A 72,089-nucleotide genomic window follows, 5' to 3' on the forward strand; every position below is an offset into this window, starting at 1 on the left:
TGAGCTCTGTAGCTTTCTGGATTTGTCTTGGGAGGTGGGTCCATGAACACTCCCACTAAGAATGATCGTGTGTATTTTGTGTATCTTGGGGTGTTTGTTGCTACGAAGTGAGGATGCTATAGGCAGGCTGGAAGTAGACACTGCATGGTCCAGGTCACCCATTAACAAAGAAACCCCTTGCTGCGTGGTTACAAACTTCACATCTGCAGGCACACCAATGACAGTGGAAATGTGACCTTTTTCTCCTCCTCTTTCTCCTTCTCCTTCTTCTGTTCCCCTTCTCCTTCCCCCTCTCCCTTTCCTCCTTCTCTTCCTCCTCTTTCCCCTTCTCTTCCTCTTCTCCCTCTTCCCTTCCTCCTCCCCCCTTCCCATCCTCCTCCTCTCCTCTTCTCAGGAAAAGCAGGTGCTGGGGAATTCTGTGATATTGGGGTGTCTGGGGCTGGGCACCCAGCAGGTCTCTCAGCACTAACACCCAGCACAGATTCAGAGGTGCTCAGTAACTCACCAAAACGTAACTTAAACACGACGAATTTAGGAGATTAAACAGTTTCATTAATACTGAAATGGCTTTCCCGTCTGGGCGGCCCCGCTTGAGATGCAAGTGCACGTTTTTCAATATTAACAGAAGTGCTTGAAGCCAAGAATAATGTCACCTTAATTCGGGGGGGGGGGGTAGGGGAAGATAGCCAGGAGGAGGAAGTGGATTTGGGTAGGGGTGTGTGTGTGTGTGTGTGTAAGAGGCAGTAGGGGGCTGCTGGCCTGTCTTTGGGGGGAGCTTCTAGAAGGGCAGAGATCTTTGGCAAATGAACCAGTAGGATCCGGGCAACCTCTTAAGAGCTGGGCACTTGGAGCTTCAGCTCCAAAAAGGTGCTCTTTTTTTGGGGGGGGGCACTTAGCACATCTGGGTGGATCTGGGGAGCCTGGAAGCCTGAGAGACACCCCTCATGAAAAACAGTGGAGAGGACTTGTGTTTTTCAAATGGATAGGGGTTGGGTCACAGCTGGCCTCAGAGACACCAGAGGATTTTCCAGGGAGAAGACACACCAGTTTGGGTATGTCAAGGATTTTTTTTAGTGTCTATGTAGCTAGCGCACACATGCTGATGTAGCAACCTAGGTTAGTTATTAGGATTGATTGGCCTGAGGATTCAGAGGGAAAGATCTGTTTGTCCCCCAAGCCAATCAGGAAGATACTTTTTTTTTATCCTGTGTGTGTGTGTGGGGGGGTCGGGGGTCGGCAGGGGTAAGAAGAGTGGAGATAGGGGTCTTTAGCTTTTTAACAATTGCCATTTTGTTGCTTTGCAAGGAGACTCATTCTGGGTGTGGAAGCTTAACTAAATTCTAAGAGTGGCAGTGTTTGGTTTTTGTTTTTGTTTTTTTAAAGAATAAATCCAAGTTGAAATAAATCTTTGTCCTTTCTCTCCCCTGGTGGGGATTGGGGTGGGGGGCTGTCCCCAGCAAGGTTGGGACATGCGAGAATGCAAGTAGGAATTCGTGCCAGAGTCTTCCAAGTTAGGCTGGGGGATTGGGGGAGGATAGGCATAGGAGATATATTTCTACACTTTGAAATAAATCCAACTGAGGACCAGCGCGAGTTTGCCTGGGGTGGGGTGAGACAGGGTGAGATGCACATTTTCAAACGTGTGCTTGGCCACCGAGTTATATTTTATCTGGGGGTGGGGGCAGGAGGGGGAAAGGGGAACTTGCTTGCTTTCTCCAGTAGTCTAAAACCCCCATTATGAAGAAGAAAAGGGAAAGAGCATTTTCCATAAATGGTGAAAAGTGGCTGAGAGTCTATTGTAGGAAATCCAAAGCAAACAGAAGCTCTGGGGAGTGTGTGTGTGTATTTGGGGGGTAGGGGTGGGGAGAGAGCCCGACCCAGAGGCTAGGGAGTTGTTAGGAAAACTGTATAAAATACACATAAGTCAATTACACCCATGTGCAAACCAAATGGAAATCTCTTTGGTGCAATAGCCATTCAGCCCCGTCTCCAAGCCCCCGCTGCTGCCACCACCACCTTTCTGCTTGGAGAGTTCGCAATAGCCTCTTCCCCCCCCCCCCAAGCTGGACCACACACAGCTCCGGATTTCGTAATAATTTATGCTAATTTCCCTCCATAAATCCACAATTCACTTCAGTGGCACCCGGGCAGGGGAGGGAGCCAGAGGGGTGACAAATACAATATTGATTTTGATTCCTTCTGTTGTCAAGCAGGTGTGGGTGCGAGAACCATGGCGCAGAACCATGGGTTCTGGGGGCTGGGGACGGGGGCTCTAGGAGAAAAGACCCAGCCCCAGCCCCCTGCCAGCTCCACCATCCAATCGTCCATCCATCCATCCATCCATCCATCCATCCATCCATCCATCCACACTAGGGGAGCAAGCCCTACTTTGTTAATATTTACCAAACACTGTAGGGAGGTGAGACACACACACACACACACACACACACACACACACACACGCACGCGCTCGCATGCGCGTGCGAGGTGGGGGGGGGGAATAAGGGCTATCAGGAGGTCACCTGCAGGACTGGGAGAGTGCCCAAAGTGTGACCCTGGAACTTCTGCCCAGCTTCCCCACTCTTCCCTCCTTCCCTTCAGTCTCTCCCAATTCTAGAGCTCCCCCACTGCAAGTCTCTCCTTTCTCATCTCTGCCACCTCAGTCCTTCACTTCTCTTCCCTCGCCTTCAGCCACCCCAGCTTTCCATTGTTCCTCCACCCCAACCCCTAACCATTTGCACAAAGGGCAGTGAAAGTACAGGGAGAAGAGGTCTCGGGGGCCCCACTATTGCCTGTGGGTTTTGGGGTCACCCTCCCACCACTGTGGAGCTGCTTTATCCCATCCATCTGCACATTGGTAGTGTGTGAAACCACTTAGCTCTGCTTTCAAAAGGATTCTGTTGCCGGGGCAGTCAGCGCTAAAACAAACTCCTTTAACTTGTCTGCAGTTGGCTGCAAAATCTCCCAAGTTTCTTGGAGTTGGGTTAGGGGGGCAGGAGCTCAGATTCTACAGCCTGGGTCTGGGCACTGAGAAGTGACCTGCTCTGTGAATCTTCTCCTTCTAAGTTCACCAGACCCCATACTCTTTTGGGAACACCCAAAGCTCCACACCCAATGTGTGTGTGTGTGTGTGTGTGTGTGTGTGTGTGTGTGTGTGTGTATGTGTGGTCTGTCACCCATGATTGTCTCTTGACTCCCCAAGACTTGAGACCACTCTGCTCCACCACTTGGTCAAGTCTGGCGGGAAATCAAACTACCCAAGAAAGGGGGACAGGGGAGGGGACACAGCACTCTGGTCCTTGAGGTCAAACAGTGGGAATAGGAATCTGAACACCCCAGGACTCCAGAGGAGGGCACCTCTGTTTTTTGTTGTTGTTGTTACTATTGTTCTTCAACTAGCAGCAAAGAATGCCTGCTTTGGGGGTTCTCTACATGGAGGTCAAATCTTCCTGGGCTCAAAGGGTGACTTGAGTCTCCTCCTTACATTCAAGAGGTGTCCCCAGGTTGATCCCTGCCCCCTGGTGGTGGAGAAAAAAATCCCTGGCTTCCTCTGGGGCACCCCAAATTATTAGCTTCCCTCCTAGTTGGGAGAAGTGAAGAGTTGAACTCCACACCCCCATGCCCCCCAGCCAGCACCTCCATCTGCAGCAATAAACAGTCACCAGGGTTGGGTTCCTTCCAGCTTGACCTCATCCCTCTCCCCAGTCCCCAAGAAATGCCAACCCCCGGTGAGCACAGTTTCAATACTTGTGAAAGCTCTTGTCCTGCTCACCTTAATGTCCTCTCTGGAATCAGCTCCTTGCTACCATTTGGTCTTTGCTTGTTGTGCTGTGCTCTGCCACCTCAAAGCTTTAAAGCCCTCTCCCTTCACCACCACCCCCATTTTTTGTTTGTTTGTTTAACTCCAGTCCCTCCTTTGCACCAACAATTGCATGGCTTTAAACTGGGCATCAGCAAACCTACCAGTGCATCTGTTCCCAAAAGTTCTCTGTAAAAGGCTGATGGGAGGATTTTGGTCCGAGCTGAACCCTCTCTCCAAGTTGGGCTCTGTGTGGTGTGAAGTAGAAGCCTCAATTCAAATCTATTATGATTATTGGAGGAAATATTGCTAAAGCCACCTTGGTATTGAAGGGATTAACTTGCTTTTCTCCCAGCCCCTAACTCTGGGGTTAAGACAGCAGTAGATCAACTGTATAATGTATGCACTGTTCGCTCATTTGTACAAGCAGAACAAAGGTCGGACTAAGCCAAATTGCATTGCACTTGTGAACCGAGTCCCGATGTGAAGTATCTTTTACAGCAGGGGGAATGAGAACAATTTCGTGTATGTCTAAAAGGGAATAACAAAGCCACTTTCTCGAGCATCTCAAAGTGAAGTAGCGAGGCGTGACATTCCCAGGGTGAGGAGGGACAAAAGCAGGGTCAGGGGGATGAAAAAGAGAATCAAACAGCCACTTTCACATGTCTGCTCTCAACTGCTGCACCTCTCCATAATAGGAAACAAATGTTGTAAAAGGGGGAATTGCTCCCATTCATTCAAAATAGCAAATGATAGCTAAACAACATTGTCAAAACTGAATCAACTTCTGTGCAGTACCACCCAGGAAAAGGTATTGTGTTTTCTTTAATAGCCGGGTGGAGCAAAGAATCTTTTTTTTTTAAGTGTGTGTGTGTGGGGGGGGGGGGGAAGAAATCGCCCGTACACTTTTCATATGAATTTTCTTTGTCAAGAATGAGTTTTTTTTTTTTTTGCTTGCTCAGATTTTGAAGGGAAGAAAAAAAAAAAAACCGGCAGTTATCTCTGGCCGAGTATCCACTCCACTTTTCATTCAAACAGCAGTGGAAAAATTAGAACAGGGCAGGCAATTCTTAAGCTTTTATATTGTGTTTAGTGTTTCCAGGAGACATGAAAATTTAACCTCTCCTGATTTCGTTTTGGGGGTGTATGTGGGGGGCAGGAGTGAGATATTAATTACAATGGACTAGTAGGGTCAGTAGTCCCGTGTACTAGGTATGCGAAAGTAGCTCGTTAATCTGAATTAAATTGATTCCGTAGAGAAGTGCAGATACTTGAAAACCTGAGACTCCTTTGCACCTGTTATGGTGGTTGAATTGACTTTGTTTGGGGAGGTCTCCAACCTCAAAACTCAGGCATCTCTGCCTCTTTATTTGAGGCCAAATGGTGAAGTTTCACCGGGTGGAAGACAGTGCGTACTCACTATGCGTTTTCTTAATGGCAGAAGTAGGTTTGACTGAAGACCAGCCTGAAGATCTAAGCCTTTTTAGATAGAATAACTCCCCAGCTCCTGGGAAGACTGAAACTATTTGATTCCTCTCTCTCTCTTTCTCTCTCAGTTTGGACTTTTTTTGTTGTTGTTGTTTTGTTTTGTCTCCATGAGCCCCCCCCCCGCTGAGCTGCCACCCACAAAGAGGTTTGCAAAAGAAAAGAAAAGAAAGAAAGCATTGATCCCCACTGGCCTCTCCCAGTTAAGAAAGGCTAAGAGGCCGCCGGTCAGGGCCTCTGTGGTGCTTGCTGCCCTGCACTCCGGGGGCGGCGGAGTACTGCTCTGGGGCTGCTCTGGGACAGGTCTCACCTGGGCTTGGTCCGCCTGCTTGCTTGCGGGGTACCGACTCCGCGCCGGGTGCCCCAGCACCGCGCACTGCCTCTCAGGTGGAGGGTCGCAGTCTAAGCCGGTTACCGGGAGATCTTACTGACTAACCTCCTTCCCTCCCCAGTACAACCCCCAACACTTCCCCTCCCCCTGCCCCCCAATTTCTCTCTCTCCCTCCTTCCTTTTTCTGCCACCATCCCATCTTCATCCCCCCCTTCCAGCCCCCAGGCTCTTGTTTCAACTCCTGCAGTGGTGTGGACATCAGAGTTTAAACCCACTAACTCGCTGTCCCCTGCACCCCCAGCCCAGCCCTGCAGAAAGTCCTGGATCTGAAGGACATTACCCTCAGGGCCCATCCAGTCCAGGGAGACAGAGACAGACAGACAAGAGAAGGAAGCAGGACACTCCTTCTCCCCTGATGTCCGGGGTCTCTGCACCCACCCGTGGGCGCCGTCAGTTTGGTGGGTGGCTCTGCCTCCAAGAGCGGGAGGAGCCGCGGGTTACATGGTGTCTGACATCCGCGATTTTTCTAGAAGATTTAGACGCTGAGGATTCTGGCAACTGGCCTTCATGCCCCTCCCCCCAGCACTGGGGCCCCTGGAATCCACGCCACACACCCCCTTCGTTTATTTCATATTTGTCTCAGGAAAGACAGTTGGGTATATCAAAATTTAGAGATGTATTTCAGATCGATATGAAATCTGCGCTGACATTTATCCCTTCAAGCGCCCTGCTCCCAAACACACAACATTCAGGTAAACCCAGAACCACCAAGCACCTAGTACTTCCCCAAACAACAAGTGCTTTTCTTGGTGGTGGTGCCTGGGGCGAGGGGAGGTGACCATTATATTTGAAAAACAGTCCTCAGCGGTTGGTCACTTCCTTGAACCCAGGTAGGCTGCCCTTCCCCCACGTCACCCCCATACCGGTAGGAATTAGAGAACTTCTCACCTCTCACTTGGTAGCACCCCTCTCATACCTCCACCTCCTTCTGCATCCCCCAAATCAGAGTTCCTAGGGCTCCTCAGTCCATTCCTTCACTTTTCACCTGTTTTACTTTAATGGCATAATAATAATAATAATAATAATAATCATCATCTACACAGAGGCCAGGGGAGAGAGCAAGAGTCAAGTACTTACACACACACACACACACACACACACACACACACACACACGCACGCACACTTCTCTTTCACCACCCACCACCAAAAAAAGAAGAAAAAATTAGACAGGGGAGCTGCAGGCCTCTGAGCTTCTCCAGATGCTTGGCGACTGGCTAGCAGGGCGTGAGGGCACGGCTGACCTGTTGCTGCCGGGCTGGTGCAGTTTCGGAGTTGGTTATGTAAACTGCTTGTGTATTTCACATTCTCCTCGCGCTGTCTGCAGGCAATGTAGATTTTCTAAAGATCTAATGAATAAACAACCAGCAACCGCTGGCGGTGTAATTTACATTGTTAATGCCTACATGTGTATAATAAATATGCATTTGTGTGTCTTCAAATAAACTCTTTTTTGGTTTCTAACCTGTGGTGATTTTTTTTCCCTCTTTCCTTTTTAAATTCTTTTTTTTCTTTTTCTTTTTTCTTTCCCCAAAAGAAGGAGGTGCTAGGAAGGAAATTCTGGCTTCCCAAGGAGTGTGAGTTCGCTTCATTTGAGGGGGTTCAGGTAACAGTGATTCTGCCGTGGAGAGCAGGCATGGGCTCCCCAACTTTACTGTCCCTCCTCTCTGCTGAGCCCTAGACTCACCCGGAAAGAGAGAATAAAGAAAGAGATGCTAGGGGACAGGGCAGTGTGGTTTGGGGGGGGTGGGGTGCAAAGGAGCTGAAAGAGACAGAGACACACAGAGATCAGGCAGTGTGCACAGCTGCCCTCACACCCTCAGGTTCTCATCCCCACAAAGAGAAAGACCCATAACTTGGGTCAGATGGCCACCCGGGTTGGGAGAACTGGATGTGAAGCCTTTCCCATATCTGAGCAGGGCTTCACTGGAAGTTTTGCAAACCCCTTGGATTTTTACAATCCAAGCACCTGCTCCAGAGAGCGTGATGCCCAGTCAGAAGAGTGCCATGTGTGTGTGTGTGTGTGTGTGTGTGTGTAGGGGGGTAGAGAATTCTAGAGCGGGGCTTGGGATCCTGAACTCAGCACCTTTAGCCACCCTCCCATGGAGGAGGGGCAGCCTAGTGGAGAGAGGCCTCAATCTGCAGACCCTCCTCCCTTTGCGCCCCCCAGCTGCCCATCTCTGATCTCCCACTGAGCTCCCAAGTTGGCCACCTCTCTTCTCTATCAACCAGGTACCAATTTCTTAGTGCGCTCCGAGGCAAATGTCTCCTCTTCCTCTCCCCGCCCCCTTCTCCTCCTTCCCAGTCCTAGATCTGGAATACATTATTTTAATTAAGTCTATGGCGATTTAGTTTCCTTAGAGATCTATTCCACGGGTGCAATTAGGAACGTCTTGGTGCCGGCTCATATGAATATTCAGGAGCGTGTCAATTAATTAGCAGACAGAGGAATCTCATTACGGTGCTCAAAACCCCTTTTAGTGTTAAGCAGAATTAAGGGGGTATTTGGCAATGCTCTGGATTAGTGAATCTTTTACTATGCACTCATTTAACTTCATTATCATAGCACTTACACCGCGCTCTGATTTTATTAATTAAATTGCTCATTAATTTGTCCAAAAAGGAGAAAAGTTTCCCAGCGTCACTGGGTAACTTGGAAAGTCAACTTTCACCCGGCTTGGCCTTAGCTTCGGGCAGGAAGCAGCTAGAAAAAGGTGCAGTCGGAGGTGGGGGTCCCTTCTCCCTCCAGCCCTCAGTACCTTGTGGGGGTTGTGGGGCAGAGGGAGGTGGGCTGAGGGAGCTCCTGCCTTCCCACTTCTCCCCCAGCAGGGAGGAAGGCCTGGTGGAACCCATTAATAGCAACCCATTCCATTTCTGCCTCCTGGGACTGGCCTGGAAATCCGAGTTGTCTTTAAAGATTCAAGAAAAAAAGTTTCTCTAACTTGGGTGTGAGTGTGTGTGTTTGTGTGTACAAGGCGATTTGTTCCAAACTGCAGGGAGTGACCTGAGGTTTAAGGCCTCTGCCCCTAGGAGTCTCCCCCTCCAGGCTGGAAGGTTTGCAATAACCCCTCCCTCCCCCCAACAGCGCAGAACTCACCGGCTGAGGTCACCGTCCTCTGCAGAGAGACAAGCTGGGCGCAGTACCCTCGACGGCCCCCACCCCCCCAATCAAAGTACCCCGCCCTTTACTATGGCTACCCTCAGGACCCTCCAACTTGGTGCCCGCCTGCACTCCCTCCGCCTCCCACCCCCCGCCAAAGGTTAGAAAGACAAATATTCAAATGACTTTCACAAAGGGAACGGCTCAAAGAGAAGACCCCTCCCCCAAATTTAGATGCATGAAAAATTAATTAGTTGCATTTCGTGACATCAAAATAAGTACCTGGAAAACAGTACACCTTCTGGGCATGGGGGAACATATGCTGGAATTAGAGTTAATTGACTAATTACATAAATTAGGCATGAATTTTGCAACACTTCAAGTCTAAAAGATATCTCAATTAATGGTGCATAAATTACCAGGTGAGACTAGGGGCGGGTGGTCCAGTCGGTCAGGATCAGGGCTTCTCCCACCTCTGTAGTCTTCAGGGCTCCAGTGTCAGGCGACCTGGCAGGCACCCCAGTGTTGACAGGCCGGCTGGTGAGGGGAGAGACAGCACGGTAGCCTCAGGCAACCCGTTAATGGGAAGGACATCCCCCCACCTTCATTAAAATCAATTTCATGCGCTTAAACTGATCAGCTCTTGTCAGAAAGGAGAGACACAGACCCCTCTTCTCATCTCCCTGCCTTGCCCCCACTCCCACCACCTCCTCCCATTCACCTTAATTGACTTTGTAGGGAACCAGCAGTCCAAGGCCTCAGTTTCCCATCATTACAAATGCTAGAAGAACAGAAGTGACTTTTTCTGCCTTCCAGCAGCCTCTGGGGCACAGTGGGTAGCCTCACCTGGTTTCTATCCCTGGGCTCCATCCTTCCTGGCTGCCCACCCACCCACTGCCACCTCTGCCAGGAATCCAACTTCCAGGGACCGTTCCCACACCCCTTCCCCAGTGATTGGAATAGCTTTGGTTTTGAAGTGAATGTACATTAATCTCTCTCGGATAGAAATTCGAGGTAAATAATCCACACATTTATTCTCCCAGAAGACCCCAGCTCCACCCCCACCCGTCGCCCATCTCCCATCCCCCACAGGGGGCAGAGCTGATTTCTTTCTTTTTTTTCTTTTTAATTTTTTAAATTTATTATGTAATTTCCCTCCCCCTTTTGTTGCCCTTATCGTTGTCGTTGTTGTTATTGCCGTCGTTATTGTTGGGTAGGACAGAAAGAAATGGGGAGAGGAGGGAAAGAGGGGGAGAGAAAGATAGACACCTGCAGACCTGCTTCACCGCCTGTGAAGGGACCCCCTGCAGGTGGGGAGCCTGGGGCTCAAACCGGGATCCTTATGCTGGTCTTTGTGCTTTGTGCCACCTGTGCTTAACCCGTGGCGCCACCGCCTGGCTCCCGCTGACTTCTTTCTTATGGATAAAAGAACAGCATGGACTGATCCTGGGTGTTCAGATAAATGTTATGGGGATCCCTTTCCCCAGGTGAGTGCCAGGGCACACACTGGTCATGCTCTCACAGCAAGTCACTCAAGCTAGCATTCATTTTTGCCTTTAAAATAGCTTATTGTATATATTTGACACACACACATTTTTTTTTTTTTTTTTGGCAAAAGCAAATAAATAAAAGAAAGGAACTCCCAAGAAAGTCTCTATCCTCTGGTGATGTGTCACCAAGATGCCCACAGATTTCTAATGCCCATGGACTAGAGAAAATGGCGAATTCCTGAGTTTGGGGCCGGGGAGATAAATGTTCATTTTTGATGTAGAGCTTTCTTGCGGTAGCCAGATGCTGAGGGTACTTGAGGGAGATATTGACAAGTGGATAATTGTCAGCTGAACTAAAACAGACACTTTATTTACAGTTGAGCATGATTAATTGAGAGTAAATAAAACAGCACTCTTTAGAAAAATCACCATCCAAGTTCAGAAAAAGGCTGGAGGTCTCTAGGAATAAAAGAAGTAGAGTCACTGTACAAGGTTTTGCCAAACCCTTGAAGCAGCAGCTGCCAGCCTTGTGCGTCAGAAGTAGATATGCTTTACTGCTTCCCAGCTGGTCTGCTTTTTAGTTTTTTTTTTTGTTTTGTTTTGTTTTGTTGCCAGACTTACACGAGCTGAATTAGAAACAAGTTTTTCCTAATTAGCTGACTTCTGAGGTTCTCTTATTTAAAAAATCTCCTTCCTGCCTTTCATTTTCCTTGTTAAGATAAGAACTCAACGTGAAATGATTTTCAACACAAGCCAGATAGGATAAACTAAAAAAAAAAAAATTGTCAAACACAGATAGTAAAAGTCATTGTGCTATTTTCCATTTACAGGGGAGCATTTCTAGTCCCTGTGGTTCTAATAAATTGCAGTGCTCAGACTCAAGTAAACATCGTATGGTTGTCCAACAGAATTTGTTTGAATGCAACAGGAAATAATGCTTTTCTCTCAGGATACAGTGTGATTTCTATACACAAAGGGCCTTTTGCATTTGTTTGTTTGTTTGTTTGTTTTTGGAAGGAGGCTCTATCCTGCTCAACCAGAGGGGTGACCCAGCCAATACCTTTCTAATAAATTTTGCTCATGATGTTTGCACCGATGAATGCTGTAGACATATCTATCTAGAGCCTCAGAAAAGCACTGTGGGTGTATGGGTTTTTTAGTGGTAGTTTATAGATGCACAGTCCACCTTCCAGGATTGGATTAGTACCAATGGATTAAAAACAATAAGAAAAGGCAGAGGTGCTTGTGAATCAGACTGGGAGGTGGTTCAGTCTTCCATACATGAAGCCCTGGGTTTTGATTCTTGGTACCACATGGCAACCACAGCCAGCATCAAGAAGATACTCGATAGAGGATAGTGGATGGCAATATACTGCCTTATTATTTTTTTCTCTCTCTCTCTCAAAATATATAGAATAAAAAGTTGGACTGGGCAGATGAATCAGGGGTATTGTACATGTGTGAGACCTGGGTTCATTCCTCAGAGCCACATGGAAAAAAATAAAGATACCCTAAAATAAAACTTTCTTCATCACTGATTTTTTTTTTTCATTCAGTATTTTTATCCTATAATAAAAAAAGGTCATAGAAACTCAACCCAGGGGGCCAGATGGTGGTGCATCTGGTTAAGCACTCACATTACAGTGCACAAGAACCCAAGTTCAAGCCCCTGGTCCCCACCTCCAGGGGGAAAGCTTCACGAGTGGTGAGACAGTGCCGCAGGTGTCTGTCTGTCTGGTAGCATAAGGTGATGATTTGGTTGAGGGTGATATGGATTGATGCCTGTCTTGGAGGAAATGTAGACTTCTACATTCTTCCCTGTACCCACATAAGCCCTGTAAATCACCATTTCCTCAAGGGATGGTATTGGAATTGGAAGAGAAAGACACAGTTATAAGGGCAGCGGGGCAGGTGGTGGTACAACTGGTTGAATGCACACATTACAGTATGCAAGGATGCAGGTTCAAGCCCCCACACCCCATCTATAGTGGGGTAGCTTCACAAGTGGTGAAGCAGGCCTGCAGATGTCTTTCTGTCTTCCTTTCCATCTCCCCCTTCCTTCTTGATATCTGGCTGTCTCTATCAAATAAAAATAGTAAATAAAAAATTAACAATTAAAAAAGTTTTTATATTTTATTCCCTTTTGTTTCTCTTTTTTTATTCTTGTAGTGATTATTGTTGTTGTTACTGATGTTGTTGTTGGATAGGACAGAGAGAAATGGAGAGAGGAGGTGAAGACAGAGAGGGGGAGAGAAAGACAGACACCTGCAGACCAGCTTCACCACTTGTGAAGCAATTCATCTGCAGGTGGGGAACCGGGGCTCGAACCGGGATCCTTACACTGGTCCTTGAGCTTTGCGCCACGTGTGCTTAACCTGCTGCGCTACCGCCCGATTCCCACAAATTAACAATCTTTAAAGAAAGAAATCTTAAGAGCCAGATGATTTTTTTTTCTAAATTGAATCCAGAAATAGGCATGCCTACCCAGTGTCTTCTGTTGAGCCAGAAATTAAGCATAATTAGCAAAAATGTTTCACAGCGACATAATTGTGATGAAGTCATTTTTGTTTCTTTAGAAAATACTGTTGTTATTTTTCAGGAAGTGTGTGATTTTGGGTTAGCAGGCAATGGGCTTGTTATTTATATCCCCCTCCCTCTCCCCATCTGAATTTCCAATACATTAAAAAATGTCTCTTGATATGAATCCAGGAAGCAACTGCCTTCAGGGTAGTTTCCAGCACTTTCCTTGTTTTACAGAGATGTAACAAAGGTTGGGAGAGAGCCTAAGAGTCTGCAGTTTTCCACAGCAGGTAGGCAGGGAAGGAAGCTCTGGGCTCTCTGATCGCAGAGTTTGATCTGTGCATTTATGTTCTTTTCTGTAAGAAGCTGCAGCATTTCTGTTCATAGCTGACATCCAGAGAAGGCTTGAGGTTTGCCTAGGCTTACATAGTCAGGGGCTGAGTGAGGGCTTCAGCAGTGGTCGTGGTGGGGACCGGTGGCCTCTATACTCCTTGTGTGTTCCATGTCGTGCTAGAAAGCTGGCCCTTTATTTTCACTGTTGGCTCATTTTGAGAGCATAATTCTCCCACGAAGGCTGGTTTCCAGCCACGTCATGGATAAGAGCTAGCTCTGGTATACCACTGCCTCCTCTTTGACTCCATATAATTTTGCACTTTATCTTTGAAATTATTTCCACATCGTCTTAAGGCAGCTCTGATAGACGCATCTATTATTCCATGTATCCATAGCTCATTCTTTGTTTTTAATTGTACTTTTATGAGTGATTTAACAATGTTTTTACAAGCTTATGAGATTTCAGGTGTATACTTGCACCTGTGCATGGTGGGCATCAGTTACCACACCCCCCACCAACCTTTTGTATCCTCCATAATACTCTTTTTTCTTTCTTTCTTTCTTTCTTTCTTTCTTTCTTTCTTTCTTTCTTTCTTTCTCTTTCTTCCTTCCTTCCTTTCTTTTTTCCTTTATTTCTTTCCTTCTTTCTTTTTCTCTTTCTTTCTTCTTTGCCACCAGGGTTATTACTGGGACTTGGTGCCAGCACTATGAATCTACTACTCCCAGCAACCATCCCCCCCCCCACCATCCCTTCTTTCTATTTATTGCACAGGACAAAGAGAAACAGAGAGAGAGAGAGAGAGAAAGAGAGAGAGGGAAAGGGAGAGAGAGAGGGAGAGGGAGAGGGGGAGGGGGAGAGGGAGAGGGAGAGAGAGAGAGGAGATAAAGTGGAAGAGAGGAAGATAGACACCTGCAGACCTGCTTTATTGCTTGAGAAGTGTCCCCCGGCAAGTGGGGAGCAGGGCCTCGAACCTGGGTCCTTGTGAATGGTAATATGTGTGCTTAACCTGGTGCGCCACCCCTGGCCCCTACATTCCTTTTTATTGGTAGAGAACTCTTTGATCTCGGATTCAAGAGAACACACTTAAACCGCACATGTGCATGCAAAGAAAATAAGACTTATTTGTGTGAAATCTTTTTTTTTTAATTTTTTAAAAATATTTATTTTATTTATTCCCTTTTGTTGCCCTTGTTGTTTTATTGTTGTAGTTATTATTGTTGTCGTTGTTGGATAGGACAGAGAGAAATGAAGAGAGGAGGGGAAGACAGAGAGGAGGAGAGAAAGATAGACACCTGCAGACTTGCTTCACTGCCCGTGAAGCGACTCCCATGCAGGTGGGGAGCCGGGGTTCGAACCGGGATCCTTATGCCGGTCCTTGTGCTTTGCACCACCTGCGCTTAACCCGCTGCGCTACTGCCCGACTCCCTGTGTGAAAACTTTTATAAAAGGTAGATTATTATCCAAACTCATGACCATGGACTGGCTCTGTTTCTTGTAGATGTGCCCAGTTAACAGACTCTTTTGGGGACAACTTCTCCAGTTCTTCATCCTTACTCAGAATTGGTGCTTTTTCCTTTAAGACGCCCTTAATCCTGTGTCCGTGGACATCACTACCCATCTCTTTATATTCTCAAATCTGTCGCCATAGCAGAGACTCTGAGACAATTCAGTCCCGGGGATCTAGAAGAATCCTGTCCCGTAGAAAAACAATACAAATCACTGCAGAGAAGCACCAGGAAGCAAGTTGGAAGTGTCTTCTCTATTGACTGATTCGTGTACGTGTCAAAGATCATAGAACCGTACATACCCAATAGGTGAGTTTTCTTATACATGAGCAAATTCATCACTTTGAAATGCATCTGAAAAATGATATCCCTCCCCCAGCCCCTTAATAACTAATGCTCTGCTCTGCAGCATCTCATTTGAAGTTTTGCTGCCAGCCAAAATGCTGAGAGCCAGTTTCCATACAGCGAGCTGGCCAGTCAGCCCAGACAGTGGAGCCACATGCATCTGTCACAATTTTGGTTCTGGAAAATAAAAATGTGACTAAAATAAATTTTTTTTTTAAAAAAAGTATGTTTGGATACTTTATTCGCTGTGTTTATTTTTGGAATTTATTATTATGTTTATTCATTTACTGGACAGGGACAGGCAGAAATAGAGAGGGGAGGGAGAGATAGGGAAGGAGAGAGACAGAGAGACACCTGCAGCCCTGCTTCGCCCCTTGTGAAGTCTTCCCCCCTGCAGATGGGACTGGGGGCTTGAACCCAGGTCCTTACACACTATAATGTGAGTTCTCAACTGGGTATGCCACTGCCTGGCCCCAAATGAGCATCATGGATCTTTATGTTTTTTATTACATTTTAAAAAGGGGTGGTGGTGGTGGTGGCACACTTAGTTGAGTGTACCAGCATTACAGTGCACAAGGACCCAGGTTCAAGCCCCCGGTCGCCACCTGCAGGGGAGAAAGCTTAACAAGGGATAAAGCAGGGTTGCAGGTGTCTCTCTGTCTCTTTCTTTGTCTCCCTCTTCCTCTCAATTTCTGGCTACCTCTATATAAATAAATTAATTTAATAAAAATGAAAAAGAGTCTTATTTTGCAAATATCCTTGGTTCTTTCTCCTCTTTCTTCTAGAACCCCAATTTTGTATATTGTAGATTACTTGATACTGACCCCACATACACACTATTGCTTTTTTTAAAAAAATATTTATTCTCTTTTGTTGTCCTTGTTGTTTTATTGTTGTAGTTATTATTGTTGTTGTTGGATAGGACAGAGAGAAATGAACAGAGGAAGGGAAGACAGAGATGGGGAGAGAAAAATAGACACTTGCAGACCTGCTTCATAGCCTGTGAAGCGACTCCCCTGCAGGTGGGGAGCCAGGGGCTCGAACTGAGATCCTTATACGGGTCCTTGTGCCATGTACGCTTAACCTGCTGCGCTACCGCCCGCCTCCCACACCATTGCTTTTTATCATTCTAATTTTCCTCTGTATGTCTCATTTTGTTAAATTTTATACCCATATCTTCAAGATCCTGGCTGTTTCTTCTCCAGTGTCTGTATAACTGTTAATCCCACCCACTGCATTTTCACAAATGATATGATAGTTTTCATGCATAGAAGCTTCATATGCGGGAGCTGCGTGGTGGCACCCTTCCTTATACCCATATCACCATGCAAGGATCCAGGTTCAAGGCCCCGCTCCCCACCAGCAGGGAGAACGCTTCATGAGTGGTGAAGCAGGTCTGCACAGGTGTCTTTCTTTCTCTCCCCCTCCCACCTCCCCTTTACCCTTTCCTTGCAATTTCTTTTTCTTTTTGTTTTCTCCTCCTCCTCCTCCTCCTCCTCCTTCTCCTCCTCCTCCTCCTTCTTCCTCTTTTTTTTTTTTTTTTTTTTTTTTTTACCAGAGCACGATCAGCTCTGGCTTATAGTGATACAAAGAATTAAACCTGGGACTTTGAAGTCTCTGCATAACCATTATCTACCCCCTGACTCTTCTCAATTTCTCTCTGTCCTGTCAAATAAAAATAAAAATAGAGGGAGTCAGGTGGTAGTGCAGCGGGTTAAGCGCACACGCGTGGCGCAAAGTGCAAGGACCAGCATAAGGACCCCGGTTTGAGCCCCGGCTCCCCACCTGTCGGGGAATCGCTTCACAGGCAGTGAAGCAGGTCTGCAGGTTGTCTTTCTCTCCCCCTCTCTGTCTCTGTTCCCCTCCTCTCTCCATTTCTCTCTGTCCTATCTAACAACTAACAACGACGACATTAATAACAACAATAATAACTACAACAATAAAAAAGGGCAACAAAAGGGAAAATAAATAAATATAAAAAATGGAAAGAAGAAGAAGAAAAAAAAAGGAAAAATGGTTGCCAGGAGCCATGGATTCCTAGTGCTGGCACCAAGCCCCAGTGATAACCCTGGAGGCAATAAAAAATAAATAAATAAAAATTTTTAAAAAGAGAGAGAGAGAGAGGAAAAGAAGCTTCATGTGCTTCTTCCTTAGCCCTTCCATGCAAATGAATCCTTTCTGACATAATTTTATTAAAGGATTTCTCTCTGGACTACGGGCTGGGTTTGTTTTATTTAATGTCAGAAACTTTTTTTGTTTGTTTAATGCCAGTCCTTGTGCATTTTAACTTGGTGGGTGGTGTTAAGACATTTGAAAGAAGGAGTTGGGCGCAGCGGGTTAAGCGCACTTGGCGCCAAGCGCAAGGACCGGCATAAGGATCCTAGTTCGAGCCCCTGGCTCCTCACCTGCAGGGGAGTCGCTTCACAAGCGGTGAAGCAGGTCTGCAGGTGTCTGTCTTTCTTTCTCCTTCTCTGTCTTCCCCTCCTCTCTCCATTTCTCTCTGTCCTATCTAACAATGAAGACATCAGTAACAACAACAATAATAATAACTACAACAATAAAAAAACAATAAGGGCAACAAAAGGGAATAAATACATAAATAAATATTTTTTAAAACAGAAAGAAAAAAAGACATTTGAAAGAGTGTTGTGAAGTTATTTGATTCTGTCTGAACCTTCTGAGTCTTAATTTTACATTGTAAGGTGGCTGGTTCAGATCAGTTTTTACTCTGAGGGTTGTTTTTGTCCCAACACCAAGGTGTGATCCCTCAAGGCAATGCTGCTGCAGGATGTCCCTTGTGGGGGAAGGAGATTCTCCTTAGCTCTGTATGACCCGGGTGTCTAATCTGTTTGTTGCTTTGCAGCAATTCTTTCTCAGCCTTCTTTCTCAGCTGTTGTTAAACACCCACAGAAGGCACAGCTGGAGAGCTCTAGTAAGCTAGCCTACAGTCTAGGTACCTAATTCTTCCCAAGATCCATTCTGTCACTGCAGCCCATGGACAGATGTTGGAATTTGTTCTGTGTTGTAACAGCTGACCGGAGTAATCAGAGTGTATCCCTCATTTGTCTCCCATTGCCCAGAGGTAAGAGTCTACTTCTGTTCGAGGCAGTTGTAAGATGATTTTGCACAGGTATCTGGTATGTAGAATATTTAAGGCAAGTCTCACTGCAGTTAATTTTTCATGTCCAGAAGAGTAGTGAAGGAGTAAACAAACTGTGAAAAGAAAATAGTAGAATGTAGAATATCTTTTTTTTTTTTGCCCTAAGCAAGTTAATTAAGAGGTTCTGCTCACCCCACCCCACCCCACCCCACCCCAGTTTGGAATGTCACAAACTAAGACAAACTGAAAGTCTCTGCTTCCTCTTATTTATTTATTTATTTATTTATTTATTTATTATTTTCCCTTTTGTTGCCCTGTGGTTTTTTTTATTGTTGTTGTAGTTATTGTTGTTATTACTGTTGTCATTGTTGGATAGGACAGAGAGAAATGGAGAGAGGAGGGGAAGACAGAGAGGGGCAGAGAAAGAGAGACACCTGCAGACCTGCTTCACCGCTTCTAAAGCGACTCCCGGGGAGGTGGGGAGCCGTGGGCTGGAACAGGGATCCTTGTGCTGGTCCTTGCTCTTTGTACCTCCTGTGCTTCACCCGCTGCTATACCGTCCGACTCCCAAGTCTCTGCTTCTTAGCATTCTTGAACTAATAGGAGCAATGTCACTGTTTTATTCTTTTTATTTTTATTTATTTATTTTTAGTATTTATTCCCTTTTGTTGCCCTTATTGTTTTTTATTATTGTAGTTATTATTGATGTTGTTGTTGTTGGATAGGACAGAGAGAAATGGAGAGAGGAGGGGAAGACAGAGAGGGGAAAGAGAAAGACACCTGCAGACTTGCTTCACCGCTTGTGAAGCGATTCCCCTGCAGGTGGGGAGACCGGGGCTCGAACCGGGATCCTTACGCCAGTCGCTGCACTTTGCGCCATGAGCGCTTAACCCGCTGCACTACCGCCGACTCCTTTTTTTTTTAAAGCCTATATATATTATTGGATAGAGACAGAGATTGAGAGGGGAGGAGGAGATATAAAGGGAGAGAGATAGTGGGAGAGAGACAGAGAGACACCTGCAGCCCTGCTTCACCACTCGTGAAGCTTTCCCTCTGCAGGTGGGAGCCAGGGGCTTGAACCTAGGTCCTTGCACACTGTAGCGTGTGCGCCACTGCCTGGTCCCAGTTCTTTTGACAAGGTTTATTTTTGACAATACACATAATGTTTTTCTTTTCAAAGCCAGTCTTTATATACACAAAAATATTGTGAAGAAATAGATGACGTTGGTATATATGAGATCATCTTTTCTAAAAATGCATTACATGCCTGTTTACTCAAACATTTCTTTCTTTCTTTCTTCCTTTCTTTCTTTCTTTCTTTCTTTCTTTCTTTCTTTCTTTCTTTCTTTCTTTCTTTCTTTGCCTCCAGTGTTGTTACCGGGGTTCTGTGCCTGCACCACGAATCCACTGCTCCTGGAGGCCATTTTTTTCCCTTTTTGTTACCCTGGTTGTTTTACCATTGTTGTGGTTATTATTGTTATTGTTGATGTCATCTGTTGTTGGATAGGACAGAGAGAAATGGAGACAAGAGGGGAAGGCAGAGAGGGGGAGAGACAGATAGACACCTGCAGACCTGCTTCACCTCTGGTGAAGCGACTCCCCTGCAGGTGGGAAGCGGGGGTCAAACCAGGATCCTTCCGCAGGTCCTTGCACTTTGCTCCACGTGCGCTTAACCCACTGCGTTGTCCTCCGACCCCTAACTCAAATTCTACTCAGCTTTTTTTTTCTTGTTACCAACTAGATCTTTTTTTTTAAATTCTTTTTTTTTTAATATTTATTTTACTTATTTATTCCCTTTTGTTGCCCTTGTTGTTTTATTGTTGTAGTTATTATTGTTGTTGTCGTTGTTGGATAGGACAGAGAGAAATGGTTGTTGTTGGATAGGACAGAGAGAAATGGAGAGAGGAGGGGAAGACAGAGAGGAGGAGAGAAAGACAGACACCTGCAGACCTGCTTCACCGCCTGTGAAGCGACTCTCCTGCAGGTGGGGAGCCGGGGTTCGAATCCTTATGCCGGTCCTTGTGCTTTGCGCCACCTGCGCTTAACCCGCTGGGCTACAGCCCGACTCCCCCAGCTAGATCTTTTTTAAAAAAATGTATTTATTCCCTTTTGTTGCCCTTATTGTTTTATTGTTGTAGTTATTATTGTTGGATAGAACAGAGAGAAATGGAGAGAGGAGGGGAAGATAGAGAAAGGGAGAGAAAGATACCTTCAGACCTGCTTCTCCACTTGTGAAGTGACTCCCCTGCAGGTGGGGAGTGGGGGCTCCAACTGGGATCCTTACGCAGGTCATTGCACTTTGCACCACCTGCGCTTAAGCCACTGCGCTACCACCTGACTCCCACCAACTAGATCTTAAGAATTGTTCAGGTGACATTCATATAGCATTCTCTGTATTTGGTCACTTAAAATTTTTTATATCAGGGCCTGTGGGTGACGCACCTAGTTGAATGCCCTTGTTTTCATGCGCAAGGACACGGGTTCAAGCCCCTGGTCCCCACCTGAAGGGGGGACTTCTTGATTTCTTTCTGTATCTATCTAATAGAATAAAAAAATAAATTATTTAATTTTTAAAAGTCATGCACTGATTAGTATTGCATGTAGAGTGGATGAGATGCTTATCAATATCACATTTTAGTGCACAGCAAAGATTTTAACTATTGACAGGGGCTGGAAGAAAGCTCATGCTACAGGGCATATGCCTTGCAATATAGGTTGCCTGGGTCTGAGAACTGGCACCACATGACACAGCACTGGGTAAAACTCAAGTGCGACAGTTTATCTCTCTTTCTATCCCTTGCTCTCTCTGAATTTAAAAGAATGAAGAAGTTGGCTTGGGAGTAGTAAGGACATGATGCTCAAGAAAAGAAAAAAGAAATATCACTATTTGACTGACTAAGCATATCTTACTTCACAGAGAATGTTCAGTACTTCTTAGAAATACAAAACTCAGAGAGTAGGGCGGTAGTGCAGCGGGTTAAGAGCAAGTGGTGAAAAGCGCAAGGACCCGCGGAAGGATCCCGGTTTGATCCCCCGTCTCCCCACCTGCAGGGGAGTTGTTTCACAAATGGTGAAGCAGGTCTGTAGGTGTCTGTCTTTCTCTCCCCCCTCTATCTTCCTCTCCTTTCTCCATTTCTCTTTGTCCTGTCCAACAACAATGGCATCAATAACAACTACAACAATAAAACAACAAGGGCAACAAAAGGGAATAAATAAATATTTAAAAAGAAAAAAGAAATACCCTGGGGGCCAGGTGGTAGTGCACCGGGTTAAGCGCACATGATGCAATGCGCAGGGACCAGCTAAAGGATCCTGGTTTCAGTTCCCAGTTCCCCACCTGCAAGGGCCGGGGTGTCACTTCACAAGCAGTGAAGCAGGTCTGTGCATATCTATCTTTCTTTCTCCCTCTCTGTCTTCCCCTCCTCTCTCAGTTTCTCTCTGTCTTAACCAACAACAGCAACAGCTACAGTAACAGCAACAAAATAATGGGAAAATGGCCGCCAGGAGCAGTGTATTCCTAGTGCAGGTACTTAGCCCCAATAAGCCTGGAGGCAAAAAAAAAAAAAAGAAGAAGAAGAAGAAAGAAAGAAAGAAAAGAAAAGAAAAGAAGTACAAACCCCCTTTGAGCTCTCTTTAAATGAGTTGTAAACACTTGTGTTTTCTTTTCTTGAGCTGGCCTGATCCCTAGTAATAAATTGAGTCCTTGTGTTTTGGAGACTTAACTCAAGAGGTGGGAATTCGAGGAGTTAGGAGTGGATTAAATTAAATGCATTCAAATATTCCCTTCTTCTTAAGGTAAGATGCACTTTACAATAATAATTCACTTCATTTTCATTTGCCAGAGAGAAAAACTCAATATTTTATCCCTGAATCAAAAAATAAGCTTTTCTAACAAATACTTTTTATGTCTTAATATCCTATTATCTTAACCTTTAAATAACAGTGTGTTTGGAATCTTTATAAGCTGGTAATTCCTCCAATATGTTGCCTTGCTAATTAAGCACGTCATTACCAGTAGATTTTATGGCCATGAGTCTGACATTGCAAAGCACCTATAGAAAGGAATGATTTGAGTCCTTACAATACTTCTTCGACAAACCTTTACGAATATATCTGAAGGTGTTTAATTTTGCTTATTCCCACAATATATTTGAGCTATTGACTTTCTTAGGTTGTCTCGACTGATATTTGCTTCTAAGCAATCAAAATAACACACATGCTGGTTTCTGCAAAGCGTTGAGCTTTGAGCACATGCGTAGATATATCTTTTCTTTTTTATCGTGTAGTACTGCCGTGTGAAAGCAGCTTGGGGGTTTGTACATGACTCTGAGGAGACGATGTCTTCCCCCTTTGCATAACTGTATGTTTAATGGTCTAAAGGAAGCCAGGATGTCACGATGCCCGTGATGTCTCTGATGATCTTTGTTATCAATTAAAAGATAAACTCGACTTTCTAATTTCCCATTTCCTTAGGGGTTTATTTAGAAAGCATCCTGAGTTTGTTTTTGTTTTTTTTTGTAAAAAAACATTGTAAAAACAATGTAAAAACATTGCGTTGTTTGCAAGATGAATATGAAAATAACACAATTAGAATGAAAAGTGTTTTCCTTTGGGGTTCTGTTGAGAAAGGGGGAGACAGACAGACACCTGGGATACAGCATGGAGTGTGTTATCCACAAAGCCAGCGCGATAGGAACGCATTCTGCTAATCAAGTTTATTTTCCGTATTGACTGAAGTTAACATTAATCCTTTAATTTGCAAATATTACAGCTCTAGGAATTCCATTTCTGAGCTGATCGCTCTCACTTATGCTACGCGGTGTCACTGTAAGCTTGTTGCTGAACAGATGATCTAGAGGATGATAATATCCCCAGCCAATCTTTCTTGTAAAATTAGTAGAAACATTGGTTGCTTTTTAACTTGCTCAGCTGGTGTCACGGCAGGGTACTTGTGAAAAAAATGACTTAATATCTCTTTGTTTACAGTCTTCATTGAAGTGAATATATTAAGTGTGATTATTCAACTGTTAGCCAGCTACTGAGGGCTGAAAATTCTTTCTGTCTGAAGCAGTTGAAGGTTTTTTTGTTTTAACAAAAGCTATGCCATACCAAAAGTTTCCTTGCATTTTTTTTCATTTTCCTTTGAATTTTTCTTTTGTGTAGATATCTAGAAAATGAGTCTCAAATGAAGAGATTTTTGTGCTGATTGAACCTAAGAGTGGTATTACACAAAGGAAATTTCTACCAAGATTGCATTGTCAGAAAACACAGAGTTCTGTAGAATGTTTAAAGATATTTAGGATTCCTTAACCAGCCATTGACTTACATATAGCAATTTAAGGACAATTCTTTATATGAATGTCTCAGCTTCCCTTTTTTTTACATAGCAATTAAATCTTGGTAGGATCGGTGTGGATTTTCTAAAGCAGATTGGCATGAACTTGAAAACATTGAGTGACCTCTACACTTCTATTCTCTGTCCTATTTTATGATTGGAAAAGAAAAATGGTCATTAAAAAAAAACCAAAAAAATACTTTAACTCAGAAACAGGCAAAGTGTGAACACACTGAGTGTGTATTCAGTGCATTTTGGTTTCAAGGAGAAGCTTGGGAAATGTGTGTGATAGAATCTGATTCTGAGTTCCTCTAGTCAGCTTAACAATTCACTTTTTTAAACATTTATTTTTATATTTGTTTTCCCTTTTGTTGCCCTTGTTGTTTTTTATTGTTGTTGTAGTTATTATTGTTGTTATTGATGTCGTCATTGTTATCTAGGACAGAGAGAAATGGAGAGAGGAGGGGGAGACAGAGAGGGGGAGAGAAAGATAGACACCTGCAGACCTGCTTCACTGCCTGTGAAGCGACTCCCCTGCAGGTGGGGAGCCGGGGGCTTGAACCGGGATCCTTACGCCTGTCCTTGGCTTCATGCCATGTGCGCTTAACCCACTGCACTACTGCCCAACTCCCAACAATTCACTTTTGTAGTTGTAGTTAAATTTTACCATATGCATCAAACAGTTCCCACCATGGATGTACTCATTCTTAATTTTGAGTGAATGAGTAAATGAGAATGAATCTAGTCATTCCTTTTTTTATTCTTTAAATTTTAGATTTATTTATTTGTTTTTCATATAGACAGAAGAAGTGAGAACGATGGGGAAGATAGGGTGGGAGATGAGGGGGCCGGGCGGTTGTGCACCAGGCTAAGCGCACATAGTAAAAAAGTGCAAGTACTCACTCAAGGATCCCAGTTCAAAGCCTCCCCTCACTGCCCCCCTCTCTATCTCTCCACTTGTGTTTTTCTGTAAATGTCTTTCTCCCTCTCTGTCTTCCCCTCCTCTCTCAATTTGTCTGTGTCCTATCCAGAAAAATCAAAGAAAAAAAAAAACTCAAATGTAATAATTTTTAAGCCAGTCTTAAATTTGCTTTCTTGTTCTTTACATAAATATTCCTGTATAGTTAGCTGAGTAATGTGATCAAAGTCATCATCCAGGGAACCTTACAACCAGGGTCTATTAATCTGTTTTTTTGCCCCAATAAAAAGGATTTCAAACTGGAAAGGGGTGTGATGCTGTACTCAGTGGAGCACACACATTACCATGCACAAGGATCGGGGTTCAATCCCCCAGCCCCCACCTGCAAGGGGGAACTTCACAAGCAGTGAAACAATGCCTGCTGCTGTTCTGTCTCTTTCCCTTCCCTCTCAATTTCTCTGTATCAGAGGGGGGGAGAGACAGAGAGAGAGGAAGAAAGGAAGAACAAATTGTGAAAGAATCTTTTAAAAAATATGTTCTTCCGGGGCCAGGCGCACCTGGGTAAGTGCACACATTACAGTGTGCAAGGACCCAGGTTCAAGCCCCTGGTCCCCACCTGCAGGGGAAAACTTCACACGTGGTGAAGCAGGGCTGCAGGTGTCTCTCTGTCTCTCTCTTTCTCTCACTATCTCCCCCCTCCTCTCTCAGTTTCTCTCTGTCCCTATCCAATAAATAAACAAATAAATAAAAAGGAAAAAATGTAAAAAAATATATATGTTCTTCCATAGAACAGAAAGTATCTGAACTGGCTATTATGTGGGGGGTTGGAAAAGTCCTCAGTGGTATTCACATTAGTTATATAAACTGGAGAGCTAGAACTTCTCTCTCCAATATATTATTAGGTGAGATCTTGGCTCAGATCTTATTTTGATGAACGGAGTTATATTATTTTCTTTTGTTTCATTTACCAGAATCCTTATATTTAAAAATTAATTAGAACAACTCACTTTATATAATTTCATAAATGCTTATGTTATTTGTTGGAGGTTCAAAGTCAAGTACAGGGCAGAGGGTAGATAGCATAACGGTTCTGCAAAGAGACTCTCATGCCTGAGGCTCCAAAGTCCCAGGTTCAATCCCCTGCACCACCATAAGCCAGAGCTGAGCAGTGCTCTGGCAAAGATAAATAAATAAATAAGAAGTCAAGTACTTTCATATTCATAGTGTATTTCTTTTTTTTTTTTTAGAGTGATGATTCAAGGCATAGACATAATCTTTTTTAAAAAATGTATTATCTTTATTTAATAAAGACAAAAATTGAGAAGGAAGGTTGAGATAGAGAGGAAGAGAGACACCTTCAGCACTGCTTTACCACTTGCAAAGCTTTCTCCTTGCAGTTGGGGACTGGGGTTTCGAACCCAGGTCTTTGGGCATTGTAACATGCACGTTCAACGAGGCATACTACCACCCGTCCCCCCTCACAGCAAATTCCCATACCCAGCACCATTTCCAAAGCACCAGGGCTGCTTCAGAGATAATTGTGGGGCAGGTGAACTTATCTCTGTGTCCATTTGTCCTCACACCCTTGCCATACCTGTGTAACTATGTGAGTTTCCCGTGTCCCACTGGTGTGTTCCACTTTCTACCCTGAAAAATTTTTACGTGCATGTTGAATCTGGATGAAGGGGCCTCTCTGTTTATGTCAAAGGAAATGGAATGGAATGAATCGGTTATACCAGGTGCCAGGAGAGCTAAGAAGAGAAAAAGAACATGGCTGGGATGGTATCTCCTGTTAGCTGGAGGTCACACTCAGGCTGAAGGACAACGGCAGGGCACGCCATTAACTCAGCTCAGGGCCTGGGCGTGCTCAATAGAACCGGAAACCTCAGAGTGCCCATCTGGGGGACACTGACATTAAGAGGTAAAATGTTCATTGCTGGAGAGCTGCCAGAGGCACAGGTGGTGGAGGGGAGACACTTTCCTAATAGGGAGTCAGTTGGTAGCGCAGTGGGTTAAGCGTGCCCATGGCGCAAAACGCAAGGACCAGCGTAAGGATCCCAGTTGGAGGCCCCGGCTCCCCACCTGCAGGGGAGTCGCTTCACAGGCAGTGAAGCAGGTCTGTAGGTGTCTGTCTTTCTCTCCCCCCTCTGTCTTCCCCTCCTCTCTCCATTTCTCTCTGTCCTATCTAACAATGACGACATCAACAACAACAATAATAACTACAACAACAATGAAAAACAGGGCAACAAAAAGGTAAAAATAAATCAATATAAAACATTAAAAAAAATTTTTTAAAAAGAACTCTCGCTGTGGGGCTGGGTGGTGGTGCCTGTATTACAATGCGCAAGGACCCGGGTTCGAGCCCCCAGTCCCCACCTGCAGAGGGAAAGCTTTAGGAGCAGTGAAGCAGGGCTGCAGGTTTCTCTCAGTCTCTCTCCCTCTATCATCCCTCCCTCTTGATTTCTGGCTGTCTCTATCCAATAAATAAAGATAAAAAGAAAGAAAGAACTCCCACTGACAAGACCTGAGAGAGAAGGCCGTCAGCTTGTCCTACTCTCTCTCCAGCAGAGAAGATGAATGAAGTTTGGCTCCAAAAGGACTAGGTTTGTACTATCTGGAATGGCTGAGGATTAATACAAAGGGCTGAACTTAACTCAAACAATTATGCTAAAACTAAGCCTGGAGGGCAGGGGCATATAGCATAATGGTTATACAAAGAGTCCCTCATGCCTGAGGCTCCAAAGTCCTAGGTTCAGTCCCTTGCACCACCATAAACCAGAGCTGAGCAGTGCTCTGGTTAAAAAAAAAACCCTAGATATACACCAGTTTCTGTGAGAGAGAGCATATGTTCACACGTATCCATAAACTACTGCAAAATATATACCTGAAAGCAGAAGTACACTAGAGTTTGCAGTGAGAACCCCCCTAACACTTCCTCTCCACTATTCCAAGCTTTGGGTCCATTATTGCTCAACAATTTGTTTGGCTTTGTATGTTAACTCTCTTTTCAGTCACCAGGTTCCAGATGTCATCAGGATGCCGGCCAGGACTGAAGACCCCACCAATGTGTCCTGGAGCTCCGCTTTCCCAGAGACCCATCCTACTAGGGAAAGATAGAGGCAGACTGGGAGTATGGACCGACCAGTCAATGCCCATGTTCAGCAGGGAAGCAATTACAGAAGCCAGACCTTCTACCTTCTGCATCCCACAATGACAATGGGTCCATGCTCCCAGAGGGATAGAGAATGGGAAAGCTGTCAGGGGAGGGGGTGGGATATGGAGATTGGGTGGTGGGAATTGTGTGGAGTTGTACCCCTCCTACCCTATGGTTTTGTTAATTTATCCTTTCTTAAATAAAAAATTTTTTGAAAAAGATATAAAAACTAAGCCTGGAAATAGAAGGACAGTTTCAGAGATTCAAATTTCTACCCCTTTCTTGAAGGCCTGGCCTTTTCCTTACAACAGAGAATAGTTGAGACCCACTGTGGGCTTTGCTCTAGGAGGAAATCTTGAGGGTCTGTGATCCTAGAAGTGGGAAGAGTCCTGGGAGGTAGAACATTTTGGGTGCCTTCACCCTCACCCCTGATTTTTCTCAAATCAGACTCAAAGATTTCCTCTCCTTTGCTGCCTCCACCTGCATAAAGCCTTGGAAGAGAGAAAGTTGATCTGAGTTAGTAGACTCCAGTCTCTGATTTCAGTGACTGTCCTATCAGAGTAGTTCTTTTTTTTTAATTTTTAAATTTTTTTATATTGATTTATTTTTCCCTTTTTGTTGCCCCTGTTGTTTTTCATTGTTGTTGTAGTTATTATTGTTGTTGTTGATGTCGTTGTTGTTAGATAGGACAGGTTTCAGTGGCACTAAGACAGTTCTCCCTCCCTGCAGGAACTGTGGTGACAGAGCTTGATTCTCTGTGGCACTGGACAGTGGGGAAAAATAAGGAACAAATCTGAGACAGAGATGCTGCAGTCTAGTTCACTACTAAAGAATGGTCTTTAGAGATAACACCCATTTTGTATCTTTCTTCTCCCACTGACAAGCCTCTCCCTACCATTTACTCTACCTAGTTAATATGTGTGTGTGTGTCTCTGTGTGTGTGTCTGTGTGTGTGTGTCTGTGTCTGTGTGTGTGTGTCTGTGTGTGTGTGTGTGTGTGTGTGTTTTGCCTCCAGGCCTATTGCTGGGGCTCAGTGACTGCACCACGAATCTACTGCTCCTGGAGGCTATTTTTTTCCTTTTTGTTGCCCTCATTGTTTTATCATTGTGGTTATTATTGTTGCTATTGCTGTCATTGTTGTTGGATAGGACAGAGAGAAATTAAGAGAGGAAGGGAAGACAGAGGGGGAGAGAAAGATGCAACCCCCCCCTGCAAGTGGGGAGCTGGGGGGCTCCAACCGGGATCCTTGCACCAGGCCTTGCACTTTGTGCCATGTGCGTTCAACTCGCTGCGCTACCACCCGACCCCCTTGTTAAAATTTTTTTTGTAATGGTATGGCTTATCCAGTGATGCTTTCCTGATATCCTTTGATCTTAGGGGTTCTTGGACACCTGGCTGTTCAAGATCACACAGCTGACCTCTGCTAGACACTCGGCTTATCCAACCCAACAGGGATGAGTCCGTCCAGTCCTTGCCCATGGAACTCATCTCCCAGCCTCCCAGCTGATCCCAATCCAAGAGCCAATGAATGACCCACTCAAGGTAGGCAGAGTGAATCCCATGTGATCTTGGAGACCCACTACAAGATTTTAAGACTTTAGTGCTGTGATTAGGTAACCTTCACAGTTCTAAGTTTACATGTTCCATAAGTGATTATCTTTCTTGGGTAATTACTGCTCCTTTACACTTACTCTATGGCCCACCAGTGAGAGTTTTAATTTGGGTTGTGACATGAGGCCCATCTGCAAGTGAAGATCTATTATTGTTATTATTTTTGTTAGTGTTCACAAGATCTTTCCCTAAGCATCTCCTTTGAATTCTCTGAATCAACCCCATGATAGTAAGGCAACGTTTCTCAGCCTCATCGTTCTTGATATTTTAGTCAGGAAAGTTCTCCACTGGGGGTTACACAGTGTTTGGTACCAATCCAGGTCTCTCTCTACTTGATGCTGTTAACATTTTCCTCACCCAAATTCTGACCACCAAAAAAGTTTCCATGTATTGTCACATGTCTCCTAGAAATTAGAAGTCACCCTTGGTGGAGAACTACTGTGCTAAGGATAAAGAAAATGAAAGCAGATGAGAATAGGGATATTAGGGTAGGAAGAAGCAAGGAAGTCTATTTTGGTTATGTTCCTAGAGGCCTATGACTTTTTGTAGTGTTTGCTTGTGTTTGATAGCTCACATGGAGTTGGACAAAAATATCGTCTGGGAAGATGGAGTTGAGAAAAGGGTTAGAAAGTTGAATTAGGACAGAGAGTAGCTCCCAATTGTGAAGAGAACCTATCAGTAAAATTAAGTGTTGGCCCCATTCACCTGACCCAGAGATGACATTTTTAAAAACAGAAGTAAAAAAAAAAAATCAATAGAAGATTCATGGAATGAGAAAAATGACTGGTTTGGAGAGGAGTTAGAAATCGTAACCTAACATGCAAGAAGAAAAGGCACGGCTTGCTATTTTAAAATTCATTGTGAAGCCTTAGAAATTGCAGTGAGAATCTTGCTTTTGATAACTGAAACTTTGGGGAATATGGTTCTAATCACTGTACACTGTTAGAAACTGGGTGTCGGGACTAGTGGGAATAGCCCAGTAATTTGCTTAGCTGGGAAAATAGCTCTTCTCGAGTTTCCATCTGGCTTTCACGTTGTGATTTGATTATTTTTACTTTGTTCTCCATTGAAGATCTTGGGTTTCTTCAAGACAGGAGCACCTTAATTCCTCTTATCACATCTTTCTGCTCACTAATGTGCATGTTTTCCGCTTCATCAGCAGTTGACTGCCAGAGGAAGTTTAGATAAATGGTTGCCAGCTTACCTTCCAGTTGCCTTCTGATGGGGTTTGGATGTGAGAGCTGCAGAAGATACTTCCGATAAGATGAGGCTGCACTCTCTGCGGTTCGTTGAGCCCATATGGATCAGAACAGCTGGAAGGATGGGATTGCTACCTGAGGCCAGCAGTTGTGCTGCCAACCGTGACTCCCACTTGCTGACCCTTGGATAACGCATTGCAGTTGAAGGAATGTTGCTCACTCCTTTCCATTTTGTGATGAATGGTGGATGTTGTTTCAAAATGATGGCCTTGTAAAACATTGGTTGAGTTCCTACACCTCCCAGATGTGAATAAGGCACATAGTCAATAAATAATGCCACGTTCTGGAAGGATAAGGGCTATTCTCCATCATGTGGGCTAAAACGCCCCACCAACAAGAAAAGATGAAGGTAGCGTTGACCCGGAATGCAAAGACCTCTAGAAAAAGGTGTCTGAGTGGTCTTGTTTCTGGGCCTGTATTTTTTTTTGACAATTTTTTTTATTAGTGATTTAATAATGATTAACAAGATTGTAAGATAACAAGGCTACAATTCCACACAGATTCTACCACTAGAGTTCTGTGTCTATCCCCTCCATTGGAAGGATTCTTTATCCCTCTCTGGGAATATGGACCAAAATTCTTTATAGGATGCAGAAGGTAGAAGGTCTGGCTTCTGTAATTGCTTCTCCACTGGACATGGGCATTGGCAGGTTGATCCATAACCCCAGCCTGTTTCTATCTTTCCCTGGTGGATTAGGGCTCTGGAGAGGTAAGGTTCCAGTATACATTGGTGAGGTCGTCTGTCTGAGAAGGTCAGGATGAAATCAGAGTAGCGTCTGCAACTTGATGGCTGAAATGTGGTAAGATATAAAGCAACTTGTTCAGTAAACAGGAACCCAAAGGTAGGAAAAGAGCAGATGAAACCAGGGGTCTTCATATGGGAAGAAGCTAGTTTAGGTATGTTCCATGTTGGACCCATATTTGTTAAGATTGCTTTCTTTGAGATATCTGATCCCTAGGTCAGCTCCCAGAAACAACTGCATTGCCTGGACTGCTAACCTCTGACTAGCAGAGTTACAACAGAGCTAGAGAAGCTAAAGCTTTAGTGATGCAGAGACAGCCACTGGGACTGTCACAGTGAGTGTCACTTAGTTAAAGGTGGTTTCCTTTTAGTTGTATAAGGTGAGGTGAGTCAGGCACAGAGATCTGGAAGGACTGTCACAATCACATCTTGATACTTTCTTTTAAAAAATATTTATTTATTTACTTATTCCCTTTTATTCCCCTTGTTGTTTTATCATTGTAGTTATTATTGTTATTGTTATTGATGTCGTTGTTGTTGGATAGGACAGAGAGAAATGGAGAGAGGAGGGGAAGACAGAGAGGGGGAGAGAAAGACAGACACCTGCAGACCTGCTTCACCGCCTGTGAAGCGACTCCCCTGCAGGTGCGGGAGCCGGGGGCTCAAACCAGGATCCTTACGCCGGTCCTTATGCTTTGTGCCACCTGCGCTTAATCCACTGCGCTACTGCCTGACTCCCATCTTGTGTCCTAGCTACATCCATCCTTAGAGAAAAAGAAACACAGTGTCCCAATAGTTATTCACCTCATCAGGCAACCTATCTTTTTTCCTTAGAGAAAGATAGTCTTATGGGGCTGTGCTCTCTTGAGATATATTTCACATCTTTTCCAAATACATGTCAGTACATTTTGCCATCACCCAAGTGCTACTGTCCCCCACTGTAGTCCAGTGGACTCCATCTAGTAACCTCAGATCAAAGATTTATTTCTGTTTCACCTTGTCTGTTCCTTGCTTTGCTTCTTAAATCTTTATTTTTTTTTTATTTTTCCCTTCTGTTGCTCTTGTTATCTTTTTATTGTTGTTGTAGTTATTATTGTTGTTGTTACTGATGTCGTCATTGTTGGATAGGACAGAGAGGAATGGAGAGAAGAGGGGAAGACAGAGAGGGGGAGAGAAAGATAGACACCTGCAGGCCTGCTTCACCGCCTGTGAAGCGACTCCTCTGAAGGTGGGGAGATGGGGGCTCGAACCGGGATCCCTTTGCCGGTCCCTGCACTTTGTGCCACGTGCGCTTAACCTGCTGTGCCACCGCCCAACTCCCTGCTTCTTAAATCTTACAGGTGAGTGAGCTCATCTGGTACTTGTCTTTCTTTTTCTAGCTTGTTTCACTTAGCATCATGCCCTCCAGATTTATCCATGGTATAACCAAAGACAAGGTTCCATCTTGTCCTACAGATGAGTAGCTTATTATAGTATACGTAGGCCACAGCTTTTATCAGGTGCTCTTGAATACAGTTTCCCAGTACTTGTGAGTCATCTTCTCCCTGCTTCCCAAGCAAATGATAAGTTTCCTCTGGACAGCCCCGCCCCACTAGGGAAAGATAGACAAAGGCTGGGAGTATGGATCGACCTGCCAATGCCCATGTCCAGCAGAGAAGCAATTACAGAAGCCAGACCTTCTACCTTCTGCACTCCATAAAGAGTTTTGGTCCATACTTCCAGAGGGGTACGTATTAGGGGTCTCTGAACTCTAATTCCATTAGGATCCAGAGAGAGAAGAGGAAAAAAAAATTCCTCTGGATGACAGCCATCTTTTCTGTTATTATTGTACATTCTCTAGCACAGAACACAATGCTGGGAACATGATTATCCTACCTTAAAATGCATTGCTTGTTTTCTGACTCTCATGATATAGTTCATTAATTTATTCTTTGAAAATATTTATTTGCTTATTTTGATAGGACAGTGAGAAATTGAGATAGACAGAGAGCGAGAGAAAGAGAGAAACCTGCAACATTGCCTCACTGCCTATGAAACTTCCTTCCTGCAAGTGGGGACCAACAGCTTGAACATGGCTCCTTTCACATGTGTACTACAACAGGTACACAACTGCTGAGCCCACATTAATTTACTAAAGGGGCATTTTTCAAGGTGGAAAGCTTGAACACTGCAAGTAGGGCTCTACGATGACATTATACACGTCATTTCTTTTTTTTTAATTTTTAATTTAATTGTATTTATTTATTTTCCCCTTTGTTGCTCTTGTATTTTATTGTTGTTGTTGTTATTGATGTTGTCATTGTTGGATATGACAGAGAGAAATGGAGAGTGAAGGGGAAGACAGAGAGAGTGAGAGAAAGACAGACACCTGCAGACCTGCTTCACCGCCTGTGAAGCGACTCCCCTGCAGGTGGGGAGCAGGGGCTCGAACTGGGATCCTTAAGCTGGTTCTTGCGCTTTGCATCACGTGTGCTTAACCTGCTGCATTATAGTCCAACTCCCCAGAATATGTTTTTTTAAAAAAATTTATTTGTTCAGGAGAAAGAGAGAGAGAGAGAGAGAGAGAGAGAGAGAGAGAGAATCAAACATCACTCTGGTACATGTGCTGCCAGGGATTGAATTTACGACCTAATGGTTGAGAATCCAATGCTTATCGACTGCACCACCTTTTTTTTTTTTTTAAATAATAGCCTAACACCTTATGTGGCTCTGAGATCTTGACTCTCACTGAAGATTTAACTGCTTTTCTTAAATTTTTTTTTAAAATTTATTTATTAGATAGAGACAGAGAAATTGAGATGGGAAAGGAAGATAGAGAGGGAGAGACAGACTCATGCAGCCCTGCTTCACCACTTGTGAAGCTTTCCCCCTGCAGGTAGGGACCAGGGGCTTGAACCCAGGTCCTGGTGCACTGTAATGTGTGCACATAACTAAGTGCACCACCACCTGGTCCCTTAACTATGATTTTCAAATCCTCTTATTTTCCCCTGCATTCATGTTTCTTCTTTTTCTTAAAAAAAAAAAATTATTTATAAAAAGGAAAGTGACAAAACCATAGGACAAGAGGGGTACAACTCCACACAGTTCCCACCACCAGAACTCCGTATCCCCTCCCCTGATAGCTTTCCTGTTCTTTAACCCTCTGGGAGTATGGACCCAAGGTCACTGTGGGATGCAGAAGGTGGAAGGTCTGGCTTCTGTAATTGCTTCCCCACTGAACATGGGCGTTGACAGGTTGATCCATACTCCCAGTCTGCCTCTCTCTTTCCCCAGTGGGGCAGGGCTCTGGGGAAGCAGAGCTCCAGGACACATTGGTGGGGTTGTCTGTCCAAGGAAGTCTGGTTGGCCTCATGCTGGCATCTGGAACCTGGTGGCTGAAAAGAGAGTTAACATACAAAACCAAACAAATTGTTGACTAATTATGGACCTAAAGGCTGGACTAGTGTAGATGAAGGGTTGAGGGGTCCTCCATTTTGTAGATAGCTAGTAGCCATATTTTAGTTATATTCCAAAGTGTCTGTAGCTATACTAGGTTTTTTTTTTTCCCTGAGCCTGAAATCTGATATGCAGGTGGATCCAAATTATAGTCTGGGGAGATGATGTCATGGCTGGAAAAAGGACCAGAAAGCTGGATCAGGGAGGAGAGTAGCTCCCATTCACTTTTCTTTTCATGCAGGTGCTATACAAGGACAAGCTGAGACTACTCGGAACTGCTAGGAAGCCATGGGATTCGGACCTCCCTGCACTCTCTCGCTGAACTACACTCAGCTAGACCTTTGGGTGACATGTGTTTATCCTCAAGTGAATGCGGGTTCCCAACTGCTCCAAAACACAGAGACTCTCCAACTGCACACTAATTTAAAAAAGGAAAAGGTACATTAGAACAGGCCATTTTTAACTTATAGAGGGTGATCTTCCTCACCGTGCTGTGATCTTGAAAGTCGGTCACCACATGTTATTCAATGCAGTGAGCAGTTTTGCTTAATAATGGTTACTTAGTTTAGCGCTTAAAGGACAACACACACACACACACACACACACACACACACACACACACACACACACACAGAATATCAAGTTTGGCCTACTTATTGAAGGCAGAATCCAAAGGAAACAAGGCATTGGCTGGACTGGAGTTTTGGCCAGAATGCCATGCATGCCGTTGGTCCGAAGTAAAAGCAGGGTGTGAGGACACATCTTGCAGAGGGCTTCTGGACACTTGTGAATGGCCATAGTCAATAAAGAGCTCTTGCTCTGCTTTTTTCCCCATTCTCCAGGAAAGAAGAGGGAGAACAGGCAGGCAGCTCTCATGCCCCTCACGTTCAGTCCCTTCCTTGGAGTTGCCCCTCCTCTCCAAGGACTCCCTTGCTCTCACCACCTAGCCTCCTTCTCTGACTACTTCAAACCATATCGATCTCTCTTTTGGAACCACTAGGAGATTTTTTTTTTCCCTTCCCGCATACCACACTGTTTTGTACTTCAGTTTGCTTGAACAAATATTTATCTTTTTTGTGTTTGACTTTGGAGTTGAGTTAGGTTCCAAAAGGTGTTCAGAGTGAGTCAGGAGATGTGGCAGCTACGCAGTGGAGCGCCAAGACATGACTGATTCTGACATCTGCTCTGGGAGATAAGCAGGATCCTGACAGAAGGCGACAACGGAGGACCCAGGAGGGAAAGAGAAAACAGGAAGTAGCAATCGTGAAGAACGTGCTCAGTGAAACCCAGAAGAAGAAGAAAAAGAGTGGAATAAAAGGACAAAGAAGAAAGGTGACGAGTAGAAAGCAGTAGCAGGGGTCCAGGTGGTGGCGTACCTGGTTAAGCGCACACATTGGAGCGTGCAAGGATCCAGGCGTAAGCCCCTGGTCCCCACCTGCAGGGGGGAATCTTCACAAGTGGTGAAGCAGGGCTGCAGGTCTCTCTCTCTCTCTTCCTCCTCTCCTCTCAATTTCTTTCTGTGTCTATCTAATAATAAGTAAATAGAAAGAAAAAGATGGCATTAAAAAGTCAGAAAGCATTAACAAATATGGTAGCTATTAATCTAGACCATCAATGGTCATTTGGAATATCAATAGTCTAAAAGCACCAATTAACAAACAGATATTATCAGAGTGGATCGCAATGCAAGACCCAATTATAGGGGCCGGGTGGTGGCGCACCTGGTTGAGTGCACATGTTGTAGTGCTCAAAGACCTGGGTTTGAGTCCCCAGTCTCCACCTGCATGGGGAAAGCTTTGCGAGTGGTGAAACAGGGCTGCAGGTGTCTTTCTGTCTCTTGCCCCCTTCCCTCTTGATTTCTTTTTTTTTTAAAGTATTTATTTATTCCCCTTTGTTGCCCTTGTTTTTATTGTTGTAGTTATTATTGTTGTTGTTATTGATGTCGTTGTTGTTGGATAGGACAGAGAGAAATGGAGAGAGGAAAGGAACAGAGACAGAGAGGGGGAGAGAAAGATAGACACCTGCAGACCTGCTTCACCACTCCTGAAGCGACTCCCCTGCAGGTGGGGAGCCGGGGGCTCGAACCAGGATCCTTATGCTGTTCCTTGTGCTTTGCGCCACCTGTGCTTAACCCGCTGTGCTACCACCCGTCCCTCCCTCTCGATTTCTGACTGTCTCTAGCCAATAAATAAAGACTTAAAAAAATATTTTAAAATGATCCAGTTATATTGATTTTTGAGAAAGCCTTTTTTAAAAAAAGATTTTTTAATTTATTTAATTTATTACATAGTAGAAAGTTCAGCGATGAGGGGAGGAGGTGCCAAAGTACTATTTTCCATGAAGTACTAGGGATTTAACTCTAACATCAAGTGTGGACTTTGGATAATTGTGATGTGTTACCATAGGTGATCAATTGTAACAAATGTATCATTCTGATGGGCAGAGGGTGGTGACACTGCATGGTGGGGCTGGGGGGAGGGGCTATGCATTGTGGGATGTTGTTAAAATGTAAAGCATACAACAGTGGGAGAAATCCATGTTCCTGACTCCATTTTGTTATAAACAAAACAAACAACAACAACAAATTCTGTAACAACAACAAAATCAACCCTATAAGCAAGAATATAGAGTCAAACAACTGGCACATTCCTGAAGCTGAGAGAGTGTACTTGGTTTTCTGAGCAGGATGTGGCTGGTGCTATAACTGCATTTCTTTTTGCCAGACACGGAGTCAAGATGTTTGGTGGATTCACGGGCAGATTCTCAGGGGAGGGGGAGGGTGCACATGTCTTGCTGTTCATCCTGTACCGTCACTACCTGCATCATGCAAACTGCCTGATCTCTATACGTGGTTGATTAAAAAAGGGAATAATTTCAAATATATATAGGTCCCCTCTTCCCTTTTTTTTTATTAATCCAGAGAGCCTTGATTGCCCCAGTAAAAGTGAGTTGGTGTCCTAAATTTTGAGTGTTTCTGCTGGTATCATTCTGCAAGGAGGCTACCCTGTCATGAGTGTGAAGACTGCAGAATAGTGGTGAGAAGTTGAGCCATAGGAGTTGCACAGCCTGCATAAACAGGCTGGAGTTCGGGCTTCAAGTTCATTCCCGCATTGAATTACATGGAGCTACTGAGAAACACTGAGCAGGAAATATCTTTCATCAGAGAATAATTTCCTTGTGCACTGAGAAGCGTAACCCTGTTTCACACTTATCTTAGATGGTCTGTAGTCCCATCAGAATTCTACATTTGGACCAAAAAATCTGCTACTGTTATTACCATCAAGGCCCATGAAATCTGGAAGGATCTGATCTCTCTCTACTGCCCCCTTTTGGTTGACTGAGCTGATTTTTTAAAAAAATATTTATTTATTTATTCCCTTTTGTTGCCCTTGTTGTTTTATTGTTGTAGTTATTATTGCTGTTGATGTCATTGATATTGGATAGGACAGAAAGAAATGGAGAGAGGAGGGGAAGACAGAGAGGGGGAGAGAAAGACACCTGCAGACCTGCTTCACTGCCTGTGAAGCGACTCCCCTGCAGGTGGGGAGCCGGGGGCTCGAACCAGGATCCTTACGTCGGTCCTTTCACTTGGCACCATCTGCACTTTACCCGCTGTGCTACCGCCTGACTTCTGAGCTGATTTTTTTAAATTAATAATAATTTAAAAACATTTAATTAAAAATTTAATGTTTTACAGTATATTCATTACATAATTATATATTTCATTATGTACCATCCCCCATAGCTTTCTTCCTCTCCCCCCTCCCCCCAGAGTTCTTTGCTTTGGTTCAATACACCTTGTCCAGTCCATGTTTCACTTTTTTTTTTTAAAACAAGTGTTATTTTTAAATGCTTTTTTAAAAATTTATTTATTTATCCTTTCATTGCCCTTGTTTTATTGTTGTAGTTATTTTTATTGTTGTTATTTATGTCGTCGTTGCTGGATAGGACAGAGAGAAATGGAGAGAGAAGGGGAAGACAGAGGGGGGAGAGAAAGACAGACACCTGCAGACCTGCTTCACCACTTGTGAAGCGACTTCCTCTGCAGGTGGTGAGCCAGGGGGTTGAACCGGGATCCTTATGCGGGTCCTTGCACTTTGCGCCTCCTGCGCTTAACTCCCTGCGCTACCGCCTGACTCCCTCCATGTTTCATTTTATGCTCTCCCTCCCCATTCCTACTTTAAGTCCCACTAATAAGTGAGATCATTTGATATTCATCCTCTTTTTCGGCTTATCTCACTCAGCTTGATGCCCTCAGGTTTCCTCCAAGAGGATGCAAAGTAGACAACTTCATTGTTTTTAACAGCTGAATAGTAGTCCATCGTGTATATTACACCACTATATATATATATATTTTAAATTATCTTTATTTATTTAGTGGGTAGAGGCAGCCAGACAGTTGTTGATAGTCTATTTTATTTTATTTTATTTATTACTGGGTAGAATTAGAGGGAAATTGAGAGGGAAAGTAATGATAAGAGTGGGAGAGAGACAGAGAGACACCTGCAGCTCTGCTTCACCACTCACAAAGCTTTCCCCCATAGGTGGGGACCAAGGGCTTGAACTTGGGTCTTGTGCACTCAACCAGGTATGCCACCGCCTGGTCCCAACCACAACATTTTTAAAAAGATTTTATTTATTTGTTAATGAGAAAGATAGGAGGAAAGAAAGAAGCAGACATCTCTCTGGTACCAAACATCACTCTGGTGTATCTACTGCCGGGGATTGAACTTAGGACCTCACGCTTGAGAGTCCAATGCTTTATCCACTGCATCATCTCCTGGGCCACCACCACCACCACAATTTTTTAGTCACTCACCTGATGCTGGACATCTAAATTGCTTCCAGGTTCTAGCAATTACAAATTGTGCTGCTATTAAAAATAAATCTTCACAGCGTAACGATCCTGGTTCGAGCCCCTGGCTCCCCACCTGCAGGGGAGTCGCTTCATAGCCGTGAAGCAGGTCTGCAAGTGTCTATCTTTCTCCGTCTCTGTCTTCCCCTCCTCTCTCCATTTCTCTCTGACCTATCCAACAATGAAAGACATCAACAACAACAATAATAACCACAACAAGGCTACCACAACAACAGCAACAAAAGGGGAAAAAAGTGGCCTCCAGGAGCAGTGGATTCATGGTGCAGGTACCGAGCCTCAGCAGTAACCCTGGAGGCAAAAAAAAAAAGAAAAAGAAATCTTGAAACTTCACCTTTGAGTTACCATGAAACTGTTAACCTTACCTAACATTTACTTGTCAGCTGAAAAGCAGCATGGTATGTTAATAGCTTTATAAGAACTAATAAATTACCATGTGCAAAGACTTGAACTCAAGTCCCCGGTCCCCACTGCAGGAGAGAAACTTCACAACTGCTGCAGGTGTCTTTGTTTCTCACCCTTTCTACCTCTCTCCCTGCCCTAGCAAATAGAAGGGGAAAAATATTACTACTGGGTTCATTAACTTGTTCTTGTCAATGTTTTGGAATGCTATTAGAATGTATACTTGAGAGGAATTTAATTCATTTGACATAGATTCAAGCTTTTTTTTTCTATTTTTCTCTTTTGTTGCCCTTGTTTTTATTATTATTATTATTATTATTGCTGTGGTTATTATTATTGTTGTTACTGATGTCATTGTTGTTGGATAGGACAGAGAGAAATGGAGAGAGGAGGGAAAGATAGAGAGGGGGAGAGAAAGATAGACACCTGCAGACCAGCTTCACCACTCGTGAAGTGACTCCCCTGCAGGTGGGGAGCCGGGGGCTTGAACCGGGCGGGATCTTTACACCTGTCCTTGCACTTCGCGCCATGTGCTCTTAACCCACTGCGCTACTGCCCGACCCCCATATTCAAGCTTTAAAACAGTGCTAGGATTGAAATCTTGTTGAAGTCGAGATCAATCATCATTTAATCTCATCTATTTGCTGAAGTTTGAAAGTGCCAATTCTTTTCAGGATCCTAGCAGCAAGGCTCCCTAAAGACTGAGAGCTAATAATGGGGTTCTAGACTGTTTACTCCCCCTGAAAATCTTAATCACCATGAAAGTAAACTGCCTATTTATAATGAGGAAAAAATGTGCTGCTATGAATATAAGTACACATAGATGTCTCCTGAGAGATGTTTCTGTTTCGTGTGGGTAAATCCTCAGGAGAGGAATTGCTGGGTCATAGGGCAGGTCCATTTCTAGTGTTCCCATAAGTCTCCAGGTTGCTTTTCATAGTGGTTGGACCATTTTGTACTCCCACCAGCAGTGTAAAAGTGTCCCTTTTTCTCCACACCCTCTCCGACACTTGTCGTCTCTGTCCTTTCTGATGAATGACATTCTCACTGGTGTAAAGTAGTATCTCATTGTTGTCTTGATTTGCGTTTCTCAGATGATCTCCATTCCCCCCCCCCAAAATATGGAAGTTATAGAACACTTGTTATCCTCGCATAGGTCATGCGTAGAATCTTGCCATAAGTTCTTAAAGCCAAAATTCCATGTCTCTGTCTTTATTCTAACTGTCTAGCAATTGTATTGGCCTCAAAGCAAACGTGTCTGTTCAGACAGAGACGAGAGAGAGAGAGGGACAGATACCACATTACCCAGAGCTCCTCTTGTGCCATGGCGCTGCACTGTTTGGTGCTTGGGTTCGAGCCTGGGCCGTCTTCCTGGTGAGACACGGGCCCTACCGTGGTGAGCTCTTTCGGTCACATTCTTATATTTTCTAATTTATTTTATCATTTAATTAGATCTACTTCTTCGGAAAATGTTTTACAAGACAGTGTTTCACCTCTTCATGGGTACGATTTCACATCTCCCTAAAATATATACCAGCACACCTCACCCACCACCAAAGTACCATCTCCCTTCAAATAGAGGGTATAGCACTCTCATCCCCATTAAAACCCCCATCCCCATTTATTGTCCTCAGAGCAGCTGATGCAATTCAAGGGCTTGTTCATTGGTATCTTAACCACTTTCCTAAACAATTCAAGAAAGCTTTCAATGGACGTTAATATTATTGTTCAATTTAAATGTTCTTCGAACCTCATGTTTAAACATTTTAATATATATGTAGTTTACCATGGTAACTACTGGGTGTGCCAACATTTGACCCCCAGCCTCTCCTTTTTGTGTTTAAAAACAATCTACTAAAGGGGGGCGGGCGATATAGCACAGCGGGTTAAGCGCACATGTTGTGAAATGAAAGGACCAGTGTAAAGATCCAGTTCGAGCCCCTGGCTCCCCACTTGCAGGGGGGTCGCTTCACAAATGGTGAAGCAGGTCTACAGGTGTCTATCTTTATCTCCTCATCTCTGTCTTCCCCTCTTCTCTCCATTTCTCTCTGTCCTATCCAACGGCAACGACATCAATAACGACAATAATAATAACTACAACAAGGGCAACAAAAGGGGAAAAAAGCCTCTAGGAGCAGTGGATTCATGGTGCAGGCACCAAGCCCCAGCAATAACCCTGGAGGCAAAAAAAAAAAAAAAAAAGTTACATGCTACTCAGATATTTAAAATGGTGAATTCACCTTCTTCACCTCAGCTTGGATGGAGCTTGAAGGAATCATGTTAAGTGACATCAGTCAGAAACAAAAGGATGAATATGGGATGATCTCATAGACAGAAGCTGAAAAATATGAACAGCAGGAAAGAAGAGCATGGACTGGAGTTGATGTATGGCACCAAAATAAAAGACTCTGGGGTGGGGAGGAGGATTCAGGTCCTGGAGCATGATGGTGGAGAAGGTCCTAGTGGGGGTTGTATTGTCATGTAGAAATATTATACATGTGCAGACTATTGTATTGTACTGTCAACTGTAAACCATTAACCCCTCAATACAGAAATTAAAAAAAAAAAACATCTACTTAGGGCACTGGGGGGCGGTAGTGGACCCAGTAGTGTGCACATGTTTGAGGACCTGGATTCAAGCCCCCAGCCCCCACTTGCATGAGGGGAAGCTTCATGCGTAGAAGAGCTGTAATACAAGTGTTTCTTTTCCTCTGTGCACCTCCCTCCTTCCCTCTACAAAAAGTGGCTTCCAGGAACAGTGGAGTCATGCAAGCACTGAGCCCTGGTAATAACCCTGGTTGGGGAAAAAAAAAATCCACCTAGAAACTCATTTTGATTTATGTTGAATTTGGGGTTTAATCATTTTCCCTAAATAAAGGGTCAGTTCATGCTGTTTATGGAATCATCTATTCTTTCCTACTTCTCTAAAAACATTGTTGTCAAGAATGTCTTTGGTCAAGGGGCAGCCATTCCTGCTGTTGGAATTATCAGCTGTGTAGTTGTATATTGACACAGACACATAGACACACAGACCAATAAACTCTTTTTTTTTAAAAAAAATTATTTATTTATTACCTTTTGTTGCCCTTTTTTTATTCTTGTAGTTGTTGTTGTTATTGATGTTGTTGTTGGATAGGACAGAGAGAAATGGAGAGAGGAAGGGAGACAGAGAGGGGGAGAGAAAGACACCTGCAGACCTGCTTCACCACCTGTGGAGCGACTCCCTTGCAGGTGGGGAGCTGAGGGCTCGAACCGGGACACAGGTCCTTGTGCTTTGCGCCACCTGCGCTTAATCTGCTGCGCTACCGCCTGACTCCCCAATAAACTCTTTCATGGCTTGCATCTTGACAAGACAGAAAGCGAAGAAATCTCTGCATTTCACTTGTTCCTACACTTGCTTTACGCACATAAAAATGCAAAGGGGTTCAATCTGTCTGGTGTCTTCAGAGCCATTGAGTACTTGAACATCTTCCAAGCCAACAAAGACAGAGGGAAGATATTGATTTTGTGTCACACACTGTAGGTGAAACATCTCAGCTTTAAATAATGATCTCAAGGGCACGTTTGCTTGTGAGCAGATGGAGCCAGAGAACACACCGTATTTAATGAGGTGAGAACTCGTTTCTCAAGGTCAGTGGTATGTGTTTAACCTTTAGGCATGCCTGTGCCGGGCTGCCCCACTAGTTTATGGAGTGGATGTCAAGGTGATTGGGGATTTAGGGCAGTAATGACTGGATCTTGCAGAAGCCCTGTTCTTACCCAGAAATGGGGAGAGAAGCCTTGCTGGTGGCTGCACCTGCTGCCCTGTGCTTCCCTGAGTTGCCTGGGCCCACCTGGAACGTCCCATTTCCCTCTGGCTGGGGAAGGGGCAGCATTTCTTAAGGCACCTGGACTGGATGTTTTATTTCAGTGGGGCCTTAAACACCTGAGCCAGTCTCCAAAAAAGGCATATTTGAAGTCTAAGATGACTGTAGGTCAAGGCTGGCTTTGCTCATATGCTCCCACTTTGGGCATTTAGTATTTTTAGAGTTGTTCTGATAGGGGGCGGGTGGTGGTGCACCTGGTTTAGTGCACATATTACAATGTGCAAGGACCTGGGTTCAAGCCCCCTGGTCACCACCTGCAGAGGGAAAGCTTTGCAAGTGGTGAAGCAGGGCAGCAGGTGTCTCTCTTCCATCCCACTCAATTTCTGACTGTCTCTATCCAATGAATAATAAATAAAGGTAATAATTAGAAAAATAAGTTTACAAAATAAATAAAGGTATTCTGATAAGTACTTGTCCCTTGAGACAGTCTTCTAGGGAAGAAGGAGGAAAGGGAGGGATGTAGAGAAGGAGACAGGAAGGAAAGAAATCTATGAGCTGAGGCTAACTAGGTTTGGGGCATAGGATTCCCACTTTGGGAGATCACCTAGTGTGCTTGGTGATCAAAGTTCAGCTCCATCATTTAAGAGCTCTCTCTTCAGCCCAGGAGATGGCACAGAAGGTAGAGAGATGAACTTGTATGCGTAAGGTCCTGAGTTCAATTCCTGGTGCCACACATGCCAAAATGATGTGCCGTCCTTCCTTCCTTAATAAATACATCTTTAAAAAGAAAGAAATATCAAGGGTCGGACAGACAGTAAAGACACAGTAGGATACACACATTATCAAGCGCAAGGATGCAGCTTTAATCCCTGGTCCCCTCCCGCGGGAAGGGGAGGAGAAGCACCATGAGTGGTGAAGCAATGCTGCAGGCTTCTCTCCATCTCTCCCTTCCCTCTTAAATCCTGTCTGTTCTGTTCTATCAAAAAGAGGAGGTGGGTGGGTGGTGGCACATCTGGTGAGCACACATAGTACTAAGCACAAGAACCCACACAGGGATCCAGGTTCAAACCTCCGGCTCCCACAAATAGTGAAGCAGATCTGCAAGTATCCATCTCTTCCTCTCTGCCTCACCCTCCACTCTGTTTCTCTCTGTCTTATCCAAAAAAAAAAAAAAGAAAATAAAAGAAAAAGAAAAGAGGGGGCAGTTGGTGGCACACCTGGTTGAGCGCACATGTTACAATGCGCAAGGACCCAGGTTCAAGCCCCCGACCCCCATCTGCAGGGGGAAAGTTTCACGAGTGGTAAAGCAGGGCTGCAGATGTCTGTCTGTCTCTCTCCCTCTCTATCACCCCCACCCCTCTCAATTTCTGGCTGTTTCTATCCTATAGATAAAGATAATTAAAAAAGAAAAAGAAAAGAAAAGAAAAAATGGCTGCAAGGAGCAGTAGATTCATAGTGCAAGCATTGAGACAGAGCAACAAAGGTGGAGGCAAAAAAAAAAAAAAAAAAAAAAATATATATATATATATATATGGCCACCAGGTAACATGGACTCATCATACAGGCACCAAGCTCCAGCAATAACCCTGGTGGCAATTTAAAAATAATAATAATAATAAAATTAACAGCTCTCAGAGAGGGTGGGTGCCCAGCCAAGGAGCTTCAGTCTTGCTTGTTTTCTGCACTGAATCCCTGGGAGAGACTAGTGGGCCCTTGGAACGCCTATGGCAGGCAGGTGGGGCATCAGCCGAGTGGCAGATCTCTTGCCTCTGAGGCGCCAGGTCTTGGGATCAGGGCCCATCTAGGGAGCTTCAGTCTTTGCTTTCTTGTGCTGAGTCCCTGGGATAGACTAGTGGGACTGGTTTGGGATGAAGAAGAAGGAGGAGGAGAAGAAGAAGGAGGAGGAGGAGGAAGCTATGTCTGTCTCTTATTTTAAACACAGATTTTTCAATTCAATTTTCAGTTCACTACCTATTTTTTTTAACATGTAATATCTAGATCAGTGCTATTGTCTCTTCCTCTCATAAGCAGAAATACCCAGAGGCACCATTGGTCTGCCCCTTGTTGATCGCAAATGTTGCAAAGAGCTAGGACAAGGTTTTGAGCTCTCAGTCTCACCTGAAGAGGGAAAGCTTTTTAGTGGTGAAGCAGTGTGACAGGTGTCTCTCTCTCCCTTCTCTCTCACCCCCTTCCGTCTTGATTTCTGGCTATCTCTAAAAAAAAGACACACTAATTTATAATGTAAAATTTTGCCTATTGGAGGTTTTTTTTTTAAAAAGAACTCTATTTATTTATTTTATTTGGTAGGACAGAAATTTAGATGGGAGAGGGAGATACCTGCAGTCTTGCTTCACTGCTTATGAAGATTTCATCCTGCAGGTGGGAACTGGGGCTTGAACCCTGGTCCTTGCACACTGCAATATGTACACTCAACCAGTTGTGCCACCACCTGGCTCCCCTATTGAATTTCCTTTACCATTCACTACCTCTACTTATGCCAAGTGGCAATGGAACAAAGAATTGGCCATAGAGTATAATCAAAATATCGAGAAAAAATTTCAACCTTCATATTAAAGACTGACATCCCACGTGTGTCTCTCACCAGTTAATGTCACCCTGTATATGTTCCCGTGAAATTGTCCTGCAGTAGCTAGGAGCCTAGCCAGAGACAGAAACAGCTCTAACCAGAAACAGAAGCAGAAACAGAGAAACAAACAGAACCAGAACCAGAACCAGAAACAGTGGTCTGGGAGGTGGCTCAGTGATAAAGCTTTGGACTCTCAAGCATGAGGTGTTGAGTTCGATCCCCGGCAGCACATGTACCAGAGTGATGTCTGGTTCTTTCTCTCTCTTCTTGTCTTTCTTATAAATAAATAAAATCTTTTAAAAAGTTTTTAAAAAGAACCAGAAACAGACCTAGAACAGTTAAGGGCCTGGTGGGATGAGGAGTCATGTGAATACTCTAGCGTTTATCTCTTCATTTCAATCCTCACTCTGGAGACAGCTGTGGTTAATAGGCACGTCCACTCACACCCTGACACCTGAAGGAACATGAATTGACTCACTCCTCAAGATCTGAGGACCGTGATGGAAGCTTCCAGTCTTCCCAGATGAGCATCACCTGACAGAGGGACCCACTCCAAGTGGATGAGGGGATCCCGCTCTCCAGCAACTGCCAGCTGAGGAGTGCAGGGCACTGGAGAGGTGAGGTTCCAGGACACATGCGTGAGGTTGTCTGCCCAGGGAAGGCAGGATAGAATCATAGTAGCATCTGCAACTTAGTGGCTGGAAGGCAGGATATATGTATATATAAAGCAGGACAAATTGTCTAATAGACAGGAACCCAAAGGTAGAAATAGAGCAGATGGAACTAAGGGGTCTTCATGTGGGAGGAAGCTAGGAAGCCTATTTTAGGTATGTTCTAAGGGGGTCTATGACTTTAATAATTTTTGTCTGAGCCCAATAGGGGTTCTCTATCTACTAGTCTAGCTTAGGGGCTCAAAGTACCCAGGATCAGAGTTCACACTGACAAGTTCCAGATGAGGAAGGCAGAACTCCAACATCTGGCACTTGGCCATTTCTTTGTCTTTCAGTTGGGCAGTTCTTTCCTTTAGGACTGCCCCTGATGGTGGCTGGGAAAGGTTCAGCAGCTAGAGTGAATGCTGTGCCAATCTGAGACCAGGGCTTCAGTCTCCAGAACTACACAGGGTCAGAGAAATGCTTCGTTCTCTTTTGTTCACTGTCTCTCTCCCTCCAAATAAATTTCACCTGGCAGAGGGCACACTTCTCCATGCTTGAGAACCCAAGTTTGAGTCTCCTGTATTGTAGATAAATGGAGAAGGGACTTTGCATAATGGACTCAGCTGAGGGGCAAGTCTAAACAAATCAAGGCTTTACTGTGGCAGAACAGTAGTATGGAATATTATATTTCAGGTACTGCAAAATAAATAGTTATCAGCTGGGGTTAAGAATACTCCATGCCCGGGAGTTGAGCGGTAGAGCAGCGGGTTAACTGCACATGGCGCCAAGAGCAAGGACCAGCATAAGGATCCTGGTTCAAGCCCCCGGCTCCCCACCTGCAGGGGAGTCACTTCACAGGCGGTGAAGCAGGTCTGCAGGTGTCTGTCTTTCTCTCCCCCTCTCTGTCTTCCCCTCCTCTCTCCATTTCTCTCTGTACTATCCAACAATGACAACAACAATAATAACACAACAATAAAAAAAAAGGAAAAGAAAAAAAACTTTAAAAAAGAAAAAGAATACTCCACGTCCGTAAAGTCCATGAGTTAGTACCAAAGGTTCAGCCCCACGTGTTCATTTTACTCCGACCAGCAGCAGAATCTTGGGTCCTGAGAAGCCTCAGCTGAGGTCACTGCAAGTCACAGAAAGCGCCAAGAAGTAAGGAGTGAACAGGGCAGGCCCATCGGAAAGGTAAATTATGAAGGTTTGTTTATTTATTTATTTACTTTTCCCCTTTTGTTTCCCTTGTTGTTTAACATTGTTATGGTTATTGATGTCGTTGTTGTTGGATAGGACAGAGAAATGGAGAGAGGAGGGGAAGACAGAGAGGGGGAAGAGAAAGACAGACACCTGCAGACCTGCTTCACCACTTGTGAAGCGACTCCCCTGCAGGTGGGGAGCCGGGGGCTCGAACCAGGATCCTTACGCCGGTCCTTGCGTTTGGCACCACGTGCACTTGACCCGCTGCACTACCACCCGACTCCCCTGCAGGTGGGGAGCCGGGGGCTCGAACCAGGATCCTTACGCCGGTCCTTGGGTTTGGCACCACGTGCACTTGACCCGCTGCACCACCACCCGACTCCCAATTACCAAGGTTTTAATTCACGTGTCCCGGGAAAAGCGCTATGCTCTCGTCATCTCTCTGTCGGGAATCTCGACTCCTGAATCTGCAACCAGCCAGGTCCCAGACCCTGCCCTCTGCCTCAGCGTCCAGTCACATTGTGCGCTCTAGCAAAGAAGGCTGGACTTCTGGCCACTTGCAAGTTACTTCAGTCCATCAGGCTGACACTATCTCCAGCCCTTTATGTCCCTACAGCAGTGTTATATGCTATGTCACAACACCCTGGATCACATGGAAACACCATACACAGCCCCAAGAGGAGGCACAATGAACAGTGGAAGGGGGGACAGGCAGTAGCGCAGAGGGTTAAGCGCACATGTCGCAAGGCCCAAGGACGGGCCCAAGGACCAGTGTAAGGACCCGGTTAGAGCCCCAGGATCCCCACCTGCAGGGAAGTCGCCTCACAGGCGGTGAAGCAGGTCTGCAGGTGTCTTATCTTTCCCTCTCCCTCTCAGTCTTCCCCTCCTCTCTTGATTTCTCTCTGTGTTATCTATCCAACAACAACAACATCAGTGGCAACAATAACGACAATTATAACAACAACAATGGCAACAAAAGGGGAAAAAATAGCCTCCAGGAGCAGGGGATTCAGAGCTCCAGAGATAACCCTGGCAGCAGAAACAAACAAACAAACAAACAAAAACAGTGGAACCGTGAGGGCTGTGGTGTTTCTCCTTTCCTCTCTGAGCATCACTCTTTCCCTGTCCAATTTCAACTAAAACTGAATGAAAAAATGTCTACAAGTAGAATATATTTTTTTAAATCTTTATTTGTTTATTGGATACAGGCAGTCAGAAATTGAGAAAGGGAGACAGAGAGGGAGAGAGACAGAGAGACACCTGCAGCCCTGCTTCACCACTTGCAAAGCTTTCCCCCTGCAGGTGGGGACCAGGGGCTCGAACCAGGGTGCTTATATATTGTAACATGTGCGCTTAACCAGGTGCGCCACTGCCCAGTCCTGGAGAAGTGGAGTTTGGCAGACACAAGTCTCCAGGGACAAAGAAAGGAAATCTGAAAAAGAATTATCATTGATGGCACCTACCCCAGTGAGTGTTACCACTTTTTCTGGAGAAAATTCACTATGAGTGGGACCCTATATCTAATATGTTATAACACCAACATACCATGGAGGCAAACCTTCCACATTAAAATCAAAGCTAGCGGTAGGGGCAGGCAGTAGTACACCTGACTGAGGACACATGTTAGAATTTGCAAGGACCTGAGTTTGAGCCCTTAGTCCCCGCTACACGGGAGAGGGGGAAGCTTCATAAGAGGTGAAGTAGTGCTGCAGGTGTCTCTCTGTCTCCCTCTCTATCACCCCTTTCCTTCTCCATTTCTCTCTGTCTCTAGCCAAGAAATAAGATAAAAATAAAAGTTATATGTAAAATGTAGAATGCAAATTATCAGATGCTCATACATGTTACATAAAAATGTACAGCGAAGCAAAGCAAATAAGCAGTTGTGCCTTACATATCCTCTTTTGGTCACTGGAACTTAACCACTCCAAGCCAACTCTTTGAAGAGACAGACAGACACACCACCAGACTGAGGCTTTCTCCAATATGATGTCTGCTGGGCTCAAACTTGGGTCACACATGGTGAAGCAGAAGCACTATTTTTTTTAAATATTTATTTATTTATTTATTCCATATTGTTGCCCTTGTTTTATTGTTGTAGTTATTATTGTTGTTGTTGTCGTTGTTGTTGGATAAGGCAGAGAGAAATGGAGAGAGGAGGGAAAGACAGAGAGGGGGGAGAGAAAGACAGACACCTGAAGACCTGCTTTACTGCCTGTGAAGTGACTCCCCTGCAGGTGAGGAGCTGAGGGCTCGAACCAGGATCCTTACGTCAGTCCTTGCTCTTTACACCACCTGCGCTTAACCCCCTGTGCTACCGCCCAACTCCCAGGAGCACTACTTTTTAAAAATTAAATTTATTGAGGAATAATTGTCATAGTCAAACTGATTTTTCGAACAGACAGTTCAGGGAAACCAGGTGGTGGTACTCTTGCTTAAGCAAACATAGTAAAAAGTTCAAGGACCCAAGTTAGAGCCCTGCTCCCCACCCTGCAGGAGGGACGCTTTACAAGTGGTTAAAAAGGTCTGCAGGTGTCTATCTTTCTGTCGGGAAATTGTGAGGATGTGGTAGAGGCTGGCAGGGCTTGACCTGAGGAGTGTGTCTGTCCTGTCAGTCTCTCTCTCTACTGAGAAGTTGAGCAAGGAGGGACAGGAGTAACCCCAAAGGTTTGCCCCATCTTATCAGACTCCCTGCCTCACAAAGCACCCTGCATTCCTGATACTATGGCCTGCTCCCTTACTATCTACATAATCATTGTTTGGCGTGAAAGATCCCCACCCATTCCATTCCTTTGATCTATCTTCTTTCTACCCTCAAGACCCTCCCTGCAGGGTATTATTATTAATCCTACCAGTTAAAACCCTCACAATAGTTGCTAAGGAAGTTCCTACCTTTCCATCCCTTTTGCCTTTCTCCGCCCCTTTCCTAGCCATTTCTGTTTCCAACTTGCCACTTCCGGGTCTGACCTTTAAAAGCCTGGGCTCCCTGATCAATAAAGAATTGAATTGCCTTGCCAACATGAATCTGTTCCTGAGTCATCTCTCTTGTGTCACTGAGTGAGTAGCAGCCCAGGATGGCTCTGGTTGCATTCTCTCCAACCCAAAGGGTATGCACCTGGGAAGAGGCACCCCCACGCTATTCCAGCATCTTTCTCTCTCCTCTATCTATTCCTTCCCCTCTCAATTCCTCTCTGTCTTATCTAATAAAATTTATTAGATACAGCCAGAAACTGAGAAGACGGGGAAGATAGAGAAGCACCTTCAGCCCTGCTTCACCATTTGTGAAGCTTTCCCCCTTGCAGGTGGGGACCAGGGCCCTGAACCTGGGTTCTTACACTCTGTGACATGTGCGCTCAACCAGGTGTGCCACCACTCGCCCTTCCTCTTGGATTTTTACAGTGTTTATATACACTAGTATATAAAAAAGGCTGTGAGGAAACCTAAAATAAAGACTCATGTTGACACAGCTTTGTGTAATCCAGCATTCCCCAAATTCATTTGACTGTAGAACCCTTCTTTAATCAAATCTTCCCTAATATGCCAAAGCTCTTAAGCTTATATTCTGCAAAATATACTCAGGAAGATACTGTCAGGGATAATTCCATGATCTCTCTCTCTCTCTCTCTCTCTCTCTCACCTTCAGTATGACAACAATACTCATGGCAGGGTGTTATAAAACTAGCTGGCTGCTCAAATTGGCAGTGGACAACCTTTCTAGAATGAAGAGAGGGTGCTAGAGCTGTCTATTTCTTTGTGTTCATGAACAAATCATGAGCCAACTTTGCTCCCAGCAGATGCTATTGAACTAAGCCAAGAGCATAATTTTCCCACACAGTTCACTGCTTCTTGGACTTTGGTACCGTCTTCTTTGCTTGTACTTCAGACCCTGTATCTTGCTTTGCTCTGGTTTGCTGTAAATCAGAGGCATCAAAGTGTTAGAAAGGTTTTCTCAGGAAGAGAGAGAGAAGGAGAGAAAGAGAAAGAGAGAGAGGCCCCCCTGCTTTTGTGCTTTTTGTCAGGTGTCAAGAGAGGTGAGAAAGAAAGTCTAAATTCTGACTTCCAATAACTCTTGAGGGATTGACAGCATGCGATGAAGCCTGCAATGACACAAATGGTGTTGCTGTGAGCATTGTAACCGTTGTATTGGAGACAACAGCTGGTAACGAGGACCTGTGTGTCTCTTTGATGCCAAGTTGCAGTTTTTCAGGACAGTGCAGCTGGAAACCTGCCTCACCTTGCCCACTGCTTATAATTAAAAGTATAAATGCTTCAAGCTGAATACATCCTATTAGTAAGATTTCTTTTGGGGGGGGGGAACAAAAAGTTAATTTATTCACATTCGCCATGGTCTGTAAATGCCACCATTAGACGCCTTCCACTGGCCTTTTGATTAGCTATGGATTAATAAAACTTTTATACCTCCTTTGTCAGCCTCATTTTGAACTCTGTTTTTGCATACTGTTACTATTAAATAAATGAATTAGTGTCCAGAAATGTGTCATGCATATTACCTACCAGCAGGAAGCGGAATACAGTGGTCAACTCCCCGGGAGCCTTATAAATCCTAATGCACTCGCTAACCTGCTCACGTGGACCCATTAAAAGCGTGATGATTGAGAGGGGCAGTGTTTGTGCTTAACAATGGAGTTTTAGCTAATTCACAACCATGTAAATCTTCTCCAATTACTGTATTTGACTATTTGCTAGTGTTTCACTCCCAGATGCACTGTTGCCAAGTCTTCCCACCTCTACCCCCAATTAAAGCAAAAAAAAGATTTTTAAAAAATTTTATTAGTTTATTTTAATTCATTCAACATTGATTTACAAAGCTATGTGATAGCGAATATAGTACCACACTGCTCCCACCACCAGAGTTCTGTGCCCCCCATTCCCTCCACTGGAAACTGTAGTGATTCTCCCAAGGTCACAGATAGGGGTTGACTCTTATTTCTATAACTATCTATCTATATTTATACATATTTGCTCGGCCCCTTTCCCTTCTGTGGTTCTATCTTCTTTTCTTTTATTTTTTTTCTTTTTCTTTTATTTGCCTCCAGTTGCTGGGACTCAATGGTGGCATTACGTATGAATCCACTGCTCCTGGCAGCCATTTTTTTCCTTTTTTTTTTTTTTTAATTATTTCATTAGATAAGATAGAAATTGAGAGTGGAGAGATAGAGATAGAGATAGAGACAGAGATAGAAAGACTAGTCCGGGAGGTGGCACAGTGGATAAAGCATTGGACTTTCAAGCATGAGGTCCTGAGTTCAATCCCCAGCAGAACATGTATCAGAGTGATGTCTGGCTCTTTCTCTCTCCTCCTATCTTCCTCATGAGTAAATAAATAAAATATTTTTTAAAAAGAGAGAGAGAGAGAGAGAGACATATCATATTCACCACTATCATGAAGCAGACTCCCTGCAGGTGGGGAGCTGAGGGCTCAAACCTAGGTCTTTGCACTTGGTAATGTGTAAGCTTGGTAATATGTAGCCTTAACTGGACGCAGCACTGCCTGCCTCCCCCCATTTAAAAATTTTGTTTATAAAAATGAAACACTGACAAAACCATAGGATAAGAGCGGTACAACTCCACACAATTCCCACTACCCACTACTCTGTATCCCATCCCTTCCCCTGATAGCTTTCCTATTTTTTAACCCTCTGGGAGTATGGACCCAAGATCATTGTGGGATGCAGAAGGTGGAAGGTCTGGCTTCTGTAATTGCTTCCCTGCTGAACATGGGCATTGACTGGTCAACCCATACTCTCAGCCTGTCTCTCTCTTTCCCTAGTAGGGTGGGGCTCTGGGGAATCAGAGCTCCAGGACACATTGGTGGGGTCATCTGTCCAGGGAAGTCTGGTCAGCATCATGCTAGCATCTGGAACCTGGTGGCTGAAAAGAGAGTTAACATACAAAGCCAAACAAATTGTTGATTAATCATAGACCTAAAGGCTGGAATAGTGCAGATGAAGAGTTGGGGGGGCCCTCCATTTTGTAGATAGCTAGCAGGCTTATTTTAGTTATATTCCAAAGGGCCTGTGGCTATACTAGTTTTTTTTTTTTTCCCTGAGCCTGAAATCTGATATGCAGGTGGATCCAAGTTATTGTCTAGGGAGATGATGTCATGGCTGGAAAAAGGGCCAGAAAGCTGGATCAGGGAAGAGAGCAGCTCCCAAATATGGGAAAGATGTATGAATATTGTTGACAGTAAACCCCAATGATTTGATGTGATCTGGGGCCCATATTCAGCTTAGGAGCCTATGTGACCTCTGCATCCCCGTAGATCTGAGCTCACATTCTGTGGTCATGAGTAGGAATGTTCCAAGCTGCCCCAATTTCAGGACCCATCTTCCTCAGGTGTAGCATAGAGTATGTTGCCCAGCCTCCCTTCAGAGGTTGGAACATTCTCTACCATTGTTGACCCTCTCCCCCATTTCTTTTTTTTTTTTTTTTTCTGATCAAGTCTGTTTATTAGCACCAAAGATGCTGTTTTTAAGGCCAGGGCAAGGGGGGAGTTAGCAGCTGGAGCCTTGTTGATTGAAGTGGTGTGTTGTCATGGTAATCAGCTGTTATCTGGAAGGTCCTGGGTGATTCATGGGCAAGTGGAATTCCTCTCCCCCATTTCTAAGTCACATCAACACTATTACTCTTTCTGAATGTCTTTCCTTTTTTCTCTTCTCTCTCCAGGTCCTGAATGAATTTGGTTTCAGAGCCCTCCGGTCATCTTCCCCTTAATAATTCTCCCCATCTGGGAGTATGGACCAAGATTCTTTATTTTTTATTATTCATTTTTAATTTAAAAAAATTTTACTATTGGACAGAGATGGGGAGATAGTGAAGGAGAGAGACAGAGAGACACCTGCAGCTCTGCTTCACCACTTATGAAGCTTTCCCCTTGCAGGTAGGAACCGGGGCTTGAACCTGCATCATTGCACATTGTAATGTGTGCACTTAACCAGATGCACCACTACCTGGCCCCTGGACCAAAAATTCTTTATAGGCTACAGAAGGTGGGAGTTCTAGCTTCTGTAATGATTTCTTTACTGGATATGCCCCCAGTCTAAAACAAAATTTATAACAAAAACACACCCCCAGTCTAAAGCAAAATCTATTTTTATTTTATTTTATTTGTCTATTATTTATTATTAATACTATTATTATTATTATTATTTGTGGAGGAAGCGCTGTGCTGAGCTACTTGCCCAGGTAACATTCAAGCAGGTTTTTACCAGCAGGTTTGGGTAGTTAACTTTGAAAGTAACCAACTGTGGAGAATTATGTTTATCTGACACCCGCTCGCTAAATTTCAACCAGAGGAATTTAAGGCCAGGAAAATTCAAAAAGGGGTGGGAGCTGGAGTGTTATTCTGCCATCCCCATTCGGTCACACCCTGCTGGCCAGGTGAGTGTGGCGATGGATGGTATCAGCCACAGTAAGTAATTGAGTTAGAGACGGGCAGCTCAGAACAGGCTTTGCTGGAGGGAACAGCAGGCCTTAGTTGTTGTTGTTATTGCTGCTGCTATTTTCAAAGGCCTTTCAGATCCCAGTCAGCAGTTTCTTGATAACACAATTACTGCTGCATCCCTGAGGGGACAGCGGAGACCAGAGAGGCTGCTCCTGCTTGAAATGGGGCTCTTTCATGCTCAAGGTCTCTGAGGGCCTACGCAGGAAATAATGATGGCTACTTGTCCGGCAGCGGCTGTGTTAGAACTGCCTCCCTCCGTGTTGAGCAGGGTCAGCCTAGGAGCTCAGCAGCAGGAAGGGGACCAGGCATCTTCCCTGGGAGGTTCAAATGGAGCAAAATTAATGAGGAGTAGGGTGAACTTCATTGACGACGAGCTTTCGTCTCTGTGCTGAGGGTCTGACCGTTCAAGGACAGCACACACCTCTCCCAGCCTTTCAGACAGCCTGAGATAAGCCAGCCACAAAGACAGGGTAGAGTATAGAGCGGTAGAGTATAGAGCTTGAAAGCATGAGGAACCCAACTCGAACCCCGGCTTCCCACATACTAAAAAAGGTGCTCTGGTTCTCTTTCTAATAAATGAATACTTTTTTTTTTTTTTTTTTTAGGTCTTGGAAGAGTCATCATGTACTTTTCTTTGTTGAATAACAAAGACTGGGTGCGTTTTCCCGTCAGGCCACACCACTTTGTGCAATACTTGCAATTATGTGGTAGAACGTCCGCTTTGAAGTCAGTCAGTGAATAGGGTTGGTGGCTTTGCAGTCAGCCAGCCTAGAACGGAAAATTGATATTGTCATTCAGAAGCAGGGTGACCTTGAGGGGGATGGGGTGGGGGGGTTATTCCCCCTTTCTGAACATGATTTTATCTATCTGTGAGGAAGTTATAGGTTTTTCTTTTAATTATTATTGGGTAGAGACAGAGAGAAATTGAGAGACAGAGACACCTGTAGGACACCAAAGGGTGAGAGTGAGGGTGGATATTTGGCTTCCCGGGGTGGCAAGGGGTAGGGTGGGGGGGGGGTGGAGTGGGTGGATGGGATGGGACCCAGTCTTTTGGTGGTGGGAATGGTCTTTATATACACTCCTGTTAATTTGTAGTCATATAAATCACTATTTAATATGAGAGGGGAAAAATTGATTGTATGTCTTAAACTTTTTAAAGCACAGACTGAGTCTTTTTAATACATAGGCTGAGTCTTTGATATGTTGACTCTCTCAAAAGCCTAGACCAGGGAGAACAGAAGCAACCAGTGGCACAGCTATATACAAATAATGTGAAAGGACATAAATTATGGTGATGCTGTGTATGATACAGCAAATCCTAACAATGGGATTTTCAAAGTTAACCCAATTACCAAACAAAGTGATTATAACCATAACTATCTATTGTCTTCTTGAACCCTAAGACAGCAGGAACCTCACATTTCCACTATAGAGCCTATATTTCCCCCAGTCCTGGAACCTTAGGGTGGGGTGCACTTTCCTGCATGCTCCTCTCATTTCATATAAAAAAAAATGCATCTGCCGATCACAACCTAATCAACACAACGAGTACCACCTCAGCATACTTCACTTCAGACTGTGTCCAGAGACTTCAGGTATGGAATGACAACCCTTCAGCTTCATTACTCGAGAGAGACCTTTCCTTTCATAGTATTCTCTAATTCCATTCCAGGTGGTCCACTTCCTAACAAAGTCCTCAAACCTAGATATAGACCAGGTCCCGTGAGATAGAGCATATGTTCACATGTATCCATAAACTAGGGCAAAATATATACCTGAAAGCAGAAGTACACAATAGTCTGCAGTGAGTAACCCCCAACACTTCATCTGCACTATTCCAGACTTTAGGTCCATGATTGTCCAACAGTTTGTTTGGCTTTGTGTATTAACTCTCTTTTCAGCCACCAAGTTCCAGATGCTAGCATGATGCCAACCAAACTTCCCTGGACAGACGACCCCACCAATACGTCCTGGAGCTCAGCTTCCCCAGAGCCCCACCCTACTAGGGAAAGAGAGAAACAGGCTGAGAGTATGGGTCGACCAGTCAATGCCCATGTTCAGCAGGGAAGCAATGACAGAAGCCAGACCTTCCACCTTCTGCATCCCACAATGACCTTGGGTCCATACTCCCAGAGGGATAAAGAATAGGAAATCTATCAAGAGAGGGGATGGGTTACGGCGATCTGGTGGTGGGAATTGTGTGGAGTTGTACTACAGTTTTGTTAATGTCTCCTTTTTTAAGTAAATAAAAAATATTAAAAAAAAAAAGACAGGTGCAGTCCTGCTTTACCACTCATGAGGCTTCCTCCCTGCAGGTAGGGACCAGGGATTTGAACCTGGGTCCTTATGCACTGTAATGTGTGCACTTAACTAGGTATGCCACCATCTAGCCCCCAGGTAGGTACGGGTTTTTAGGTGCAATAATAACCCTCCCTGGGGAGGATGGTGTATAGGTTAAGTAAGGTCATGTACATAAATACCCACAGAGCTGGTTACTGTTGATTTGTATAGGGTGTGCTTGTACTTAGTCTGTTGGTCAAACCTTGTATGTATAAAACCAGGGCCCCCAAAGGCAGGGCTAACTGACATGACCTGGGAGTGGGGGTGAGGGGCTGAGAGTGATAAGTTGAGTTGGGCTTAAGGCTAGTAGTTTCTATGCTAAATCTGAGTTGGACGATAAAAGACGACCATCAGAGACTCAAACACCCCCCCCCCCCATTCTTGCTCACCTTGTGCAGTTAAGACCAGCTCTAGGCATTGCCCTAGGACTTGGCACCATGATCTGGAACCCTCAGAGTCCCTCCATGCTTCCCCTCCTGGCCCAAAGCCCTCACTCAGCTGGACAGGTGTTCTTTCTTTTTAGAGGGGGAAGGAGATTAATTTGAGTCATGACCTTTTTTTCTGTTGTGCATTTGGATGATAATACAGTTTTTCTCCTTTGTACAAAAGTTGGCCTGATGGTGTCTGGCTTCCTGGGGCTCTGGGCAGCAGACTTCCAGTGTACACTGAGCTCTGATTTCATGCAACAACTGTAATTCTCTACTGGCTTTGGTTTTCCTTTATCTCCATCCATTCATGGGACTGCCCAGCCATCTAATTATCCACCCAGCTAACATTGCATATGTGCTATTTATTAAGTGAATAAACAGAACGGGGGGCGTTAGCAGGATGGTTCTGCAAAAAGACTCGTATGCTTGAGGTTCCAAAGTCCCATGTTCAGTCCCCTGAACAACCATAAGCCAGAGCTGAATAGTGCTCTGGTTAAAAAAAAAGTGGAAAAAAAAAAAAAAAGGCTGCCAGGAGCAGTGGATTTATAGTGCAGGCACTGAGCCCCAACAGTAACCCTGGAGGTAAAACAAAAAGAAAACAAATTATACCTCTACCAGACAGGAGGTGTCTTTTGCCTCTTGTACTGACGTAAGTCACTCCATTTTGATAACTGGTCTTTATGAATACTTACAAGGGATGGTGTAAATAAACTTGAACACCTAGACTAGTTACAACCATCTCACCACAGACTCAAAGTGTCTTATCAATTGACAATAAACAACTGTAAAGACTTTATATGTTAGGGCCAGGCAGTGGTGCAGTTGGTAAAGCGCACAGATTACCATGCACAAGGACCTGGGTTCAAGTCCCTGGTCCCTACCCACAGAGGGAAAGCTTCATGAGCGGTGAAGCTGGGCTTCAGGTGTCTCTCTCTCTCTCCTCCTCTCTGTAACCCTCCTCTCCTGTCAATTTCTCTGTCTCTTTCCAATAATACATTTTAAAATATTTTATTTATTCCCTTTTGTTGCCCTTGTTGTTTCGTTATTGTAGTTATTATTGTTGTTGTTGGATAGGACAGAGAGAAATGGAGAGAGGAGGGGAAGACAGAGAGGGGGAGAGAAAGACAGACACCTGCAGACCTGCTTCACCGATTATGAAGCGACTCCCCTGCAGGTGGGGAGCCAGGGGCTCGAACCGGGATCCTTATGCCAGTCTTGTGCTTCCCGCCATGTGCGCTTAACCCACTGCACTACCATCCGACTCCCTGCTTCAGTGTTTATATCCTTCCTCGGACTTGTCTATACTCATGTCTGCAAGGAGCTAGATGACTGTCAGATACATTTCTAGAAGAGGGTCTGGGTCCGATTTTTCTAGAAATGGTCAAATTTCCCTAGAAAAGGAGTGTACTGATCTCTGCTCCCCAAGAAACACGAGAAAACCACACCCTGGCCATTTTATGTGACTTTTCCACTGAGATTTTCAATGGTGTATCGAAGCCTCATGGAATATTCTATTTTTGTTTGCTATTTTGCCACCCGGGTTAACAACAGGGCTCCAGTTCTGCACAACATCACTGGTCCTCCTGGCCATTTTTTTTTTCTTTCTAGTTTGATCAAGGGTGGCAGAGAGCGAGAGAAAGAGACCTGCAAGACTGTACCACCACTGACAAAGCATTCCCCATACAGGTGGGGACTGGGGGCTCGAACCCTGGTCTTTGAGCATTGTAGCATGTGCTCTCAAGCCAGGTGCGCCACTGCCCAGCTCTGCTCTACCACTCTTGAAGCTTCCTCCCTGCAGGCAGGGACCAGGGACTCGAACCAGGGTCCTTACAGCATGCACTCTACCAGGTGGGCCACCCCCGGTCCCCTTTTGGAATATCTTAGCCAAACGCCTTTGCTCCACTCCAAATTAGTGACTCTTTTCAGAAGCTATAATTTGACACAATAAAGGGTTGCAGCCGAATGTTACATAACCAGACAAAAAGCCCATCACCATACACTTTTAGAAATAAAGGGACCTGGGAGTCGGGTGATAGTGCAGCAGGTTAAACGCAGGTGGCACAAAGCTCAAGGACCGGCATAAGGATCTCAGTTCGAGTGCCCAGCTCCCCCTCTGCAGGGGAGTCGCTTCACAGGCAGTGAAGCAGGCCTTCAGGTGTCTTTCTCTCCCCCTCTATCTTCCTTCCCCTCCTCTCTCAATTTCTCTCTGTCCTATCCAACAACGACATCAATAACAACAATAACTACAACAACAATAAAAACAACAAGAACAACAAAAGGGAAATAAATAAATAAATAATTTTTTTTTAAAAAAAGAAAGAAAGGGACCTAGAGGAATCAGGTGGGGGCACACCTGGCTGAGCACACAGGTTACAATGCACAAGGACCTGGGTTCTCCTGCACGTTATGAAGTTTCCCATGAGGTGAAGATTGGCAGGTATCCCTCTTTCTCTCTCTCTCTCTCTCTATTTCTATCTCTATATCTATCTCTCCTCTACCTTCCTCTCCTTTCTCAATTTCTCTCTGTCCTATCAAATAAATTAATAAACAAAAGAAATAAAAGGAACTTCCGGATGGTTTAATTCAAGAGATGAAAAGCAAGACTCCGGCTACTCAAGGGGTTTACATAAAGCCACGTGGGCATCCGCTGGCAGGTAGAGAGAGGCGTTGACTCCCCTACTGGGGCTCCTTCCTCTTGTCCTCACTGTCTGTCTGTCTGTCTGTCTGTCTGTCGTCTACCATTCCCAGTCTTATGCAGCACAGCTCAGGCTCCTCCCCTCCTGCTCCCAATGCAGTTGTGACATAATGGAGTAAGGGGTCACTTCAGAGTCAAACGGCCTGGTTCAGATACCAGCTCGGCCATTTATGGATTGTGTCTGGGGTCTAGTTTCCTACCCCTTCCAAGCCTGTGATGGGGTGGGCGGTGGCCTTGTGGCTTCCTGGCGCCTACAAGGAATGCTTTGCGGAGAATCTGGGCAGGATAAATGCTCCGTGTTTTCTTTGTTAATGTGTCATCCACACAAGTAATTAGCAGCATTTTCCAATTCCATTAGTGGGATTTCCAAGCCACTGCATACACTATTTTTCTTTTCTTTCTTTTTTTTTTAATAATTAAATTCCAACATAATGTCCTCAGTTTATCAGCTAGAGATTAGAAAGTAAGGGCATTCACAGCATAGTGGAGATGCAAAAGCCTTTCATGCTGGAGGCTCTGAGTTCTCAGGTTCAATCCTCACAGCCACCATAAGCCAGTGCTGAGCAAAGATCTGGTCATTCTCTGATTAAAATAAAAAAATAATAAAGTCATTAATGACAAGCTCATCATTTTTTTTATTGGCGATGTGTGTGTGTAAATTATACGGAAATTTGAGTAAAGGCAGCAACCTAGTGCTATTTTATTATTTTTTTTCTTTCTATTTTTACTTGACAGGACAGGGAGAAATTGAGAGGGGAGGGGAGATGGAGGGAGAGAAAGAGACACCTGCAGTCCTGCTTTACTGCTCATGAAGTGTTCCTCCTACGGGGGGAGCAGGGACTGGGGACTGGAACCCAGGTCCCTGTCAGCCTGGTGATAAATGTGCTTAGTGGGGGGAGGCACCCCCACAACCTAGTTTTAGACTGCACTTGTTTTGCTTGGGTATGGCCAGTCTTTAGGTGTTTTTTTTTTTTTTTTTTTTTTTTTTGCCTCCAGGGTTATTGCTGGGGCTTGGTGCCTGCACTACAAATCTACTGCTCCTGGAGAATATTTTTCCCATTTTGTTGCCCTTGTTGTTGTTGTTATTGTTATTGTCATTGCTGTTGTTGTTGGACAGGACAGAGAGAAATCAAGAGAGGAGGGAAAGACAGAGAGGGGGAAAGAAAGATAGACACCTGCAGACCTGCTTTGCCACCGGTGAATCGACCCCCCTGCAGGTGGGGAGCCGGGGGCTCGAACTGTGTGCGCTTAACCCGCTGTGCTACTGCCCGACTCCCGTTTAGTATCTCTTATCAACACTGAGGGAAGGGAAATCTAGCAAGTTTTTCGCAGTCGTCTGTGGGGCATCTCCACTTAAAATTCCACTGAGGGGTGGAGAGAGAAGGGATAAGCCTTGAGTGCTATCGGTTTTGGCTACGAGGTTGGGGTGATTCCAATCACTGAAGACGCTGCCACAATCCTAGGAGAGGTTTACTCATAGAACCCCCCCCCCCTACACACACACCTGGGCAGGCTATTCAGCTGTGGTCATGGACAGGAAGTGGAAGCAACAGACCGGGAGGAAGTGAGCCGTCTGTGGAAGACCATTGGTCCTCACTGCCACTGTCACACAGCATATCCGTGAAGTCATGGATTAAATAGCGATGGTATTCTGCCCCTGAATGAAATTATTCAGTGGATTTCTGATCAAGCTCAGAGGTCCTAGTAATTCCTCAGTTGCTCATCTTGGGCCTCATGCAGGCCACCCCAGTCCTGAAACCACTGCTCCTTTCTCGCTGAAGACACAGGAACATTGTGGCAGGGAAGTCACTCAGCTGGCAGAGTCACTCAGCTGGCAGAGTGCAGGACTTGTGTGCTTGAAGCTCTTGATTCCACAACTGACACCACGTGTCCCAGAATAGTCCTCTGGTGTGCTCTCTCTGTCATGTCTCATGTGAAAATGAGTAACAGATGCTTAAGTTAAAAAAAAAGAAAGGGGATGACGGACTTTGCCTGAGTTCACTCAGCTGTCAGCAGCAGGGCTGAGGTTCAGATCCTGGGTCTTCGAGTCAGGTCTGTGGTTCACTACACTGACCTGCCTCTGAGACCTCCCTGTGGGGTAGGCAGCACTGCCTCCACCTCCTGCAAGTGGCAGAGACTCTAAAATGCAGACTGGGAGCTCCCTGGGCTCAAATCCTGGCCTGGGTGGTACCAGACTAGTGTTCTGGTCTCTCTCCCATTAAACAAAGAAGTAAATCACTTTTAAAACAAGATGTCTGCCTTACTTTTTTTTTTTTTAAATAGAACCCTGACAGGAGCTCTGTTGGTAGAAGAAAACAGATACAGGGACAGGGCAAGGCAGTGGTTCACCTGGCTAAGCATATTACCAAGGGCAAGGACCTGGGTTCGAGCCCCTGCTCCCCACCTGCAGGGGGTCCACTTCACAAACGATGAAGCAAGTCTGCAGGTGTTTGTCTTTCTCTCCCTCTCTCTGTCTTCCTATCCTCTCTCAATTTCTCTCTGTCCTATCTAATAAAGATTAAGAAGAGAAATGAGAGAAATGGCTGCTGGGAGCGGTAGATTCATAGTAGATTCACAGTACTGGCACCAAGCCCCCAGTGATAACCCTGGTGGCAGAGAGAGAGAGAGAGAGGAAACAACAGCAGGCCAGGACGCCAGAGCTCCAGCAAGATAGCCCACTGGGTAGGGCCTCTGCCTTACCATATACAGCATCTAGATTCAAGCCCCCTGGTGTCACATGGGAGTATATGACACTGGGGAAAGCAACGGGTGAATGAATGAATGAATGAATATTGTAACAGAAAATATTTTCATCTTTTGTCTAGATGGAGAAGAGTGGGTATCTCTGAGTGAAAATGAGACTCTTCTGTGTGGAAGGCAGATCTTGGTTGATTCAGATTTACCAAAGCCAAGGAGATGGCAGTTTCTAGACCTGTGAGTCTTGCAGTTTTAGCAAACTGGACTCTGCACCCCTGTATTTCAGGGGGCAAACATGGTGCCCTGTGTCCCCCAGAAATGCCACCCATGGCTAGAACCCCCCTGCCCAACCCGGGCAGGAGCAGAAGCAGGAACAGTAAAAGCCACCCCCTACCCCAGGCAGTGCATCCCCTGCTGACCCCCCACCCCACAGCCCAGAGCAGAGTGTGAACTTAGCTCTGCCCAGCCAGGAGGGGCAAAGCCCTGGCTCTCCACGTGAGGGTTGATGGGTGCTTTCCACACAAGCTTCAGCGTACTTCTTAGGCTACTGGCATCCCAAACTCCCAGTCCTTGTCCAGCAAACTGCCCCCTCCGCCTGCCACTAAATCAACCTTTTAAATAAATTTTTTAAAAATCTGACTCTGCATGCATTCCTCTCAGCTGTGGAAATACACACCTTCCTAGGGCATCCAGATGCTAAGGGAACCCCCTTGTGAAATCCTAGGGGCCCTCCTCTTCCCTCACCCCCCTCTTTTCTCTCCCACCCTCCTCTAAATCCCCCCCACCTTTGCTTATAATTAGCCATTTCTCCTGGCAGTTTGGAAGTCTGCTTATTTGAAATTCATCAGCCAGTGAGTCCTGTGGGAGCTACTCTCCATTACAAATTGAAGACTAATTGTGCTGTGATCACTGTTACTCTGAGACGTCTCCTCTGTAATCGCTTCCTAAATTAACTCTCGCCTCTTATTTAACTGAAGTCAAGGCTTGAAGACAAGCTGTGATTTGCAGTCAGAAACACAGGAGTTGGTGAACCGGGGAGTCACAATGATACCTTTATTTATTATTATTATTATTATTTTTAGATTCCTTTGAAGTCTGGCTTTTTCTTTATATCTAAGAGCAAATGTTTTTCCCCAATGGGGACAGCAGTGATTTTGCTCTTACTATAAATAGTGGATCACATAAAATTATTATTATTATTATTTTTTAATTTCTTTATTGGGGAATTAGTGTTATACATTCAACAGTAAATACAATAGTTTGTACATGTATAACATTCCCCATGCTCCATATAACAATACAACCCCCTACATAAAATTATTATTTCCCCCTGATTATTGCCAGCGTTGTTCTGCAATAGTTTCAAAATACATGGAATCCCCAACTCCACCATTTTTTATCTTGCCTTCATCTATTTCCTTATTCAGGAAGCCTCTTTCTAGTAGAAAGAGGACTTGGTGGGGAGAGCGCTGGCTGCTTCTCAGAGTGAGCTGTAGAACTTCTGTTCTGCTCTCCCATCTGACCATTGGCACTACCCCGATCTGATTACTGGAAGCAACATGGAAACAGCTACTTCTAAATTTACCTGGGGGTGGGGTTCACAGCAGCGGTGCACTTGGCTTGAGCACACATGTTATCATGAGCAAGGACCCATCTTCAAGCCCCAGGACCCACCTACAGAGCAGAAGCTTCACGAGCAGTGAAGCAAGTCTATAAGTGGTTCTCGGCCTCTCCTCTTCCCCTCAATTTCTCTCTGTCCTGATTATCAAATGTAAGAAAGAACAGAATAAAAAAATTAAACTGAGTGACAGATACAAAGGTAGTGCTCAGAAGCGCTGAAGTAATGATTTGAATTCAGAGGCCACAGTAGGGTAAGAAGTAGTTGTCGGAGCCAGGCAGTGGTGCACCAGGTTACGTGCACATGTTATCGTGCACAAGGACCTGGGTTCAGCCACGTTGGTGAAGCAGGTCTGCAGGAGTCTCTCTTTCTCCTTTACCTCCTTATCTCTCCCTCCTCTCTCAACTTCTTTCTGTCCTATCAAGCAGAATATGAAGACAGAAAGAGAAGAAAAGGAGAGAAAAGAAAAGAAATCAGTCAGGAGTCAGGCAGTGGCATAGCAGATTAAGCGGACATGTCGCAAAGCGCACAGACCAGCATCAGGATCCTGGCTCAAGCCCCCAGCTTCTCACCTGCAGGGGGTTCGCTTCACAGGTGGTGAAAGCAAGTCTGCAGGTGTCTGTCTTTCTCTCCCCATCTGTCTTCCCCTTCTCTCTTAATTTCTCTCTGTCCTATCCAAAAACAATGATAAACAGGCAACAAAAGGGGAAAATAAAATGAAAAGAAATAAGTAGGAGCTGGGTGGTGGCACATCTGGCTGAGTGCATGTTAAGGTGCACAAAGACTCAGGTTCAAGCCTCCAGTTACTGCAGGGGAAAGCTTCATGAGTGGTGATGCAATGCGGCAGATGTCTTTCTGTCTCTCTTCTCTATCCCTCCCTACCCTCTCGACTTCTGGCTGCCTCTATACAATAAATAAATAAAGATAATAAAAAAATTTAAGAGAGAAAGAAAGAAAAAATGGCTTCCAGGAGCCAGTGGGTTCGTAGTGCCAGCACCAAGCCCCAGCAATAACTCTGGTAGCAATGAAGAAACAAAAAATGGGGCTACAGAGTAGCAGCAGCTGTGTCTCTCTCTACTCCCTAGTCAACTAAAAATAACAAAGAAGATCACCTGAAAACATAACAAGATTCAGAATACTTTGGGAACCCACCAAGTCACAGGTGAGTGCAAACATGTGTGGCTCATGGACAGAGAGGGGCTTAAATAGAGATTCCTGGGCCTGAAAGCCCACATCTACTTGGGAGTGACTGGTAATAGTATGGCAGTTTACCAGAGGCCTGAGTTTTATCAACAAATCTGCTGACGGGAGGAGAGGATCCCCTAAAGCTCACCAAATGCAGCTGTGAGTCTCCACTGCTACTGTTCCTTGGAGGCTGGGGTGGCATGGGAAGGCCCTGTGCTGATATTGGGGGCAGAGACCTGATCAAGCAATTCAGAAGACATACACTCCCAGTGGTCTGGAAGTGGGGCTGTATAGTGGCAGTCTTCCCACATTGTTCTCCCAATGAATTTGGAGACACATTGAATAATTGCCTCAGAACCCATGGAGTAGAAATAGGATTTGTTTAGAAACTCACAGGGCCAAGGACTGCTGTCCTACTTCTCTGGATGCTGTCAAAGAAGCCAAATTGGGCCTGGGACCTTGGACCTTTGGGGTGTGGGAGTCTCTTTCCATAACCACTGTGCTATCTCTCCCCCACCATGTTTTATCTCTAGGTTAGGAGTAATTAAGCTAAAAAAAAAAATCTACTTATAGTTAAAAAGCCTTCAGGCTCTCATAGCCTACAGGGAAGATAAAGAAAAAAGAGTGTTTAACAGCCACTGTGCTTCACCTCAAGGACTGAGACAACATTGAAACAACTGTTCATTTCCATAACTGTAAACTCTTTAAGTACCTTACTTAGACACAAGTCAACCCAGGCAAGTGTGATTAGTGGATTGAGAGAGGGACCTCACAACACACCACATACAATGATTAAACCAGGAAGAAACATTGGAGAAATGAACCAGGACAAAAGCCCAGATACCCACCCCACCCCCAAAGGTAGAAGCACATACAAATGAGGACCAGGTCCAACACAAATTGAGGCATTAGTTGCAGGAGTAAAGAAAGAGTTCGAAAGTAATATCAGAAATGGGGAAACAACAAATGACACTCCAAAAGAAAAACTGTCTCGAGGTTATTAGAGAGCTGAAATCTGAAATAGCCGAGCTAAGAGCACAAGTAGCTGAACAAGCTAATACAGTAACAGAACGGGGTAACAAAATAGCTGAACTCCAGAAAACAGTAGAGGGAAGAGAGAACAGAGTCAATGAGGCATAAAACAGAATTAGCAAGATTGAAGATAACTAGAGAAAACTAAGAAGTAAGAGATCTCAAAAAGAGATTAAGAGATACTGAAAACAACAACAGAGACATATGGGATGACTTAAAAAAAAGTAATATACACATTATTGGCTTGGCAGAGGAAAAATGAGAGGGAGGGAAGAAAGCATTCTACAGGACATAATAGCTGAGAACATCCCTACTCTAAACAAGATAAAAGATATAAAGGTTCAAGAAGCTCAGAATTAACCCAGACTTAGACAGCAAGACACATCATATTTAGAATGAAAAGGAATAAAGATAGGGAAAGGGTCTGAACACTGGAGGACAGTGAGTCACCCACAGAGGAAAACCCATAAGACTAGCAGCAGATTTCTCCACACAAACACTACAGGCCAGAAGAGAATGGCAAGATATATATTGAGCTCTCAATGAGAAAGGCTTTCAACCAAGACTAATGTGTCCTGCTAGACTGTCATTCAAAGTAGATGTAGGCATAAAAACCTTCTCAGACAAGCAACAGTTGAAGGAATCAACTATCACTAAGCCTGCCCTGAAAGAAGTTCTGAAAGGTCTCCTATAAACAATCAGATCACCATAAACATGCCATATATCAGAACACTCTAAAACTTTAGAATAATGCATTAAAACATTTTCATTCTATAATATCAATAAATGTCAATGGTCTGAATTAACCTATTAAAAGGCACAGAGTAGGAAGATGGTCAGAAAACAAAACCCAACCATATGCTGTCTACAGGAAACAGCTATTCTCATATCTGACATGATAGACCTTAAAATAAGTAAAATTTAAAAAGATAGGGGTGTCAGAAGCATCCAATAGCACAGCTATATACAAGATACTGGGTACTGTACAGCATACCCTAACAAAAGGACTTTTCAAAGTTAACCCAATTACCAAATAATGTGATGATAACATTAACTATCCATTGTCTTTTTGAACCCTAAGACAGCAGGAACCTCACATCTCCACTATAGAGCCCTTACTTCCCCCAGTCCTGGAACCCTTAGATAGGGCCCACTTTCCCGTATGCCTCTCCCAATCCATATCAAATAATATCGCGTCCGCCGATCACAACCTAACCAATGCAACGATTGCCACCTCAACATGCTTCACCTCAGACTGTGTCCAGAGACTTCACGTGTGGAATGACAACCCTTCAGCTTCATTACTCGGGTGAGACCTTTCCTTTTATAGTACACTCTAATTTCATCTCAGGTGATTCACTTTCTAATAAAGTCCCAAAGCCTAGATATATACCAGTTTCTGTGAGAGAGAGCTTATGTTCACACGTATCCATAAACTACTGCAAAATATATACCTGAAAGCAGAAGTACACTAGAGTTTGTAGTGAGTACCTCCCTAACACTTGCTCTCCACTATTCCAAGCTTTGAGTCCATGATTGCTCAACAATTTGTTTGGCTTTGTATGTTAACTCTCTTTTCAATCACCAGGTTCCAGATGCCATCAGGATGCTGGCCAGGCTTCCCTGGATTGAAGACCCCACCAATGTGTCCTGGAGCTCAGCTTCCCCAGAGACACACCCTACTAGGGAAAGAGAGAGGCAGACTGGGAGTATGGACCGACCAGTCAATGCCCATGTTCAGCGGGGAAGCAATTACAGAAGCCAGACCTTCTACCTTCTGCAACCCTCAATGACCCTGGGTCCATGCTCCCAGAGGGATAGAGAATGGGAAAGCTATCAGGGGAGGGGGTGGGATATGGGGATTGGGTGGTGGGAATTGTGTGGAGTTGTACCCCTCCTACCCTATGGTTTTGTTAATTAATCCTTTCTTAAATAAAAAATTTTTTTAAAAAAGATAGGAGTGAACATTACTTAATTCTCAGAGGATCAATCAAGAGGACTTAATGATTATTAACATCTATGCACCCAAGGAGAGGCCATCTAAATACACCAAACATCTACTGAAAGAGCTACAGCAATATATTGACAGCAACACAGTAATAGGGGATTTCAACACTCCTTGGATATTAGACCAGAAATTATCAAATACTGAGAAGAAAATGTTGGCAGAACTCTTTTCCATCTAAATTTTAGAAGCATCTTCAATGAAATGAATCCAATCACAAGAAAAAAAAAGTTGAACAATAAACACAAAGTAGAACTTGGACTGGGCCTGTATATTGCATCAAAGTAATGGACTCTGGGGTAGAGGGGCAGGATTCAGGTTCTGGAACATGATGGCAGAGGAGGACCTAGACAGGGGTTGAATTGTTATGTGGAAAACTGAGAAATGTGAATACGGGTAGATGGCATAATGATAATGCAAAGAGACTCCTAGTCTTGAGGCTCCAAAGTCTCAGGTTCATGGTGAATTCACCTTCTTTACCCCATCTTGGGTGGAGCTTGAAGATATCATGCTAAGAGAGATAAGTCAGAAACAAAAGGATGAATGGGATGAGCTCATTCAAAGACAGAAGTTGAAAAACAAGATCAGAAGGGAAACTTCTAAGGAGAACTTGGATTGGATTTTGGTGTTTTGCAGTAAAAGACTGGGGTAGGCGGGGTGGGGAGAAGGGTTCAGATCCTGGAACATGATGGCAGAGGAGGACCTAGTGGAGGTTGTATTGTTATGTGGAAATGTTACGCATGTACAAACTATTGTATTTTTACTATCGACTGTATATCATTAATCCCCATTAAAGAAGTTAAAAGATAATGATAATAATACTATGAATCTACTGCTCCTGGAGACTATTTTCTCCCTTTTGTTGCCCTTGTTTGTCGTTGTTGTTGTTGTTATTGTTGTTGTTGCTGCTGCTGTTGGATAGGACAGAGAAACCGAGAGAGGAAGGGAGACAGAGAGGAGGAGAGAAGACATCTGCAGACCTGCTTTACCGACTATGAAGTGACTCACCTGCAGGTGAGGAGCGGGGGCTTGAACTGAGATCCTTATGCCGGTCTTTGTACTTCATGCCATGTGCGCTTAACCCTGTGTGCTACTGCCCGGTCCCCCAGGACCAAAATTCTTTATGGAGCGCAGAAGGTGAGAGTTCTGGCTTCTGTGATTGCTTCTCTGCCAGACATGTACATTAGCAGATTCCTAGAAGAGGAATAACTGGGTCACACAGTATAAACTATTTTGTAGGGGGCCAGGCAGTGGTGCACCCGGTTAAGTGCACATAGTACTATGCACAAGGATATGCCTAAGGACCTGGGTTCAAGGTCCCACTCCCCACCTGCAGCGGAGGTGTCTCACCAGTGGTGAAGCAGGAGTCTATCTTGCTCTTTCCTTCTCTATCTCCCCTCCCCTCTCAATTTCTCAGTGTCCTAATGAATGAAAAGGAAAACAAAAAACAAAAAGCCACCAACAGTGGTGGATTTACAGGCATCGAGCCCCAGCAACTGGAGGCAAACAACAACAACAAAGCCACACTACTTTGTAGATCATTATATTAAAGAAATGTTGGTTTAAAAGCTGTTGTCACTGATGCTGAGTTTCATTGTCTCTTCAAGTCAGGTGTCAGCATACCACACCTTCCACCCTACTCTCCTCTTCTTCCTCAAGCCCTTATCAGACCCCTGTCCCAAAGGCTACAAACCTCTTTAAGGCATTTTGACAAAAGTCTGCTGCCCTTCTTAAAGGGCCACCAGGAAGGTAGCTTTGTGAGTCAGCCAGGCTCTTACTGAGGACAAGGCTTTGCACACACACACACACACACACACACACACACACACACCAGCTGATTTGAAACAAAAAAGAATTCAATCTTTAGCTGAAAAACTTCTACCAGTGAGTCAGAAGTGCCATTCACTTTGCTCTTTCCTGAAGGCAAATTAACATGGGACCAATCTACCAACTCCTGCTGAGTTCAAGATGTTCCCCGGAGCTACCTTCTGGATATTAAAAACAGTGATTTTTAAAGTTTATACAGAAAGTATACATTAGTGACATGTTTACCTAACTTTCCTATAAAGCTGGAAAACAATCCTTTTACAATAAAATCAGAAATAGATAGATATAGACTACATGTGTAGGTACTTATTTAATCCACGGGCACCTATACAGAGACTTAAAAGAACACAGTGAAAATGCTTATCATAAACCAGAAAAAGAAGGGTGACTATGGGATGACCTCACTCATAGACAGGAGCTGAAAATAAGAACAGAAAGGGAAAGCACAAAGCAGAACTTGGACTGGCGCTGGTGTACTGCACCAAAGTAACAGACTCTGGGGTGGGTGGCCGGAGAGTGTCCAGGTCCTGGAACAGGATGGTGGAGGAGGACCCAGGTGTGTGTATGGGGGGGGGGAGTTTAGATGGTCATGTGGAAAACTGAGAAATGTTACATGTGCGCTAACTAGTGTATTTTACTACCCGCTGTAAGCAATTAATCCCTCCAATAAAAAAAGAAAAAGAAAATGTTTAGCATGTGTCTTTGATGAAGCAGATTTTTAACTTCTCCCCCTCCCCCCCCTTTTTTTTTTGCTTGCCT

The sequence above is a fragment of the Erinaceus europaeus genome, chromosome 16 (genome assembly GCF_950295315.1).
Source record: "Erinaceus europaeus chromosome 16, mEriEur2.1, whole genome shotgun sequence".
Classification (NCBI taxonomy): domain Eukaryota; kingdom Metazoa; phylum Chordata; class Mammalia; order Eulipotyphla; family Erinaceidae; genus Erinaceus; species Erinaceus europaeus.